General features: G+C 34.0%; 3 protein-coding genes across 5 annotated transcripts; 2 read left to right on the top strand and 1 right to left on the bottom strand.

Moving 5' to 3' along the window:
• Positions 1-5,150: 5,150 nt before the first annotated feature.
• Positions 5,151-17,134, top strand: LOC108343671 (protein REVEILLE 6). Of its 2 annotated transcripts, none has more exons than XM_017581991.2 (8): positions 5,151-5,475; positions 7,352-7,409; positions 9,790-9,913; positions 9,993-10,157; positions 10,310-10,423; positions 10,954-11,063; positions 11,603-11,662; positions 16,666-17,134. In XM_017581991.2, exons 1-8 carry the CDS (start codon positions 5,243-5,245, stop codon positions 16,723-16,725), a joined length of 924 nt encoding a protein of 307 aa, XP_017437480.1. In that variant the 5' UTR covers positions 5,151-5,242; the 3' UTR covers positions 16,726-17,134. The 2 variants fall into 2 exon arrangements, with proteins under 2 accessions (XP_017437480.1, XP_052722717.1); XM_052866757.1 differs by lacking the exon at positions 5,151-5,475 and adding an exon at positions 6,285-6,690.
• An 8,292-nt stretch (positions 17,135-25,426) lies between these two features.
• Positions 25,427-28,775, bottom strand: LOC108346010 (heat shock protein 83). The gene is made up of 4 exons (XM_017584923.2): positions 28,464-28,775; positions 27,710-27,851; positions 27,323-27,603; positions 25,427-27,207 (listed from the first exon to the last, which is right to left on the bottom strand). Exons 1-4 carry the CDS (start codon positions 28,584-28,586, stop codon positions 25,654-25,656), a joined length of 2,100 nt encoding a protein of 699 aa, XP_017440412.1. The 5' UTR covers positions 28,587-28,775; the 3' UTR covers positions 25,427-25,653.
• Positions 28,776-47,106: 18,331 nt separating this feature from the next.
• LOC108343822 (glutaminyl-peptide cyclotransferase) lies at positions 47,107-54,617 on the top strand. Of its 2 annotated transcripts, XM_017582216.2 has the most exons (11): positions 47,107-47,507; positions 48,508-48,564; positions 49,519-49,554; positions 50,350-50,414; positions 51,287-51,350; positions 51,878-51,995; positions 52,145-52,242; positions 52,333-52,403; positions 52,704-52,731; positions 52,938-52,992; positions 54,071-54,617. In XM_017582216.2, exons 1-11 carry the CDS (start codon positions 47,256-47,258, stop codon positions 54,184-54,186), a joined length of 960 nt encoding a protein of 319 aa, XP_017437705.1. In that variant the 5' UTR covers positions 47,107-47,255; the 3' UTR covers positions 54,187-54,617. The 2 variants fall into 2 exon arrangements, with proteins under 2 accessions (XP_017437705.1, XP_052722718.1); XM_052866758.1 differs by lacking the exon at positions 52,938-52,992 and having other exon boundaries at positions 54,071-54,206.
• Positions 54,618-72,089: the final 17,472 nt, after the last annotated feature.

Consider the following 72,089-nt stretch of genomic DNA (forward strand, 5'->3'; position numbering starts at 1 on the left):
AAATGTAAAGGATCACCTAAACAACCAATCAAAAATCTCTATTAGAGTTCTAAGCATAACATCATGTTCATAAAACAACATAGATATATGTTGTGAATATTAGTAAGTGTATCAAATCGTACAAGTAATAAAGCGATTAAGTTCAGATATTGTTTTCCCCCATAGAGACTCGCGTTGTTCAGAAAAATGTTTATTCACTGATTAAGGCTAAAAAAATGAAAATTGTTAATGTGTATGAAATAAATCTAAAACTAAGAAAACAATAAAATTTATGAAATTACTATATGGTAAAAGTTTCACTAAAGTTGAATTTTATACATAAAATCAATATGAAAAACACTAGACAAAATACATCTAATTTCTACTTTAGCATTCACACAACTATTTAACAAGTCTTAATGTCTTAGAGATAAGTCTAAACTTATTAATAAGAACCCTAATGTCTTAGACCTTTTCTTATTAAAAGTTTACATTAAGCATTAAATTTGGATTTTATGAATGACCAATGATGAAATTCTATGTCTAAATCCTTAATCAATTAGTTGTTTTATCCTAGTCTAGGTTTTAATATTGTGTTCAATGATCATATATACCCATAAATATACAATCAATTAATTCATGACATTAAGATCGAAAATATAACACAAGAATAATGGGAAATAAATATATTGATTGGTAAAAAATCATAATGAGTTAAAATACATTACGTCAACCTCATGAATGAGAGTTAGTTACTCATATACATCTTAAACATTGTTTTGGATGTGGGGTCAAGAATCGTAATTAACACTTCACACTTTCCTTCCAATCTTCTGACACTGTCTTAAGTCTCTGTTACAAAGTTATCCTTAGTTCTTCGTCTTCAAACTCCAAGTCGAGCGAGTAGATACCTGTCAAAGACACTCTAACGCTCAAGTCAGTTATATGTGTTTGATCGATTGTCACAACAAAGTCTTAACTTCATAATAAATGAAATCACTTACTTTTTTAAATTACTTCCATATTTATGTGTTTCGAAGTGGACTTTTCATTAGAGTTGGTTTAATCACAGTCCAAAAGTCAATAAATATGTTTTGTTTATAATTATGTTGAATTTGTAATGTTGGTGCATAACAGTAAAATTATCGATTCGCTTATTGTAAAATCGTCCAGTAAAATTATTGATTCGCTTATTGTAAAATGGTCTAGTTTATACAAACTTACGATCAGTTAATGAAAGACCATGTGATATAAACACTATAAATTAATAATAATAAATGTATCTGGTTTTCTGTAGATTTTTTATTTCTTAATTCCTATTTTAGATATTTTAAAAGGGTAAAATTGAGTAAGAGGATTATTTTCTCGGTAATATATTCCGTAAGAATATTTTTTTTATTTGCTACATTTACCAGGATTAGTTAATTTAAATTGTATTTTTAAATTGGTATTATTTTCTGCAAATAACTTTTGAAGAGTTTCTTTTTACTATACTAATAGGTGTCTCTTACGCAATTTATATTTGCGTCGGAATTGATTATGTAACATCCCATAATCTCACATTAGATAATGCATAATTTATATATTGTAATATTACATTTATGGTAACATCCCGTAAATCTCACATTTGAAAATTTGTAGTTGATATATATAAAACTCAAATTCTTCTAATTTATTCTTCTATTTCTTTCTTCACCGGCACTGGATCAGACGACATTCCTTCATCTACTCCCGTATAACGAATTATATGATCATCGCACATACACAAACACAAACAAGTAGGTTGAGCTAACATGCAACAAATCATTTATAAAAAATTCATAATTACTTCGATACAAACATCATACAATAATTATGTCAGACACCCTCATACCATCATACCACAATTCCTATTAGACACTCGTTCCATAATACCCAATAAACACCACAATACCCAATAAACACTTATCCCAACGATATGTTGATGAGTGATACAACGAGAGGTTTTGCACTTGTGATGTCATTCGTAGTCCCTTCACTATGTCCAAAACCAGCACATAGACCAAGACATCCTGCTTTCCATACCATCCACAAGATTAGTCCCCTCACTATGTCCAAAACCGGCACATAGACCAGGACCTCCTGCCCCTCTCACCACATAATTCATCCTTCTCTACTTGAGACTGGATGATTATTAAAGTATCAGGATAACCTCCAACTTCATGACCCTCAACATCAACATATACATACATACCATGGCATTACAGAATCTCTCCACGAGACTCATACCATGCTCACATTCCTTATACACACATACCATGGCATTACAAAATCTCTCCACGAGACTCATACAATGCTCACATTCCTCAACTCATATTATATCATTACGAAATCTCCCTATAATTCTTATATCATGTTCAGATGCATAAATTTAAATCCAATCATCACAATTATAATTCATAATTTCATATCTACCACAATAACATGAATTCATCAAACATTTCCATTCCAACAAGATATATTATACAATAATTTAACAGTACATAATCTGTTCAATAGGATTTAAGTTGAAAACTTGTCGAGTAGACTTCCAAGAAAGAGAGGTGCGTCACAATGGACAACTTAAGTACTAAGTCTTTCCTTAGCCAAAGTGTTCCTCAACTAGTTTTTAACAAATTTCTTATTTACAGATTTAAAACAACAGCATATAATATTAACATCGAAATTCAATATAATTTAATTTTCTAATATATAATATATTGTATTACTCATCTTCCAATCTTCAAAATACAACTACACATAAAATTTAAGAATATAATTATTCAAGATTTTACTCAATTCAAATAAATTTACTATTTCGTAAAACAATTTCTTCACTCATATCATTAATTAAATATCTGAACCAATCAAACTAATTAGCAACATGTTTAGATCATGTGGTAAAAGTTTCAGTCCAATCCAACGGTTAATAAGGCAGAACTCATAATTTTTTTATAAATGATCCAAAAACAGAAATTAAGTAATATTGAGATCCCTGAGAAGATACAGAATTAATATCTCTAAATCTATAACTCCAATTTCAAATCTGAACGGTTAAAGTAATTAACTATGTGTTATAAACTACATATTAAAATTTCAAGTTGATCTAACGGTTAACTAGATAGATATTGAGGTTTTACCGAGGTACTCAGGGAGAAAATTTTAAGTGGTTTTCGGTTATACTCAAAATGCGGAACCAATTCCTTTAAGCACAGACATCTAATTACAAATCTGAACGGTCAAGATGACTTAATATGTCTTATGAACTACATACTAAACTTTGGGCTCAATCTAACGGTAAATGAAATATATCTGAAGTTTTTACCATGATAACTTAAGAATAGAAATATAGTGTTCATCAGATTTTTCAAACTTTCAAAATTTCTTTCTCAAAACATAGACTTCCAATTACAAATCCGATCGGTCAAAGTGTAGTAATATATCCTAAGAATCATATATCAAATTTTTAGGTTGATCTAACGGTCAAATAGGTTAGAATCTATATTTTACCGAGAGAACTCAATAACAAAACTACAGGGGTAATTAATTTACTTAAACATGCAGAATTTATTTCTCCAAGTAGAGACATCTAATTGATGATCCGAACGGTCAAAGTGAAGAAATAGGTCTTAGGATTCATATATTAAACTTTTAGCTAAATCCAATGGTAAAAATAATTAAAAGGAAGGTTTTACCATAGTAATTCGAAAATAAGAAAATTATAACCTTGAAAACTAAATTTATACAAGTGAATAGATAACTACCATTAACAAAATTTTAACATATTCATAACTCATATTCATGATCATAACATGTATAAAAATCATGTATAAGAAGGGTTAGCTCCCCTACCTCGATTCCGGACTTAATCTCATGCTTAGAAATTGTTCCCGAAAACTTCCAGAATTTTCTCTTTGCAACTAGAATTTCCTCCAACTCTCTTCTCTCAAAATTTTTCTAAATTTTTTGTGCAAGTTTTAGCCTTCCCCATGCTGCAATTTATAGTCCAAAAAAATCTTGTTGCAAGGTTTTATTCCTATTAATTAGAGCCGTGTCTGGTTGAAATTAAGTCTTCTTGGTTATCCTAATTTTGTTTATAATTATATGAATCTTGAATTATTTATGACTTCATATTCTTTTAATCTTTTCAATTTTAGTTTAATTTCTTTTTCTTTAAATCTTTTATGGCCATTCTTTCCCAGATCTCGTAAATTGTAATAATATTTTTGAGATGAAGAAAAACTCTATATTTATTGAACTCAAAGCATTCTTAATACCGAACTTTTTCTTAATGTAACGAAAGAAACTTCAATAATATTTAATTATAGTATCTCATTACATCTTTTATTCTAATAAACATTTTAATCCACTTATTATTTCGATGTACTATTACATTTTTAAGACCAAACATTTTACCTTTTCAAGATTTGTTATTAAAATAGTAGTTTCATTGTCAAGAAACATTATAATTTTGGAGCTAAAGTTTTCACTACATTATAATATATTATGTAAATTACAATCATAGGTATGGATCTAGAATTTAATTCTTCACTAATCATTTTAATATCTAATATACTTTTTATATATATTGGATATTATAATGTTCGTAAAAATATAAAGGTCTATTATTTTTTTAATATATGGGAAAAACATGTCTATTTAATGTTTGCCTTTTATTGCTATTTGGATTGGCCTATGGTTCTTATATTCTTCAATATTATGATCGAACTCATATTTTAAATATTTTATGTGAAGTTAGGTAATCTATAGATGAAATTTGCCCAACTATCTATTATCATGTTAAGTTCCCATCTAGAACAAAGTAGAAGCAATAATAGCACACACAAAAAAAAACATTTTGAGAGCATTTATAACAAGTATTATGAATTAATAAAATAAATTTGTTCTCTCTTATAGGAGAAATAGAAAATATAACTATTAATTAATTGAGTAGAAAGTGATTAAGTGAAGAGATAACACATTTTGATTTTCTGTTAAATTCCTTTTAACAAAATTTAGGCATCTAAAAGTTTGAAAATATAGCTTTAGAAAAATAATACAAATTATTAACTATTTTAACAATTATACCTAAATAAATAGTTTTTTTTTTTAATATTTCTCTGTGTAGAAATAGCGCCAGTCGTACACCATACCTAACAATTGTTCTTACATAAATTTGCCATACGTTTCGCCACAAATTCAACGTTAAATCTCTCTCTCCTCTTTCTCTCTCTAGAATCTTTGAATGGTATCCAAAAACCCGAACCCGCCGGAGGGATTCTACTTGGATCCGACTGCCATGGCTCTCCCAGGGATGCCTCCCTTCGCCTCCGTCTCTGCTGCTGCTGCTGCCGCCGTCTCCGCCTCCAACTCCTCGGAAGATGCAGCCAAGAAGATCCGTAAGCCCTACACTATCACCAAGTCGCGGGAGAACTGGACCGAACCAGAACACGACAAGTTCCTCGAAGCCCTTCAACTGTAATAAAGTTCGCTCCTTTTATTATTGTTCAATTTTGGTTTTGCTTCTGAGAATTATTCAGTGATTGAGGTTTAGAGCTCGGTTGAGGTATTGAATAGTTGAATTTTAGTGCTCGGGGATGATTTTCTGAGTTGCATGTGCTGAGTTGTGTGAGGGTGTGGGAATTAGGGTTTTGGGGTGGGTTTGGCGGAGGAAGAATTGGGGTTTGTGTTTTATGACGGTGAGTGTGTTAAAATGGATAGGGTAAAGCTTGGTTTTTTATGCTGCTTTAACATTGTCAAAGCAGTGCTGAATTAAGGGCGTTTTTGGTCTGATAAAATGTTTTATGTTTTTAATTTATCTTTTCCCTAAGGAAATGGGTATTGTTTTTTCTTTCATTTTTAATTTTTTTAATGTAGAAATATCTAAAAATAAGAAAAAATGGTTCGAAAACAAAGTAGGATTTATTTAATTGTGAATGAAAATAGGAGAAAAATTAAAAACACCGGGAAAACAGGTAGAACACGTTTCTCAAACCAAACTGGTCCACGGGTGTGGTATTGCTAATATTAGCATGGATTCTCGTTAGAACTTAGAAATGGCAAATAATGTGATGGGATGCTTTAAAAGAGAGTATTGGAAACCGAAGCTAGTTTCTTTCAAAATGTTTTGTTACATGCTGGCATTGACATAGTTATTTATTCTTTATGGTGTCTAATTATCATTGCTGGTTGAAACCCTGTCTAGCACGCAAACCAAGGTGAAGGAGTTTAATTTGAGATATCAATTGGATAAGTGTTAGATTCGGGATCTTAAGCAAAGTTTGAATGTCCATTACCAAGGACAGAGAATGGGGATTGGGGACATTTGGACAATGCTCAATATTTTAGTTGATACTAGAGCAAAACAATAAAAGTTCTATTCAACGTACCTTGTAATCCTCTGATTGCTTCTATTACTATTGTTGGCTGGGGTTTAACCAGTTGAAGATGGCTGACCCTTCTGACCAGTGCTTGCTTGGCTCCAAATATGGACTAGCCAGAATAATTGGAATTAGTTGTTTGAACCTTTTACTATATCCGTTCTGATCATTCCACTTGTAATTATAACGAAAGCTGATTTTTCCTTACAATGATAAATAAGCTAGGAAGAATAGGTGCATTTGAGCCCAAAGACATTGGCAATCACAACGTTAACAAAATAGATCAGACAAAAGAAAAGGATTACTGCACTAGGTAATATTAAGAACATTTTAATATATTTAAGATTTCTTTTTCCTGCACATAATGCCTATATTTTGACATGATGTTTCTTCTTGGGATTGTATTAATGTAGTAGTGTGTTATTAGTTCATGATAGGACACAGAATTACCTGAAGCTGCGTTAATGTAGATTCCTTAGTTTAATTTATATGATCATATTAGGAAGATTATTACCTCTTTTGGTTGAGGAAAATATTATTAAGTACAAATAAGAGATATATATAAGTGAAAGATAAGAACTCTACCTAAAAAGGAGAAAAAAAGAAGGATCTAATGGGCCAAAGTGACTAAAAAGGCGTAGTTGTGTAAGTTTTTTGTCTTTCAGTAATAGAACTTCCCTTGAAACATATATGAGGGCACCAGAGAGAAACCATATACACTGCTGTCCAATAAAATATTATTGAAAATAAAAATACTGTTCAAATTATCTTTCTCTTTATTTTAAATTTTGGCAACAACATGATAATGTTGTAAATCATTGGATTATTGTGGTCGACAGCTTCATTGAAAGGTCATGCTTTAATACCATCCCTAGTGTTGCAATTTAAAGCTAGTATTTGTTTCTGCCCTCTTTTGGTAGTTACTACCATTTTCCACTGCCCTCACATTGTTTTGCTCCTTCATTTGTTTATAGGTTTGACCGTGACTGGAAAAAGATTGAAGCATTTGTTGGATCAAAGACTGTTATACAGGTAATTCTAATGAGCAAAAATCGTTTTTTTGCTAGAAGTGCATAATTTTCTTTAATATTTCTGGAGTTAAGTAGAGATATTTCATTTTAGCTTGTACAGTTAAAGTATGCCATCTCTCATTTTCTTGTTAAATTTTCAGTTCTCAATTTTTTGGGATGGGAGTCAGTAGATCCTAGGCTAGAAAAGCCTTATGCACAATTAAAAATTTGGGCCCAAGTATCATGTTAAGTGTGAACATTACGTAAAAATAATTTGAAATCCTTGGTGTTGGAATGTCGTTAATTGATTATGTAGTTTTCAAATTTTACCGAAGGAACTATATCTTGTTGGAAGTGAAATGTCAAAAGATAGGTCTTATTCCCACCCACCCCAAAGAAATGCTCTTTATTCAACCATATTCTCCTTGATTCACCATGTATTTCTCACTGTCATATTGTGCTCTACTGCTATAGTAAGGTTGGTTGGTTGACTTGCAGTCCATTTAAGGAAGGTTATATGAGTCAAAATAATGTTAAACCTAATACCCATTTTAGTCCTGTTTTTTCGAGGTATAACGTGAGTTTCCTGTTCTTTCTTTCTATTCAATGCAAGTTATTGCATTATAGTGTTATTGGGCTTTCTATTACTTCATTGTCAAACAAATTGTTTATTCCATAAACTAGATTAGTAGTATAGGTATTCTAATTGTGGTCGGTCACTTTGTGATCTATGTTAATATATGCATCGTTTTAACCATTTGGATTTTAATCCTTTATCATTAAATTATTGTTACAGTTTATACCCATCATTCATATCATACCTTGTTATTCTCTTAAAAAATGTGATGTACGTACCTAAAAGCTTAGGTGTTAGATGCAGATCCAGCATGGTTTTGTAATCTTTAACCTAGCTACACATGTGGGTAGGGAATGGTTTTTCCTCTGAAAGAAAATAATGAAAAATTGCTTTTGATGACATGCTGATTTTTTTGACTGAAAGAAAAGCAAGTGTGACAAGGAGCAGTATTTTATGTTAGATATTATTTATGACAGAACATTTAAAGTGTAATTTGATCCATGCCACTGACCACACTTAATGAGAAAATGCTTTTTTGTTGTTTTGGTTGAGACAGAAGTATGGAGCTGAGCTGGCTTGAAAATCTGAATATACATGAATGTTTGAGTTGTTAGGGCTTGTGTTATTTTATTTTATTTTATTTTTTGTGTTTTTCAACTTTAGATTTCAATTTCCATTCCTTAAGGTAGTTTCTGGATAGAGAATCTTAAAGTTCTAAGGAATTTGAATTGCATGGGAATTTACTTGCTTTAATTACATTCCTTTCATTTTCGAAATTCTTTATTTTGGATAGACAATTCAAATTCATATTATATTTTCAATTCTTTGTGCAGATAAAATTATTTAATATCCATTATATGTGAAATTAACAAATTGATATTTCAATATACATTTTTAGCAACAGTAAACATTTGCAAATTAGTCTAAACTTAAAAAAACATGCAAAATGTTAAATGAGTAATTATATAATTTTTTCATAGGTAATCTTTAACTACAAAATCAAATATTAAGCAGTTTGCGATCTGATTTTAATATAATTTTGTAACTAAAAATGTATTGTTTAGCAAGTAGGGAAAAGTAAATATTGTTAACATTTTAATAAATAAAAGTGTAATTTTGTTTCATATAAACTAAAAAGTATATATATTTGCTAATGGATAGAAAGAGGTGCGGAAGAGAGGGCAGAGTGAGGGCGAGAAGAGAAGTGATAAAATGATTGGGGGAGGTGTGAAAGAGAGATGCTTAGAAAACGGATAGAAAGGGAGGAGCAGCACGGACAGCACATACGAAAAAAAGGTCAGAGATGAGAGTTTGCAGTGACACTGATAGAGAAGAGGAACTACAAAATGCTTTTATTTTAGATGTTATTCGTGTGAAACTCTAGGGAAAGAGAAACATTAAGCTGAAACCTTGTGTTTCTAAGACATCGCAGGTGCTTTATTTATATTGAGAAAAAAGTAATTCAATACAATAAATAGAGGGGCTTTGATATCCTCTAATAACAAAGATATGATGTGTAAATAAATAAAAAATATTCCTAATAATACATATATAATCTATATTCCTGATTATATAAGACCAGCTCCTTATTTCTATAATTTCTATAATTATAACAATTTGAAATCCCTTCATATTACTTGAAAATAAAACCTCTTTCAAATTCCCATCATTATGAATTTTATTTGCATTTGATATCCAAGTAGCTCATTTTGATATGCTATATGGTTTTAAATTCATTTAAAACTTGAATGCCTCTTTCAATTCCTCATCCAAATTCACTATAATTTAGCTTAAGGACTAATTATAATTTCTACTGGGTTTGTAGATACGTAGTCATGCACAGAAATACTTTCTCAAAGTTCAGAAGAGTGGAGCAAGTGAACATCTTCCGCCTCCCAGACCTAAAAGAAAAGCAGCACATCCATATCCCCAAAAAGCTTCCAGAAATGGTAATAATCTTTTGCCATGTTTTTTTGTAGACAATTTAAATCGATTTACATCTAATAATTCAATATTGATATCTGGCAGCTCCTATACTCCCACAAGTATCAGGATCTTTTCAATCTTCATCTTCTTTGCTTGAACCTGGATATATCCTGAAAAATGATTCCCCAGCAATGCTTAAAATTCCTATGAATACTGTGGTGTCATCCTGGTCAAACAACACCTTGCAAACTGTCAATTTATCCCCTGGTACTAAATGCTACAGCTTTCTCTACCTTCTTTACTTTATTGATCCTGGGATTTTGTTCATGAAAAGTAGACTGTTTATTGAAGATACTTGTTGAGAGTTTTTTTTAGATATACTAACTACTTATGTTTGCTACATTATATGTGTATTGCAGTGACAAAAGTGAATAATCCTTGCAGTAGTGGTGAAAGCACTCCTAAAGTGCGCCCAGCTGTTGAATCTCATGGTCAAGGACCTCATCAAGGGAATAAAATCCATCCATTGAGAGGCAAGGGTTTAGTAGTTTTCCGTTATAGTTTGAAGTTGATTTTTTTATGGTTACATGCATGCATCATGAGTTCACGAAATATTGTTATAGGAAATGTTTGTACTGATAGTGGCATATAATGTACATTCAGTGTGTGCTTTACGTGAGTTTTATACTAAAAACTAATTAAATGGGATTGAAGTAACTTAATTTTCAATCTTGGATACGGATTGTCTTATGCACAAAAATTTCACTTGAACTGTGATATAACTGAAATGCTGAAAATTATAAGCTTTCAGCTTTTATTTGAATTCAACAAGTATGATGTTTTTGGGACTCATTTCATCTCATATTCATCATGTCATGTCTCAAAAGCTGTTTGAGTAGCTTTATTTATACAAACTCCCACTTTAACCCTCATACGGACAGACTTACAATTTCCTTATACAAATATAACTTTTTCTTGTCATGCAAGTTTTACTTTTACAGTAATATTAATATATTCATTATTGTCTTGATTTTAAATTGACAGTTTAATTTTTGTTATGCAGTTCTTCCAGATTTTACTCAGGTATATGGTTTCATAGGCAGTGTATTTGATCCAAATGCAACTGAACATCTGCAGAAGCTAAAAAAGATGGACCGTATAGACGTTGAGACAGTATGTTTATGTTCCTCCATCTATTATTTCTTATTCTTTTCAGCTAGATTGGACTGTGTTATAGATACTTATCAAATTGGTTTTTAATATGATTCAGGCAATTAACTACTACTCCTTAAGTGTATTTTGGTCTCAGACTGGTTTTCTAGAATCACTTTGAAATACTACCAGTTAATGTGATTTTAAATTAATTTCCATATGTTTGGTTTCACACTAAATAATTCATGCTGGATATAGAATTGATTCAGAATTGAAACTACTTGATTAGCTTTTGCATTGGATAAAAAATTGTATGCTGACTTTAGTTGCTAACATGCCTTTACAATAAAAACATCCAAACATAAATCACATGATCACATCACTTAAAGGCAATTTTAACCATAATCAGTTTTGTCATCATTCATCCAGACATACAACTAAGTTGACATAAAGATTTATTTGAATCTGACTTTTTATTAGCTTATGTCTACTACAGTTATTTAAATGAATTTCTGTTTGTTCAAAAGTACTTACAAATGATTGTTCTTGGATATTTTTAGGTGCTACTGCTAATGAGAAACCTGTCTATCAATTTAACTAGCCCAGATTTTGAGGATCATGTAAGTATTTATGACCCTGATATTTAGATTGCTATAAATATGTATTATGTCATGATGAGTAATTATATAAGTACCGTTTGTCTTTATAATATAACTATCATGTGAGTTCAATTTTGTAAAGTGTTAAATATAGTGAAGAAGATTAGGAGAAATCTCCCTTATGTGTTTAGCATACACATAAGGTAATTTATTTATAATGTAAGATAAGGGTTAAACCCTAAATACAGAATGGGCTAAGCCCAATTAAGAGAAACACACAACTTAACATCTAACACTCCCCCTCAAGCTGGAGCATATAAATCATATGTTCCAAGCTTGTTACAAAGATAGTCAATTCTAGGTCTTCGTAAGGACTTGGTGAATATGTCTGCCAACTGGTTGCTTGAGTTAACGAACTCAGTCTTGATATCTCCGGATATGATTTTTTCTCTAATAAAATGACAATCAACTTCAATGTGCTTGGTTCTCTCATGGAAGACAGGGTTAGAGCTAATATGAAGAGCAGCTTGATTATCACATATAAGTGTCATATGAGTGGCATCTCCAAATTTCAATTCATTAAGTAATTGTTTAAGCCACACAAGCTCGCAAGTAGCAGATGCCATAGCTCTATATTCTGCTTCTGCGCTTGACCTTGCCACAACACTTTGCTTCTTACTTTTCCAAGATATCAGGTTGCCACCAATAGAGACACAATATCCAGAAGTAGACCTCCTATCAGAAAGGGAACCAACCCAATCAGCATCTGAATAGCAAACGATTTTTGTATCGTTGTTAGGGCCATATAGCAAACCTTTTCCAGGTGATCTTTTAATATACTTTAGTATGCGAACAACTGCATCCCAATGGTCTTCACATGGGGAGTTTAGAAATTGACTCACCACACTAACTGCGAAGGAAATGTCAGGACGCGTAACAGTAAGATAATTTAATTTACCAACTAATCTTCTGTACCGTTCAGGATCTGAGAAAGGCTCCCCCTGATTTGGTAAGAGTTTGATGTTAGGGTCCATAGGTGTCTCAACAGATTTACAGTTCATTAACCCTGTTTCCTCCAAGATGTCTAACGCATACTTCCTCTGAGATATGACAATACCATCATTGGATTGTGCTACTCCAATACCCAAAAAGTACCAGAGTTTGCCAAGATCTTTGGTTTGAAAATGATGACAAAGGTGTTGTTTCATCTGAGAGATGCCGAGATAGTCACTTCCTGTGAGAACAATATCATCAACATACACTATTAAGTAAATACATCCAGCACTTGAGTGGCGATAGAACACTGAATGATCCGCTTCACTGCGAGACATACCAAATTGTTGAACAACACAGCTGAATTTACCAAACCAGGCCTGAGGAGATTGTTTTAGGCCATATAAGGATTTGTGAAGGCGACATACCAATCCAGATGACTCCCCCTGAGCAACAAAGCCAGGCGGTTGCTCCATATAAATTTCTTCATGCAAATCACCATTTAGGAAAGCATTTTTGACATCAAATTGGTAAAGAGGCCATTGTCGAAGAGTGGCCATGGCAATGAATAGGCGAACAGAGGTCATTTTGGCCACTGGAGAAAAAGTATCACCATAATCCAAACCAAAAATCTGTGTGTAGCCTTTGGCAACCAGTCGAGCTCAGGGCCAACCTTGATAGCATACACCCACCTGCAACCAACAACAAACTTTCCAGATGGTAATTGGACAAGCTTCCAAGTTCCACTTTTCTGTAAAGCACTTAATTCATCCCGCATAGCTTGACGCCAGCCAGGATGACTTAAGGCATCACCCACAGATTTAGGAATTGACACAGAAGAAATGGATGAGAGAAGTGTAAAAAGATGGAGATAATCTGTTGTAACTAAGAACAGTATAATGGGGGGAAGGGTTACGGGTAGAGCGTATACCTTTACGGAGGACAATAGGCAAGTCAGACTCAGTTGCTGGAGCCGGAGGAGACACAAGAGGCGGCACTGGAAGTGAGTCATGAGGGAGACAATTGCGGCGACTATAAACCTGAAGGGGTGGTGGTGAAGGACGATCCTGTGGTGAATGAGAGTCTAAAGAAGGAGACAAAATGGGTGGAGCATCACCAGGAGGATCACAGATAAGAGGAATATCAACAGTAACAGGGAGAGGTACAGAACTAGAAGATAAATGTGTAAAGTAGAAAGAAGATTCATCAAAAGTGACATCAGCAGAGATAAAATGACGATTGAGGGAAGGGAAAAAACACTTATAGCCCTTTTGTGACCGTGGAAATCCTAAGAAGACACATTTTTGAGACCTAGGAGATAACTTATCAAGACCAGGACTAAAATCATGAACAAAACATGTAGACCCAAAAACTCTAAGAGGTAATGGATGTAGAGGGTCTTGAGGAAATAATATAGAATGAGGGATTTTGTTGGCTAGGACGGAAGATGGCATGCGGTTGATAAGATAACATGCCGTGAGAACAGCATCACCCCAAAAACGTGAGGGTACTTGACCATGAATGAGAAGGGTACGAGTTGTTTCAATAAGGTGTCTATTTTTGCGTTCAGCCACCCCATTTTGTTGAGGGGTATAAGCACATGAGGTTTGGTGAAGAATGCCATGAGAAGCCATAAAATGTTTAAACTGTTGAGAAAGGTATTCACGGCCATTATCACTACGTAAAGTGCAAATAGAAACCCCAAACTGAGTTTTTATTTCATTGAAAAAAGTTTGAAATATAGAAAACAACTCAGAACGATTCTTCATGAGAAACAACCAAGTACATCTGGAATAGTCATCAATAAAGGTAACAAAATACTGAAATCCTAAAGTTGACTTAACACAACTAGGTCCCCAAATATCAGAATGAACCAATGAAAAGGGGGATGACGCTCGTTGTGAAACACTACGAGGAAAGGAACTACGAGTATGTTTACCTAACTGACAAGACTCACACGACAAACTTGATAATTTGGACAGACTCGGAACAAGTTGCTGTAGTTTGGCAAGACTGGGATGACCTAACTGAGCATGAAGAAGGGATGGTGACTTCATGATTACGCCAGCATGTGGAGAAGGGCTGAGATGATATAGGCCATGAGACTCACATCCTGTGCCAATCATGTGTTTCGAACTCCGGTCCTGCAACCAAACAGAATCTTTGGTAAATGAAATAACACAATTAAGGGAACGAGTTAGACGACTTACGGACAATAAGTTAAAAGGAGACCCAGGGACATAAAGTACATTATCAATGGATATGGACGAAAAAATATGAACAGTACCAATACCATGAGATGAGACTCGAGACCCATCAGTCATCGTTACCGAGGGTAAATTAACCGGACATGACAAGGAAGAAAACAAGGACTTGTTACCAGAGATATGATTAGTGGCACCTGAGTCAAGGACCCAATATCCGAGAGAGTGAGTCAGACCGACAAAAGGAGTACCTGTGCGTGTAACATAAGCAGATGTAGTGGAACTAGAGTGCTGACGGTGCTCATACCATCTGAGAAATTCCTTAAAGAGTAAAGGGTTATTTATGGTATTTGAAGTAGGATGGTTTGCAGACGGTGATCGGGGAGGTGGATCAGAATTAGCCATTGCTATAGGTCGAAGAGGACGTTCATGAAGTGCATAACATCTATCAATTTTGTGGCTTAGCTTGCCACAGTGGTCACATTTTGGACGTCTGTTACCTGGTTGGCGAGACCGACTCCGATCATCAAGTTGGGCAGCCATGGAGAGGGAGAAACCCTAAAAATTCAAAATGCTCCGATTGACGCAACGACCACAGATCCAGAAAGAGGGCGAGCAGGCGATCACGACGGTGCTGATCGATGGCGGAAAGCTTCGGCGACGTGCCGGCACGCGCGGCAGCAGCGGCGACTCTTGCGGCGGCGCGTGGAGGCGCGTGAGAGGTCCGTTCGCCGTGATCTTCGTACGACGGTGGTCGCCCGGCCGAGACGCTTCCGATGGTGTGGTCACCAGTCGATTCTGGAACTCCGGCGGTGGTGGCGGCGGCGGCGGCGACGACTGCGACAACAGCGGCAGTGATGGGTGCCGGAGACCGTGGAGTTGACTGGAACTATTCCTGTGCTCTAGATACCATGTTAAATATAGTGAAGAAGATTAGGAGAAATCTCCCTTGTGTTTAGCATACACATAAGGTAGTTTATTTATAATGTAAGATAAGGGTTAAACCCTAAATACAAAATGGGCTAAGCCCAATTAACAGAAACACACAACTTAACATCTAACATAAAGTGTTGTCTTCTTTTTTTCCTTCATTTTTTACTGTCGTGTAAGTTTGAATAAGATTTTCACTGTTGGTGTTGCAAGTGATCTTCTTATCATTTTATCGTATGTATTTCTCTCTCTCTTCTCTCGTAATAAGGTATTTCTTGTCATCTTATCAAAGGAAGCAAAAGAGTATTTATAAGAACATGTTAATTTAGAAACAATTATCAATACCAGTTACTTGTTAACTCCATTATGTCAACTAATCAAGTGGTTGATATTCTGTAAACTGTATATTTTTTGGCAAGAAAAATGAAACTTTGTTATAGCCTTCTTCTGGATACCAATGTTTCATATGTTGTCATGGAACTTATAAAATACCAGGCATGCGTCTATAGTCTCATTGTACTATCTGTTCTATTCTTATTCATTTTGTACTTGAGCTAGTTCAAGAAACATAAAACTGGGAGCCTATTAGTAACGAGTTTAATTATCCATTTAATCCTTATAATTGTACAAACTTTACCTGCCCTTATAACACTTTCAAAGCGTCCAATTTAGTTCCTGTATATACCAGTTTTAGCTCTTTTAGTCCCTATGATTTGGTCTTTACAGTTGAAAATATTTTCCTGTTCTTTATATAATTTATTTTAGTCTTTAAAGTATAAATTCATATGGACTAAGGAAATTAAAAATAGTATGTATTAGGACTAAAATGAATGATTGAGTTACTAATATGCATTTGAATTTATAGTAATGTGCATCCATAATTTTTCATTCATACAGAGGAAGTTGCTTTCATCATATGAGGTTGAACCAGAGAGAAATAACTATCAATGTGGATAGAGTATGCACAATAACAAGTTGAAGAGTGCTAATGAGATGGAGGCAGAAAGTGGCTTCTTCTCCCATCAATCTTCCATGATTTGGTAAGAGCTCATGGAAAGGCACAAAGTGGAGATGTTGGAGTAACAGCTAAATTTTTACCCTGCTCTTGGTTCTTATTGCTGTTGCTCATCATTGTAGCTAAGGAAATCGTTAATTCTCATAATTCAATCATGACTTTGCGTATATATGAATCAACCTTTCAAAAAGAAAACAATAATGTGAGAATGTATATAGCTATTTCTTAGTTTTATAGCACCAATAGTGTATTAAATTCAACCAAATATCAAATATTTGGAAACAAGAATGTTATATTCTAGTTTTGTGAATGTCTGTACAGCTCCTAATATTTCTGTTAGGTTCAACCAAACATTGAATACTTGGAACCAAGAATATTAAATTTACCTATCTAAATGTTATATATGGAAATGATTATAATAAGCAAGAGTATTACATTCCAATTCCATTGCATTAATTAAAACTGCTGAAATCTAATAGTTAAAATAAAAAGACTTGAACATACTTTTTATTCTTTAAATGTGATATTCTTCTTCTTAGTGTTTTAAATTAAAAAGGATTAACTCTAATTTTTAAACTTCGAAGTTGTTCTTTTCGTCTCTTTTCATTATCAGTGTTGGACTGGTTATTTATGTAAGAAAAATGTGTCATAAAAATAGTACGTGTAAATGAATTTTACTTTTTATAATGTTTTGGATAAAATGTTTATAATTATTAAAATTTGGATAAGTTTTATTTTAGTTTTTCATTAGTAAAAGTTAGTTTTTAGTCTCTTAAATATAAAAATGATAACTTAAGTCTCTCAAATTTAAAATGAAGTTTTTTAAGCCCAAAATACATTTATTTGTCTCTAGATTTAAGGGTGGTTAAAAATAATTTTTTATTTTATTTTAAAAGATAACGTTAAAAATTTGTTAAAAGGACCAATACATTTCTAATTTGATAAATATGACTTTAAACACTCCTTTATAGAAACGGTATGCATATTGTTCTACTGTCGCGAAATGTAGTCTGCTTTAATTTTTTTACTTTCTTTATTAAATAATATTTTTATTGAATTTTTAATACTATAATATAGTAATAATGATTAATGTTTTATTTTAATTTATAATATTTTAAAGATTTAAAAGCATGAATAAATTTATCTTAAAAATATAATTCAATTATTTAAATTTGATTTAACAATTTCGATCTTTTTTATTTTCAATTAAGTTTTCATTTTATTTGTATTTAAAAAAAAGTAAATTTAGTTCCTTCTTTTATACTGGCTTAACCTTTCAGGTTCTGTTTGTTTTAATAAATATTCCATATTTTCATAAATGTATAGCCGGAAAAATATAAAGTGAAATATTGATAATCTGATCCACACAACTTTTATATTGGAAAGTTAGAAATCGTGTTGGGAGAAGACAACATCTCCATAATAAAATTGTTGCACTTTGACAAAATTTACTCATTAATATTTTTTTTAATAGTTGTCAATTTTAATAGTTCTTGAGGAAAATTACACCATATTCATAAATTTAAAGAAATTCTATTTCTTCTTCAAACAAACAGCATTGCACTTATAAAGTTAAAATCAAATAAAACATAAATAAAATCATATTCAACATACGATAGTGAAAAAATAAAGATCACACAACCCTCCACTTTAAACTCCTTCTATTTCAAGATTATTTAAAGTGCTTCTAGACTAATTTTCAAAACTTTTTTTTTTGTAATTTAAGTTTTAAACTTCATTTAATCTTATAAAACCAACTTATAAATTATAAATTGTATATTATAAATTATAAATTGATCACAAAGTTATACTTTCAATTAAAATTATGAATAATTGATCTACATTTTCAGAAAAGTAACTATTTTATTTATTGAAAGAAAACATCAATGCTAAAACAATTATAATAATAAGATACTTTATAAATCCTTACTAACAGATACCTCATTAAAATTAACTATATTGAAATATTTGAAGAAGGAAGAACAAAGAGAAGAAGATTTGAGGAAAAAAGTTTAAAAGAAGAAACAAGAAACATAAGAAATTCCTAATATTCAAAATTATTTTAAAAAATGATATGAAATATTTTAGAAGCTTTTAGAAAATTCTAGGAACTTACAAATTATTAAAATAAAGAATGAAGTAAAAATGTACCTGAATTCAATTATCAGCTGCTGAAGTTTCACATTATACTCAGAATTTTGGTTATGTAAAGCTGAATATACCGCCGCATTGATTATTTTTTTTAACACTTTTTTTAATGATTTTTTAACCCTTCTACGTCTATAAGTAAAAAGTTCCACTTTTGTATTTTTGAACTCTATGCACTCAAATTGTAAAAACCTAAAAAATAGAATACTAGGTAAGTGTATTAAAATAATGTGATCGAGTATTTTATTATTAATAGAATTTTTTAAGTTCGTCTCATTATTTTAAGAACACTTTATCTCTTTAAAACGTTTTCACTTAGCTCTCTCTAACTTTTTTCTAAGAGTTCTTGATCTCAAGTCATATGTTCGATGATCAGGAGGTGTCTATGTGATCCTGGCATCGAAGACTATCTCTTCAATCGATCAATTTGTTAACTAGAGCAAGTAAGTAAAAAACCCATTTTCCTTAGTTTCTAGGGTTTTTGATCATGCACGACGATTCCGTTTTGCATGTATCAAGTAATCTTCTTCCTTAATTCTTGGTTAGTTGGTGATTTTAAGGTTGGTTTCATATCATCAATCGGTAAAATTGTAGGTTTTCTAGAAATTCCTTCTGCCGCAAGTAATCGACGGAGCGTTTAGAGGATCTTGAGCTGTTCAGGTAAGGAAAGCTAGATAATTGTTTTAATTGAAGTATGTGGTGTGAGTTGATGGTATATGAGGATTAAACTGTTTAGCTGGAAAAACGTTGTTTAGTGTTAGTAATAATTTAAGTAATTGGGTGAAATTCATGCTTTGAATGTTGATGGATGTTGCAAATAGGTGTAATATGTTGTGTGTATGTTTATGACGTTGATGAAGTGAATTGTGCTAATTGAACTGTTACAAGAAAAAAGAGTAATTTTGGTTGTTGGTTATTTAGTCTAAAATATAGTTTAAGGTAGTGAAATGGTGAGAAATGGTTGGTAAACTGATGGGATGAAGTTGGAGTTGTTTATGATCTGGTTTGGGGTCATGTTCAACACTTTATATGGTAGAGAATTTTGTTTGGAGTGAGTGGTGGTGTTTGTGTAGAGTTCAACGTGGTTTAGAACTCAAATGGAGGAAGTGAACTAGTGAAAATGTGAGTTAGGGGTTCTGTGTGCAAATGGTCAGTTTGAGAAGTCTTAGTAAGTCATTTGGGACTTGTTTGAGTTCCTAAGTTGCTTGAAATTGTGTGCCACAAGTGGTAGAATTCAATTTGAGTCTCTAAGTTGAGTTTTTGGTTGAGATCTTGTAGTCATTTGTTAAATATAAGTTTAGAAAGGTTTAGACACACTTAGTTAAGTATAATTGAGTATATAACATGATCTAGGAGGATTAGAAGTTGGGAAAAATATATTCATTTGGTCAAGAGTGGTTTAGGGTGATAATTCTACAATTTTCGTGTTGCAGAATTATGCAGACTCGTTGAGTGAGTATAGTTGCTCAGCGAGAGGACATGAGGTCTGGGTCACTGTTTCAGGGTTTTTGCTCAACGGACTGGGTCGCTAAGCGAGTGAGTTGGGAGTCTAGACCACTGTCTCTGATCTCGCACAGCGAGAGGGTCGCTAAGCGAGTGGGTTGAGGTCTGGGATCACTATCTTTGTATTCGCTCAGCGAGTGTGGTCGTTGAGCGAGAGGACTCTGTGGTCGCTCAGCGAGCTTGGTCGTTGAGCGACTAGTTCAGAGGGTGTCTTATTCTTTCTTTTCTTATTTTCTTATGAAGTAGAGTTACATTTCTATTCATTGTGAATGATGTATAAATATGTATGAGATTTTATGATCAAAGAGGTGGTGTGGTGATGATGTTCAAGTTATGTGTGAGGTGTGAATTTCAAGTACCATGTGAGAAAGGAATTCCAAGTAGGAATATCCTAAGTTGGTTATGTGGTGTTATGTATTGATGTAGGGGCTTCTAGATTGGGGAATGATCCTGACACTCTCAATAACCTCATTTCATGTAGAGATGGGTGATTATGTCGTGGAGAGTAGCAGGAGGTCCTAGTCTATGATCATTGGTTAAGGCCATAAATGTTTGACAGATTAACCTTGGTGTAGGGTATTATTGGTGGTGGGTGAGGATGTGGTTATTATTATTTCTGAGCTAGGTTGCTCCACCATACACGGGTGTAGGTTCCCCATGAGTCCGATATCAATGCATCTATCCGGATAGTAAAAAGTGTTTCAAGTGGATTGGACAAGTTAATGTGTTGTTTGATTCATAATATGCATGTATATTGTTATTGTTTTAAATAGTATGTAAAATCTTTTGATACTCTAGCTTACCCTTGTTTTTTTGTGGTATGTCTTTGTATGTTGTTTCTCTTTTGCGATGATCACCTTAATGGTATGAGCTTAAGGATGCAGTCTTTTCAATTGGAGCAGCTGAAGGTCGGAAGTGAAACTTATAGTATAGGTAGTTATTTTGTTTTTCAGGTGAAATTTTTTGTATTCATCAAATTTATAGTTGTTGTTGTTCTATCATTATACATGTAATGTTCAGTTTAGTAGTTTTATATTACTAAATTTAGGATGTTATACAAATAAAATTAGTAAATTTCGTAAGAATTTTAGAATCTAGAAAATATGATTAATTTTAGTATTTTGAAAATATAATGTTTTTTACCTTATATTCTGATATTGAGAATCATTATTATATTTGTTTTTGAAAAAAAAAATGATAGGCAACATATTCACCCTAAATTAAGTTTTAAAATTTTTCCTTATTTAATGTTTATTTATGCTTTTTGCTGGATGGTAAAACATAATGTTCTTTGAATTGAATACATCTTCATTAAATTCAAAAGGACGTTGTGAAGAAAAGTATAAAAAAATGTTAATTGTTACTCTTTCACCATAATTTAATCATTTACAAAAGATATAAAAAATGTCGACTACTAATCTTTCACAATAATAAAACTATCCATATGTTTTATAAAATTAGGATACAATGTTAGTTTGTTTAAATACTTATCAAATTTCTTTTAATTTTAAAGAGTTTGAAACTTGTATTTTCTTTAATTCCTAATACAATGAAAAGCTAGAAATGAAGCTAGTTATTTTATATTTGATTGAATTTAACTAAAATTTAAATTCTCATAAGTTTAGATCCTTTTTACTAAAATCTCTCATTAATTTTTTATATTTTTTAATAAATTTTTTACGGTTATTTTTACTTATTAATATAAAAAAATATATTATATAACTATGAATAACCAACATTTATTATTTTAGTTAAAATATTTTGAATAACTGTAACATCTCAAAATATATAGCATAAACCATATAAAGAAGTTATCATATAATAATATTGTAAGACACTTAAAGATGTTATAATAAGATTAAAATAACCATAAAATTTAAAACTTTAAAGAAGTTCTACACAATCCCAAAGTTATAAACTTAACCGATCGGTAATTCAGTATTACAAAATTCAACCGTTCAACTCAAAAACTAAAAACAGTAATATGACTGAACGGTCATATTTTAAACTGCAGGATTCTCGCTCTCTAACTCATACTCCAGTGTACACTCCACATCCTCTGATCACACCCAAGAGGTGATCATCGCAAGGGAAAAACCGAACAGGAACATGGACAAAACAGGAAATAAGGGTAAGCTAATGTAATTTACTTATGCAAACATACATACAATTCGTACAAGTACAACCAATGCATAACTGAATACTGCAACCTCCCAAAACAATACGTATATACATATACAAATGAACACTATACTTCATGCTTAAACCGTACACCTGACTTGACCATCCGGATTGTATAAATATGTAACCTGAGGCCGTTCATGCACTTGGGTGGTGTAGTAACTGGAAAACCACCAGCTTCCACCCGAGGTTAGTCCGTTACAACTCACCCAAGAACCTATGGGCTAGGACCTCCTGTCATTCTCACACAATGCCTTACCCATCTCTACTTGAGAATTGGTAATCATCAGAATATCGGGATGAACTCCGTGAATTTCATATCCATATTCATACTATAATACCACTTTGATACACTTTTCACTTGAGACATTTACCACTTCAATACATTTTTCACTGAGACATTATTCCTTGGAATTCTCTTCCACATTACTTGAAACATATGCCTTGTTTGAAATATCAATACAATTTCCCATACTCAGTAGATCAATACAACTATCTCAACCCATCAAAGTCAAACAGTGATAATATCATTTAAAGACCAAATATTCATTCATAACAGAAAACTAAACGTCAACAACACAAATTTCGAGTACGATCGAACGGAAGATCAACAAATCTTATGGACCAGACCAGACGGTAAAACAATCCCCAAATGAGAACATGACCGGATGGTCATTTAAATAGTAAGACCCAAACAGGAGTCGAACAATATTGGCTTAGGCCGAACACTATTAACTTAGAACAAATACGATATTGAGCATTAGTATAAGAACGAGCGCTCATAAGAGACCACACAACCCAATAATATCGATCCCTAACACTACCATAAATGCTAGTACAAAACCGAGCACTTACCAAGAACGAGCGCTAGTACAATACCGAGCACTACCAAGACAGTACATGATCGAGCGGTCAATAACAATTAAAACCTATGATAGACCGAACGCTGCTTATACTCAAATGTTATGTCTAGACCGACTGCTATATTTACCTGAATATCAATACAAGACTGATCGGTCATTAACTAAGGATCCACAAAAGTAGAACTCAGTTAAGACCGAGCACCAATATAAACCGAGTACTATTAATAACGAACGCTAAACCTATTACGACTAGTAGCAAATGATAATACCCACCATGAGACTGTCGAGATAAAAAATGAATACTTTTAAAACTAAACGTCAACATTAAACCGAACAACACTTAGCCAGATTAACACTACGGAACCTAATACCATTAAGCCTGATTACATGAACAGACCAAGCGTTCTATACCGATCGTTCGATTTTCTACAAAACTTGCAGAACTTCACAACTACTACACATATTTCTTCCAAACACATAATATTGTATACAATTCAATCAAACATACAATTGTTCATACATTTAAACGTTCAAACAGAGATTCCAACCACAACCACATAAAACATAATTAAATTACTAACTTCTCTTACCTCTTTAATTGGACAGAGATCTTTCAGTACAGAAATTTGCTCACCACCAAAAGTCTTAGAAACCTAAAGTTCATTGATTTGTGAAAATATACCAACCACAAGACCAGAAATGTGATCAGAATTTAATAGAAAGAGATAATAAACTCATGCAACCAGAAACTTGGTTTGCATGTGCCGAAAAACAAACATTCTAAGAAGAGGATAAACTTACCAGGTCAAAACAATAACTTGATCGGTGCAAAGTGGAGTCCTTAACACCAGAAAGACTCAGGCGTTGCAAAGTGGAGCCCTTAACATCAGAAGAAAGTGAGAATTTGTAAAAAGAAGGAAGAGGATTGTAAAGAGAAAAGGAGAAAAAGAAGAATTCAGAAGGTTTGAAGAGAATGAGTGCATGCAAAAGAGTGTACGAAATTTTTGAAAAACTCAATTATATACTACCGTCAAAAACCGATCAGCCCAATCACATGCACCTACCTATCTTCCACATCTGATTTTTTCTCGGTCTTAACAATAATAGTCACCTATATTAATAATAATAATAATAACTATCAAAATAAATAATTTTTTTATCATTAATATAATTTTATTCTAATCATAGAATTTTAAAAGTAAAATTAAAAAAATGAAATAAAAACTAAACTTAACTGAAAAGTATAAATATTTTAAATATTAAAAGAACAAAGTATCCTGAGTTATGATAAGCTTAAAACTCCATTAAAAAAAGAAAATAATTAATATAAATTAAAGTTGCAATACCATAAAATGACAAAAAAGGTTAATTTTCTAAAATCTCCTTGCAAAAATTTACTTGTCTTCTTATATAACTTGACTCTAGAGTGAGATAGAAGTATTTAACCAAAGTTGAGAAGTTTTGTACTTAACTTTCAATTTACTTCAACACAATAACCCTAAAATACTTATTAACAAATTACTTGAAATGGCAGATAGTCCTGCTTAACTATTCTCTTTCTTAATGCATCAGGATTCAAAATAAAATATCCTAAGAACTACGAATACTCGACAAATTTAAATGTCAACTGTACTAGTCAATTAAACTAAGACCCAATAAAAAGAAACACCGTTTAATATTTACTTTTCCACAATTATTGATTTATGTATTTGAGTGTCCAATGTTGTTTAAAGTTAAAACATTTCCATTCAAAGGATAGAAATCAAAGGATTGAAAGCAAGCAGTTGCAGATAACAACACAAAAATAACAGAAAAGTTTGTCAAATCTGCATGCTATACCCTCCCCACTCACCCACAAACCTAAACATAGAAAGGTAGAATAGTATTACTTAATGAAGGAAGCAAACCAAGTAGGAGACAGTGATGCAGAAAAGTGGCGTAAGATAGGTTAGCAAAAACACGGTTCCTTTCTTTAATTGATGTATCTTAGATTTGACAAAGTAAGATAGATGCAACAGACAGACACATTTTCGCATCACAGAACAGACACATTCTCTCATTACAAAACTAAAAACCTATGAAGCTAGACACAGAAAAATTTCGTCATCCACCATTGACAGACAGACAAACAGACGCGAGACCATAACTGAACATAAAATTATAAAAAACAAGCATTTAGTCCACTTCTTCCATCTTGCTCTCCTCAGCACCTTCCTCTTCCAATGGGGGCATGTCAACATCATCGCCACCAGTCTCATCTTCATCAATGCTCAGACCCAGCTTCAACATCCTGTGAATCCTCGAAGCAAATGTGTTTGGATCATCAAGGCTGAAACCTGAAGTCAAAAGGGCTGTCTCAAACAGAAGCAACACAAGGTCCTTCACAGACTTGTCATTCTTATCAGCTTCAGCTCTCTTCCTCAACTCCTCCATTATACCATTGTCAGGGTTGATTTCCATGGTCTTCTTGCTAGACATGTAGCCACTCATGCTGCTGTCTCTCAGAGCCTGAGCCTTCATAATTCTTTCCATGTTTGCGGTCCATCCATACTCACCAGTAACCAAACAGCAAGGGGAATCAACAATCCTGTCCGAGACAACAACCTTCTCCACTTTGTCTCCCAGAATGTCCTTGATGACCTTGCAGAGCTCCTCAAAGGATTTCTTCTTCTCTTCTTTCTTCTTCTTCTCTTCCTCAGTTTCATCATCCAGTTTCAACCCCTCCTTTGTAGCTGAAACCAATTTCTTCCCATCATACTCCTTTAGTTGTCCGACTGCATACTCATCAATAGCATCCACCATGTACAGAACTTCATAGCCCTTCTTCTTCAGTCTCTCCAAGAAGGGTGAATTCTCCACAGCCTTTTTGCTCTCTCCAGTGATATAGTAAATGTCCTTCTGTCCCTCCTTCATTCTCGTAACGTAATCCTTCAAGCTTGTCATTTCATCGCCACTTTTTGTTGAGTGGTACCTCAGCAAGTCAGCCAATTTGGACCTGTTCTGGCTATCCTCGTGGATACCCAGTTTCAAGTTCTTTGAAAAAGCATCATAGAACTTATTGTAGTCTTCCTTGTTCTCTGCAATTTCGTTGAACATCTCAATACACTTCTTCACAAGATTCTTTCTGATCACCTTCAAGATCTTGTTCTGTTGCAACATCTCACGAGAGATGTTGAGGGGCAAGTCATCGGAGTCAACAACACCTTTCACAAATCCAAGGTACTCAGGAATGAGCTCTTCACAGTTGTCCATGATGAACACCCTCCTGACGTAAAGCTTGATATTGTTCATCTTTTTCCTCGTGTCAAACAGATCAAAGGGTGCTCTCTTTGGAACGAAGAGAATGGCCTTGAACTCAAGCTGGCCCTCCACAGAGAAATGCTTCACAGCCAAGTGCTCCTCCCAGTCGTTGGTCAGGCTCTTGTAGAAAGAAGCGTACTCATCTTTCGTGATCTCTTCTGGCTTCCGCAGCCAAATTGGCTTCTGCTTGTTGATCAGTTGCCACTCGTGAGAAACCTCCTTGATCTTCTTCTTTTTCTTAGAATCTTTCTCCTTTTCCTCGTCTACATCCTCGATATCCCCTTCTTCCTCCTTCTTGGGCTCATCATCTTCGTCATCGCTAATTTCTTTCTCGGTTGTCTTCTCCGTCCAGAGGTAGATAGGATAGCTAATGAATTCAGAGTGCTTCTTTACAAGATCCTTGATCCTCCTTTCCTCCAAGTACTCCAACTGTTGACAATCAAAGAGGTTAATCAGTCAGAACACGAGTAATATAAACCAAAGCAACATAAAAAATCCAGTTTCTGAACACCAAAATGGGTTCAGATTGATAAATTAACAGTACCTGATCTTCCTTGAGGAAGAGAGTAATCTTAGTTCCTCTTCCGAGTTGCTCGCCCTCAGTGTCCCTAGTAACAGTGAAAGAGCCACCAGCCTGAGATTCCCAAATGTGCTGTTCATCGTCATTATGCTTTGTGGTAACAATGACTTTCTCCGCGACAAGGTATGCAGAGTAGAACCCCACACCGAACTGTCCAATCATGCTTACATCAGCACCAGCCTGCAGCGCCTCCATGAATTCCTTGGTCCCAGACCTCGCAATGGTACCCAGGTTGTTCACCAAGTCTACAAACAATACAACATAAAAGCATGGTCAACAAAAATTCCTTCCAAATCAACATTCGAAACTCCGAACACATTCATTCCATCTCATGCATTACTGATGTATTACCTGCTTTAGTCATTCCAATGCCACTGTCAATAATGGAAAGGGTGTTGTTGGCCTTGTCGGGCACGAGTCGAATGAAGAGTTCTGGCTGAGCATCGAGCTTGCTCTTATCGGTTAAACTCTCGAATCGAATCTTATCCAAAGCCTACATTTGAACAAAAATGAAATAAATCAAACACCGTTATATTCAAAAATTTAGGGTTAAAAAACTAACATTAACATTCCTGCATTTTCATTTCGTTTGTTCAATGATGCAATGTATAACTGTTAACGTATCACTATAACTATAATGATTGAAACCATGTAATTTACACGGACAAGTAAATTGTTCAAAACCAAGAGTCTCTAAATAAAATATTTCAAACAGTTAAAGAAGTAACCAAAAGAATTAAGAATCTCTATGTCACAATGTTGAAATTATTGCAAAATATCTGGATGATTCATAATAGCCAGATGACGAATATCTCTAATGACACAGTACCCATGACATTTACAATTCATTATCTTAAATCTACAACTAATCTAAAAAAAATTGTTCCAACAAAATTCCAAGGTATACTTTTTCATTACACTAGTAACATACATTATCATACAAACAATTTAATCTAAAAAACGAGCAATGTAAGAACAACAAAATACAACCTATATAACGTCCATTCAGAACACGTAATTCACAGATTTATTATACATAGTTGATGAGATTTCATTCATTCAATGAAAATTCTGAAACCAAGAGTGAAGGATTTAAGAGGCTTACATCAGAAGAGTTGCTGATGAGTTCTCGCAAGAAAATCTCTTTGTTGCTGTAGAATGTGTTGATGATGAGGCTCAGAAGTTGGTTGATCTCAGCCTGGAAAGCGAAGGTTTCCGCGTCCGCCATTGAATATCAGATGATAACCGCAAAGAATCACCGATTAATCAGAGAAGGAAACGCAAGAAGGAAAATGAGCGAATTGCACAGAGCAGAATGCACAAGTTATAAGAACGACTCGCAGAGAAATAAATCGTTGAAGGCAGAAGAAATGGAAGAGGTTTATATAGAAATGAGAACATGCGTGAAACAAACAGGTTCTGGAGTGTTCTACCTCCCTCTCGACATTTTTATTAGTAGACTGAACCAGAAGAAACGTTGTCGTTTTGTTTTTTGAGTTTAGCAGCAAAGTATCCGGAACTTTCCAGGGTAATATGGTTGTGTTTGAGGGACTAGAATGTTCTCTCACTCTCATGCACAATGACGAAAATAGGGTCCCACAACATATTAATGACAAAAAGTTGTTTACTCTATTATATTATATTTTCAAATTTGTAAAAGCTATTTTTAGTTTCTTGAATTTGAAAATACTGTTTTTTACAGTCTTTTGAACTAAAGATAATTTTACAAATTATTTTAATGTTTCTAATTTAATAATAAGAAGCATAAATATATATTTTCCAATTTAAAATACTAAAATAATCTATCTTTTAGTGTAGAATATCAAAATCAGATTCACCCAAATCTTAAATTTAAAAATATAAATACTTAAGAAAAGAAAGATATATTGCAATCAAAATTGTATGGTGCTAAGTGACCTATATATTTTATTTGAATCCAAAATTTACTAATTATTTTATAGATTTGACTGAAAGTAATAGATAAGTGTTCCTGATTTTTTTACAGGTTCAACCATAATAATACTAAGGTTCTTTAATATATATTTTATAGATTTTATAATATTTTATTTTTGTGTACAATATAATATTTTATTTTTGTGTGTGAATATATAATAATTAATTTTTGTTAAGACTTTTTGTGAATTTTTGTTGTTGTATAATTCCTTCAATTTTTGTAAATTATAAGTTTTTATATAATTGCATTATTATTTGTTGTTATAAATGTGTTTTATTTGTAATTGAAAAAAAATTCTTTGACTATTACCATTTAATAATTTTTATAGAAATAAAATGATTTTAACAAAAAGTTATGTTTTTACTTTTTAAAAAAAGGTGAAAAAGTAGTGAGAGAAAATGTTAAATGAGTGTGAAAAAAAAATTGAAATTAAAGTATCATTGTTCTTTGAATTTTTTTTCATAGAGTTGTGCTATATCCACAGTAGAATGAGAAAAGAAAAACGGACCGATATCTTTTGGTGAAAAATATCTTAATAGAATGATTGCGTGTATCTACATCTCTCTATTAAGATTTTTTCTCAAAAAATAATTCAAATTTATAAATTAAATTATAGTATATAGCAAATATTTACATAATTTTAAATTATATATATATTTATTTTGTAATAACTTAAAAAATTTAGTCTTTAAGAGTTGATATGGTATTTAAATAATGAGACTATGTTATTTTAATATTAAAATAATTAAAAGTGTAAATAAAAATTTCGTTACGGGTCTCATTATTTAAAACACAAATCATTTTTCTAGAACTTATTTTTTTGAATTTCCATTCACTTTTCTGTTCGAGGTCTAACCGCTGAGTCATTTCTTTGAAGATCAAGAAGTGTTTAGGTGATCATGGTAGCAAGATCTTCATCTTCCGATTAGTTTCCTCAAAAGAGTAAGTTAATTTATACTCTTTTCGTGAGTTGTATTGTTATTCCATACATGTGAGCAATCTTTGGTTGCTTGTGTCTTCTTAGCTTTATAGTGTGTTCCCTATTGATTAGTGGTTTTAACCATGTATCCCGATCATGATTTCATGATCTGTATATGTGGATAAAGTTCTCTGAACTAAGAGAGTGGTTGTTGGTCTCTTAGAGTTGTTGGAGCTTTCAATCAGGTAAGGGAAACTAATTCTGTGTTTATAAAGTCTTAGTAGGTTTTGTGAGGTAAAGAAAGCTATTTAATTGAGTTTGTGATGTAAGTTTGGTGTTTGTATGTGTATTAAATTAATGGTTTAAACCCTCGGTTGGTCCTCGTATTTATATGGGAATCTCAAATGGGTCATCGTTTTTTTTTCGGTGTCAAGTGGGTCATATTTTTTGTAAAAATGAGCCAATTTTACCCTAACCGTTAAGTTGTTCCAAACGGCGTTAAATTAGGTTGAGTTGTATTTTTTGCTTTGATGACATGGCATTATGCATTTAATTGAATTTAATTGAACGGGTGATGTGTTTTAAAATCATCAGATCTCCGTGGCTACAGTGCTTCTTCTTCCTCCAATCACTGATCACCTTTCATCTTTTTCGCTCCTCCGCCCAAGTTGTTTTCTTCCCACTCCCACCCTCTAACCCTCACTCCCCAGACACACCCTTTCTCCCTCTCAAAAACGCTGTCGTCATGTGAGAACAGAAACCCCAATCTGGAACAGAAACGCCGTTGTTCGGACAAGGATTCCTCCAAGAGACTCCTCCCGTGGACGCACAAGGATTCTGCCGCCATCGCCGATGTCTGGCCTTCTACTTCCGCCTTCGATGTTGGTCGGGGATGCTCTAGGCTGTCAACTGATGCAGTTTCTATGATGTATCTGTCTTTCTTCCGAATGTAATCCTCTTATCCGTGGCAGCTGGAGCAACCCTTAAAATGAAGAAGATGCCTCCCAGACGCCGTGCACTCTTCTACTCAATCCATGCTTTTCTCCAAAAAAAATGAAAACACCCGTGAAGCCCCCCAGTGGCGGCTGGACCCTTCTCTTTCAATTACCCCTTTCTTTCCCAATCCTTGTTGGACTGCTCACTCATCACCTCGTCCGTGTGCTCTTCATAAATGGAGAAATGAATTGTTTTTTTTTCCTGGCGTCTGCTGCGTGCTCTTTTTTTCCAGCCAAAAGCCCTTTTTTTTTTCTTTTTGACGCTACCCTCCGTTGTTGCTGCCTTGGACCAAGACCGTGACACTTGCTGTCCACGTGGGTTGACGCTGCTGTTGGGTGCGTGAAGATAGCTGGATGTCACCTCAAGTTTAGTCCAAGCACCTCAGTGAGGGTTTGAAGGTAGGAGTGGGAACGAAGGAGCTTGGGCAGAGGAGCGGAAGAGGTGAAAGGTGATCAGTGGTTGGAGGAAGAAAAAACATTGTAGCCACGGAGATTTGATGATTTTAAAACACATCACCCATTCAATTAAATTCAATTAAATGCATAATGTCACGCCATCAATGCAAAAAATACATCTCAACCTAATTTAACATCGTTTGGAACAACTTAACGGTTAGGGTAAAATTTGCTCATTTTTACAAAAAATATGACCCAATTGAGACCGAAAAAAAAACGATGACCCATTTGAGATTTCCATATAAATACGAGGACCAACTGAGGGTTTAAACCTAAATTGATTTAGTGTGTGTATTTTATGATCACTCGGTCAGCTAAGGACCGAGCGGTCGACCATTCAGCAAGGAACCTGTTGGAACAATCGGTACCGTTATAGAGTCGCACAGCGGAATTAAAAACTTGAAAGAGAGTGGAAAGCGTGTTCGATCACAATTAAAATTAATTTGGTCCTTTTAGTAAAAATAATTTTCTTTGAGAAAATTTATCAAACAGTTGATATACGTAAAATAAAATGAGTGCAGGGAATAAGAAGAACAACACAGAATTTTTATCCTGGTTCGAATCAAAAGATTCTACGTCCAGTCGTTAATCACTATTTATAGTGATTAACCTTTTTCACTAAAAATGGTTTAACAGATTACAACAAATAGTTAATAAAGCAGATAAATAAACCTTCCTTCGACGAACGAACCGGAAGAAGAACACTCTGCCAACTCGAAGAGAACCGCTCCGACTATCGACAAACGAAACGCGAGCTTCTCCTATTCACGAGACCAGGCAGAGCACCTTGCTAACTCGAAGAGAGCTTGCTCCGACAATCGACACACGAAACGCGAGCCTCTCCTGTTCACGAGACCAAGCAAGGGAACTTGAACTATAGCTTCTGAGAACTTCCTCTGACAAACAGTATTCTGCTAGAGCTTCTGTTCAACAACATTTTTTTTTTTTTATTTCTCCAAATCAAAATATATAGCCAAGTACACTGAATGCCAAAGGTTAGCTCCCAACTGCCATGAATAATCGATTATTGTAAGTGATAATCGATTATTCAAGTCCGTTACAGGGTTTTCAAAATGTGATAATCGATTATATGAAGAGATAATCGATTATTCCTGTATGACTTTGTGATAATCGATTATTGCCATTCCATAATCGATTATTGCAGTTAAAAATGCAAGTTTACAAGGTTTACAAGAATTTCCTACTACATTTAATTTCTACAAATTGCTTTTAACTAATTCTAATATCTTCTTCAACTAAAACTTCTTGTAGCATCATCAAAACAAATTTCTTCAAGATTTACCAATACTCCTTATTGGTAACAATCTCCCCCTTTTTGATGATGATCAAAAATTCAATTTTAAAAGCAAGTTTGGCTTACCTGCAAAACATACAAGCTAACAAACAACAACAAGGTTAGCAATACCTGTAATAATTTATACTTCTCCCCTTGTATTATTCTTCTCCCCCTTTTTGATCAGAAGCAAAAAGATCGGATGTTGAAGGCTCCCCCTAAATATGATCTCCCCCTCAATTAATCAAAGGATGCATATAATCAAGAGATCATTTTATTTATGAAAATAAATATTACATTATAAGAAGAATGGACAAACTAGCCGTTTATGGTCGTTTATAGCCGTTATGGGATGCTCCAACGACTCTATTTTTGAACATGTCAGCGTGATAATCGATTATGGCTTGTGATAATCGATTATCAGTTCAATAATTACTGCCCAGAATTGCATGATAATCGATTATGCATAATGATAATCGATTATCTGCTCAAGATTTTCCAGAATTGATTTTAATGCATGAATAATCGATTATGACTTGATGATAATCGATTATGAAGCGTTAAGTTTACGAAAAATGCAAAAATTTGCATAGATTTTGATTCTAAGATATGTCTAACACTCCAACCTCTCTTCTAAGTTCATAAAGTAAAGATACCCCCTTAAATATGTAATTCAAATTTAACTTTTAGCATACTCAATTAACCCACGAAATCAACAACCATTTTTCAAACAATTAAGATATCAATGATTAAGCAATCAATTTATAAACTAAAATGAATGCAACAGTAGCTTAAATGGAAATTATCACAGCTGCTACAGGTTTGATATGAAAGCATTTCAGCTAGCACAATCAGTTCAAAAAACTAACTTTGACAACACAATTTACAACTTTCAAAACAACAGCTATGATTCATGCACTCTCATATCCCAATCTGTTCAACCCAATGAATTCAACTCTGCATATAAAACAACATATATAAAAATTAAAACATCAATATGCAGTAATCAGATTTAATTCAATAACATTGTTTATCTTGGTTCAATGGATTTTATCCATGAAATATTGGCAAACCAGAATTTAAAACTGGAAAATTGACTCAAACAAGGAAATGTAGTTTTGACAACTGCTTTTAAAGACTATTCTACAGTGATTTTCACAGTTTGTAATCAAGCTTTATGTGGAGCAAATCATAGCTCATATGGCATGCATATAAATAGATCTCCACAGAAAACATCTTTGAAACGGAAATGCCAATTCAATCATCAAATAACTTAATTATCTAAAAATGCCAATGAAAATCTATCAACCAACTCATTTAAATGAATATAACAATAATCAAATAATGGAAAATTAGAAAGATAACCAGAACAAAGTGCAATAACACAGTTCAAACAACACTTAGCTCAATCACATGGAGTTCGAACCAAGGCTTTGAATGCCATTTGATGGATTCACTTCCTGCTCTTAGATCATTATTTCCGAAAGCATAATACCATGGATCTCTCCTCTCTTTTTGAGAACTTAACCTGCAAAACCATCCAAGAGAGGTTTGGTGCCCATAATCTCATTTGGGTCCTCAGGGTTAGAGACAAATTACTTTATAATGGGAATCCAAGCACATTTTCCATCAGGAACATCAAAATGTTTGATACTACATTTATTTGAAGTATGTCCTTTTTTCATACAATAGAAGCAACAAACACCATGCAGTTTGGTTTTTACAGTTGTTCCTTTTTCAACCCAAACTCTACGAGTTCTCTTAACTTTAGACTTTTTATGATGCACTTCTTTATTTCTAACATTGCTCCTTCTAAAAACATGTGAGACAGACTTGGTTGCTTTAGAAAGTAAATTTTCAAGTATGTCAATGTTAAACATATGACTTTTACAAGATAAACACTCAACAGGTTTTTCATTTGAATTAGATTCAGACAATTTTGTTTCAAGATTACTAACTTTGTTTCTTAATATGACTTCCTCATCTAATGCATTTTCATATTTCCATTTCAATTCTTTAAATTCCTTTTTCATATTTTTATAAGCAGCATTCAATGTTTCAAATTCATCAAGTAATTCAAGAAACGCCTTTTGTAAATCAAATTCATTAGATTCATAGCTAGAATTACTTACTTGGCTTCCAGCATCATCAAAATTAGCTGTCAAACACAAGTTTATTTCTTCAACAGAATCACTTGAACTAGAGGTGGTTGATGCATTATCCTTCGAGGCAATGTGAACCTTCTTCTTCTTGTGAATTTTCTTTTCTTTTCTTTCTTTACTTCTTTTGTTGCTTGAACAGTCAGCTTTCAGATGGCCTCTTTCACCACATCCATAACATTTGAAGCTTGAAGAGGAACCTTGATAGTCCTTCTTTTCCTTCAAGATTTTGCTTTCAGATGATTTATCGTTGGCCATCAAGCATAGATTTTCTTGCTCATTAGAATCGCTTGAGCTTGAGGAGTTTAATGTAGACCATGAGTTCGAACAAGTCAACTTAGCCACATTCAATACTTCATCATGAGTGACTCTTAAAAATTTCCACATTTCCTGAGCACTTTTATAAACAGATACTTTGAAAAAATCATCAATGGTTAGTGCAGATAAAATTATATTCCGAGCCTTAATATCAAACTGAGCTCGTCTATTTTCTTCAGCAGTCCAATTAAAATAAGGTTTTTCAGTCTCTACACCATCAACAGTATTCATAGGAATATAAGGGCCATTTTGTACAGCTTCCCAGATACCTCTATCAACAGACCCCATAAAAATCTCCATTCTCACTTTCCAAAAAGCATAGTTATCACCAGTAAACAATGGAGGTCTGTTAATGGAAGCACCCTCAGCATATACATGGTTTTGATTGTGACCGGCCATTTTCGCAAATTTTGAAAAACTATCAAAGCAAGCTCTGATACCAATTGTTGGAACAATCGGTACCGTTATAGAGTCGCACAGCGGAATTAAAAACTTGAAAGAGAGTGGAAAGCGTGTTCGATCACAATTAAAATTAATTTGGTCCTTTTAGTAAAAATAATTTTCTTTGAGAAAATTTATCAAACAGTTGATATACGTAAAATAAAATGAGTGCAGGGAATAAGAAGAACAACACAGAATTTTTATCCTGGTTCGAATCAAAAGATTCTACGTCCAGTCGTTAATCACTATAAATAGTGATTAACCTTTTTCACTAAAAATGGTTTAACAGATTACAACAAATAGTTAATAAAGCAGATAAATAAACCTTCCTTCGACGAACGAACCGGAAGAAGAACACTCTGCCAACTCGAAGAGAACCGCTCCGACTATCGACAAACGAAACGCGAGCTTCTCCTATTCACGAGACCAGGCAGAGCACCTTGCTAACTCGAAGAGAGCTTGCTCCGACAATCGACACACGAAACGCGAGCCTCTCCTGTTCACGAGACCAAGCAAGGGAACTTGAACTATAGCTTCTGAGAACTTCCTCTGACAAACAGTATTCTGCTAGAGCTTCTGTTCAACAACATTTTTTTTTTTTATTTCTCCAAATCAAAATATATAGCCAAGTACACTGAATGCCAAAGGTTAGCTCCCAACTGCCATGAATAATCGATTATTGTAAGTGATAATCGATTATTCAAGTCCGTTACAGGGTTTTCAAAATGTGATAATCGATTATATGAAGAGATAATCGATTATTCCTGTATGACTTTGTGATAATCGATTATTGCCATTCCATAATTGATTATTGCAGTTAAAAATGCAAGTTTACAAGGTTTACAAGAATTTCCTACTACATTTAATTTCTACAAATTGCTTTTAACTAATTCTAATATCTTCTTCAACTAAAACTTCTTGTAGCATCATCAAAACAAATTTCTTCAAGATTTACCAATACTCCTTATTGGTAACAGAACCTACCAGTCCAGAACAGTCATTAATTGGTAATTAATCTGGATAATAATAACAATTAATGGGCAGTTAAGGAGAATAATAGTCATTTATTGGTGATTAATGAGTCTGACATAATGGTAATCTCATTATAATATTTATAAATATATCTGACGGAAAAGGCAGGTAGAGGACTCTAATTACTAATATTTATTACAAGATTATTACACAAAGTCACTAACTTGAATATCGAAGTGTCTTCTGCAGGCACCCTTCCCCGCAGCTAGGAGAAAGAGAAGAGAGACAATAGCGCAACCTAGATGATGGAGTGAACAACTTTGAATGTTTTGAGTCAGGGATCTCAACCCTAGCGAAATAATGTGATTTTTATGTTTATGCTAGTGTTAACTCATTTAAATGGGTGTATTTGTGTATTTGATGATGAAATTCTAATGTGAGATATTTTGGATGTTATTTTGGTCATGAACTGTATGTGAATATGCTGTATTACTGATTGGAATGTATATTGTAAAGTTTATGAAGTAAGGAGTTGAAAATCGAGGAGTTTTGGTAGTTAAAATGGAGGTTTTGATATGCATTTTGGTGAGACAGCGTTTGGATGGAGAAATATGGTATTATAGGACTAGTTATATGTTATTTGAGGTTTGTTAGCACCTTGAGTTGTTATAAATTTGATAGGAAAATTGGTACGGGTCAATGTGATGGTTTTATAAGGTTTTAAGTTTAAATAAGGGGGTTTTTAAATGTGAATTTTGATATAAGAGTTAGGAAGGAAAATAAGAAGTTTGAGGGTTAATAATTTGGTAATTTTTTGATGTCGAAATGGGGGGAAATCTGATGCATGAGTGTTTGATGGTTGATCTGTGGAGTTTAGCTTGGTTTGGAACTAGTTTTTGGAGGTTTGAACTAGTGAGAATTTGAATTCTAAGTTATGTGTCTAAATGGTAATTTTTTAGGGTCTTGGTAAGTCATTTCTAACTTGTTCAGACCCCTAAGTTGCTCAAATATGAGCTAGAACTGGTGGAGTTTAATTTGGGTCTCTAAAGTGAGGTTTTGGTTATTTTTGGATTAGAATCTTGTGCAAAACAGTTTACAACGAGTTTAGGTTGGTTTAGATACATTTGGTTAGGTCAATTTTATTTTATAATTCAATCTAGGAATGTTAGAAGTTGGGAAAGATGCATAACATAGGTCATGAGTGGTTGAAGGGTGCAAATTATGCAGTTTCGGTGTTACATAATTATGCAGTCTTGCTGAGTGAGTGTAGCCGCTGAGCAAGTAGACTATGTTTAGCTTAGCGAGTGTAGCCACTAAGCGAGTAAAACCCATTGTTTTTGTATTCGCATAGCGAGCTTAGGGAGCTGAGGGACCAGTCCAGAACATATTTTGATTCTTTCTTTCTTTCTTTTTGGTAACTTTGAACTATGATAGGACTTTGATGATGGAGTAGACGTATCAATTATATTATATGATGGTTTATTCTTGAGGTTATATATGTATTTGAAGTATGTTGATGGACGTAATTCCATGACTCGTTGAGAGGTTACATGGTGATGTCTTGTATTATTGTTGTATGAATATGAAGCTTTGAACTGGTGGTTTATTTCGACACTCTTATAGTCATTCATTCTCAAGTAGAGAGGGGTCAATCATATGGTGAAAGTAGCGGGAGTTTCTTGTCTATAGGCTTTGATCATGGCCATAGTTAACTAAAATGGATTAACCTCATATGGTAGCTTGGATTGAGCCAACTGTATTACCACTACAAGTGCACAAATTACCAATAGTTCGACATTCATATTGAATTTGGATGTCTCATCTTGGTCTTGGCATGTTTAGGATGATTGGATTTTTATGTTTGATTTATGTTTAATGTTTCAATTGTTAAGGTAATATATGAATTGTTTTTGTATCTCTAGCTAATCCTTTTTGTTTGTATCTTTGTATGTTTCTTTATTGGCTATGATTATCCGATAAGTGTGAGTAGAAGACGATGAGATTTCTGTAAAGCAAACTCTAGAGGGAGGATATAGTCTTCTTAGACTTTCATAGATGTATATAGTTTTGTTTAAGCCGGTTGTATATAAAGTTTGTATTTATGTTTATGAGAGATGATTGTAACTAAACTTTATATTTCTGCATGTCAACTTATCAATAATATTGATTATGTAATACTTCCTTATAGTTTAAAACTATAATTTTTGGAATATTACATTTAACATAAAAAAAACATTATCTTTTTAAAATTATTTATTTATTTTAAAAATCAACTAATTTTTGAAATAATTTTTAAGGTTCATATCATGAAAATATATTTTCAATTTAATATTTAAAATAAAGTAGTTTAAGATATTTGTAACATCCCAAAATATATGACATGCATATATAATAAAGACGTCATCAAGTTATAATATTGGAAAGTAGTTAGAGACATATAACAGAATATTGGGATTACAGTCATCCTTAAAATGCTAGGAAGTTAAAGCTTGAAGTACTAGAGTCTTCCAACATACCAAGGGTTCTACATATTAAAGTTTTTTTTTTCAAAAATACATAAGTTAAAATAAGGAAATCCTAATGAAACTAGGATTCAACGTCATCTTCCTCCAATGCCTGCTCTAGGGGCACCTCCTCGACATCTGCTCTCATCCAAGTGGATGATCATCGCAAGAGGAAACACACACAAACATAGCACGAACATAAACAAGCAAGGGTGAGCTAATTATATAAAAAAAACATACAATTAACAGTATATAACATATTAGGGTAAACTCCAATCAAAGCAGTTTAAAACATACATCCTAACATGTTGAATACTAGAATTGACTCGTCCGGACTTTAGAATGATAGTCGAGCTATGACGGGTCTTGTACTTATGGTGGCTTATGAAACTTGGGTTCTCCACCTTACTACACTCATGAGGTTAGCCTGTTCCGGGCCTTGAGGCATACTAGAAGCCCCCAAGACTAAGACCTCCCCCTACTCCTCACCACATGATGCAATCTTCTCTACGTGAGAAGAAAAACCATTGGATTTTCAAGATGACCCCCAAGACTGAGCTCCTACTCTCATTCTAAACACTAAGAATCTCACCAAGAGATTCTACACAGATGGAACTTGGTTTACAACTTGGATCATATTTCCACCACTTTATAATCATACACTGTTTGCTACAATCCACATACTTGTTTGAACATCACAATACAATACTATAGATGCTAAAGAATGCTTCACAAACAAAGCAAAGAGCACACTAATCAAACGCAACATAAGAGAAAATTCAGAGAACTAGGCCCAACACTTGTCGCACAACGCACCACCCTCGCATGGCGAGACTAGCGCTTTTCGCATAGCGCACCCACCCAACTCGCCTTGCGAATTAAGTTTGAATACGTATCAGACTTTGGGTCTCTCGCATAGCGCACCCAGGTCGCATAGCGAGAGACGAAACAGAGGCCAATCCCCTACAAGGAATCGCTATGCGAAACAACTCGCATAACAAGTCTGCATAATCTGCAGAACGCCCAATTATGCAGATTATGCCCACTTGCACCCTCTATACCAATTCTAGTCCTCTTTCCCATTTTCTAAGACCGCTAGATCGTGATTATTTCCCAGTTAAGCCTGTCTATGTGATATCTAACATTCCTCTAATGATTTTCAAGTGATCAAAACTCACTTCACTCTCTAGAACATCTAAATCAACAACCTAATGACCTAAGATCCATTCTACTGTTTTAACATGTTTTAGATCTTCCTTATGTGCTTAACAAGTTACATTTAACCCATCTAAGTTGTCCAAACTGTCCTATTGAGACCCTACAACCCACTAAAGTGGAGACAAAAATATCTCTTAGAGCTAGAATAGGTAGAGAATCTAAAGGGGAAAACTACTGGCTACATTCAACTAGCAAAGTTGCATGCCCTAGGTTCAAGAGAAATGGAGAAACAGAAAAAAAATGACTTACCCACCCAAGACTGAAATTATTCGGATGGATGGGAAGCTCTCGACTCCGGGAACGCAGGAACACCACCTATTTGACAATGCAACGGTTGAAATTTGTGAAAGGATAGAAAGAAGGCAGAGCAAAAAGAAGAAGAACAGAGTTTAGAGAGAGGTTGGATTTTAAGCCAATGAACTAGACATCTTAAAAATATTCTACTTTTAATGGTCAGTGCACTTTAATATAAAGGGTCTGGTCTCATTAGCTTAGAGCACTCCTTAGCCATTCCCTTATTTTTCAGGACATTACAATATTCTATTTTTAAAACAAATAGGTAAACGAGTGAAAAGATAAATTAATAATATCAAATGAGTAAAAAATCATCATCTTTTGAAATATTTGTTGGCAAAAGAAACACAATTAATAATGGAATTTTTTTAATATCTTATTATACTATAAAATGAATTTCTTAGCATTTTTTTTTATTTTACTCGCAATATGTACAAAATAAAGATAAATTAACAATGTCAAATAATTAAAAAATCACCTTTGAAACACTTGCTAGTAAAAAAAATGGATGATAAAATTAATTTATTATTGTTTTCTTTTCTTATATTATAATAGATAAAGAATATAACAAAATAAATATAAATAAAAAATAAATTAATAATATCAAATAATCAAAAGAATATTTTTTAAAATACTTATCATTAAAATAAACATAAATCATAAAATAAATTTATTAATATTTTTTTCTTATATTTTAATATATAAGGAGAAATGAACTTTAGTGTCTGGTCGAAAATTTAGTCATTTGACTCAGGAATAGTCATTTAAAAGAAAAAGTAATTACAAATCGACTTATTTTGTCATTTTTCAATAAATCAGTGACTGTTTTTCATTCAAAATTGTTCTCAAATTACTATTTTACTATTTCTTATTTAGAACAATAAATTTCTTTAAAGAATACAATTATCGTTAAAATTGATTAAAAAGTAGTTTATTAATTGTAGGTTTAATACCTCTTTTGGTCCCTCGAAAGGGGCCAAAAGTTCAATGTGGTCCTACCTTTTTTTAGAAGTTCAATGTGGTCGCAACTTTTGTAAAAAGTGTGCAATTAAATCCTTTTTGGTAACGGCGTTAATTTTTTAACGGGCCAGCTGACAGGGTGGACTGAAGTTTGCTACGTGGCTGTGTGAGGGTAATACGTGGCTGTGTGAGGGTAATACGTGGCTGTGTGAGGGTAATACGTGACTCTGAGAGGATAAACGTGTGTATATTACTGTGGTTAAGAAATCAGAGGTTAGGGTTTGAGTTGCAGAGAAATTGGTCTTTGAGATACGAATGGCTTCTTCCGAAGGGTGTTCGTCGTGTTCGAAAAGTTGGGGCAAAGGATGTTCTCGGTGGTCCCATGATTGTGGTGTGAGAGGAGGTGGGATAATCCCTACTTGTTATTGTGGTGATGTTGTTGTAACCAAAGTAGCAGAACTACGAAGAATGCTGGGAGAAATTTTTGGAGTTGACCCATGTGTGACCTCGTGATCTAACTCTGTCTGTATCTTTTTTGTGCCATTTCTGACATATATTCCCTGTTTGGAAGAACCTATTCCATACTTTACCCAAGAAAAAACAAAACCTTTTTGTTCCCTCTTTGTATTTTAGGTAGAAAACCAAACAGAAACAACAGCAACTCAACGCACAGTGAACTCTAACCTTTCCATTTTGTACCTTCAAAAGATGCTTATTTTCTCATTAATTATCCCTTTTTTGGGTACCTGTCTCTCTCAAATTTTTTTGGACATTTCTTATTTTTCTTGGAATCCACTATTCAACCAGAGTTGTTTGACCTTTTCATTAATTTTCTAAATTTTACGTTTTCAGAATTTAATTGGAGTTCAGGATAAAGTTTACCTCAATTAATTCATGAATTATTATTATGGCATTAAATTCATTATTTTTTTTAATAATTACTTTAATCACGTGTAGGATTATCTCCAATTACTTAAAACAGTAAAAGTATTTATACTCAGAAACAGACATATTACCTTGCACCAACTAGAGAAATTCCACTTCTTTGCCGAAGCGAACACTATCCGGGAAATACTCCTCATAAAACTTTTCCTTGAAGACTTTCTAGGAAATAGGGCTGTGAGATTCCGTTAGTAACATCTTCGCAGTCGACCACCAATGACTGGCCTCTCCAGTCAACAGATACTCAGTGAATGCCAGTCTTCGATCGTTCGGACATTCCTTGGCATTGTAGATCTGTTCCATGTCCCTTATCCACTGATCAGCTCCGTCAGGAAGGCACTTTCCATCAAACTTTGCAGGGCGATGCTGCAAAAAGTTCTCCAAAGTCCACTCAGCCTGATGAGTAGCATTTGAAGCAGATGCTCCTGGCGTACCCCTAGTAGCTGCAAGAATCTCCATCAGCTGCCTCTGAGTCATTTCAGAATTGGCGCGAGCAGCTTCGAGATTTTGTGAATTAGTCGCGTTCTGCTGCATCAGAACAGCATTCTGCTCTTGTAGCTTCTCGATCACAGATTCCAACAGCCTCGTGTTATTGGGCACATCATGTTCATTGGTCTGTGGTGGAGGAGGAGGAGGAAGTCTAGGTGCCATTGGTTCTCTGGAAAGTAGAGGAAATGATCGTTAGATAAGTTCAAAGAGTCTATATTACTCAATAGACGAATGTCGAGCACACAGCAAAACATGCATGGTGCACTCACAACCTACAATGTCCTTAAAAGAACAAAACTGCTCTGATACCACTAATGTGACATCCCAAAAATACAATCATAACTATAAATTCAGAATATCACATTTAACAATAATTCAAAACAGTTTTTTCACTAGAAATTTGAAAATTTTAAAACTTTCAAACGAACGAATGATTAAGGACGAACGTCCTTGAGTACAGTTACAACATTAAGGGACGAGCGTGCACAACTGCACGTCCATACAAGAGTTTACAATTTAAGATCGAACGTACAAGAAAACTGACCGAACGGTTTACACAAGACAAATACCGAACGGTCGAAATCAACTTAAACGAAAACAAGAGGTGATCGAACGACCACTCAGTTCAAAAAAATACACTACTGGCCGAGCGGTCTCACTGCTCGGTCTTCACTTCCACATCTACCAGATTCTCTTCTTCCAGCAACTCTTCTAAACGCTCGTCTCCCTCTGCTCACATCCACACGGATGATCATCGCAATGACAAGACGGACGTACAAGGACAAAGGACAACACAAGGAAAACGAAAGGGTAAGCTTATGTAATTTAACTCATGCATCAACATATAAATTCCAGTAAACAGTTCATTTCACACATACATATCAACGTACGCATTCATCATACATCACATAATTTAACTCATGTACAAAATAAAACTCAACACAACTGTCTGTCCGGACTGTAAGATTTCTCCGTGTAGCTACGACGATCGTGCACCCGGGTGGTGTGGTAACTGGCATTCTCATCAGCTGCCACCCGAGGTTAGTCCGTTCCGTCCAAATTACAGTTATGTGACGGTTCCGTCCAAATTACATTTATGTGACGGGGACCTCCTGCCATTCCCACGCATGACATACCCCTTCTATGTGAAGACGAGTAGTCACGGAATATCAGGATCGAATCGCCTGCTAAGTCTGGCCACGGTCACATTTTACAAATTCTCATAATCATCCCCGGAACTCTCGTTCAACATTCATACTTTCATTTCATCTCATATACTGTTCATCATTCACTATTCATCAAACATTCATACTTTCATTTCCTCTCATTTACTGTTCATCATTCACTATTCATCATTCCATAATCATTTTCATCATTCATAAGAAAATCACCAAAAGCCGAACGTTCTGTCCCCAAAGACCGAGGACGAACGCTGTAAGTGAGACCAAAAGGACGCTCGTTCGAATCAAAGAACGAACGGTTTAAGTTCAGAAATGTCCAAGTCTAATACTGTTCATTGGACGAACGCTATTTAGTGGGAAAAGAGAACGAGCGCTCAAAATAATATCGAGCACCATTAGGACGAACGCTCATTTCAAAACCGAGCACTATTAGGACGAACGCTCATTTCAATACCGAGCACTATTTGGACGAACGCTCATTCAATACCGAGCACTATTAGGACGAACGCTCATTTCAATACCGAGCACTATTTGGACGAACGCTCATTCAATACCGAGCACTATTTGGACGAACGCTCAGCTCAAAACCGAGCACTATTAGGACGAACGCTCATTTCAATACCGAGCACTATTTGGACGAACGCTCAGCTCAAAACCGAGCACTATTAGGACGAACGCTCATTCAATACCGAGCACTATTTGGACGAACGCTCATTCAATACCGAGCACTATTTGGACGAACGCTCAGCTCAAAACCGAGCACTATTAGGACGAACGCTCATTCAATACCGAGCACTATTTGGACGAACGCTCATTCAATACCGAGCACTATTTGGACGAACGCTCAGTTGGAGACCGAGCACTATTTGTACGAACGCTCAGTTCAAAACCGAACACTATTAGGACGAACGCTCATTTCAATACCGAGCACTATTTGGACGAACGCTCGAGGCCGAGCACTATTTGAACGAACGCTCGAGGCCGAGCATTATTTGAACGAACGCTCGAGGCCGAGCACTATTTGAACGAACGCTCAGTGTATGACCGAACGCTATTCTGGGCGAATGTAAGGTGTAAGACCGAACGTTCAATAACTCAGATTGAAAATCTTGAAAATAAACGAAGAGAATTTTTTTTTTGGAGAAGTAATACGAACGGGAAGATGCACTGTTACATATATATATACAAGTACAAGAAGAAAGAAATTTATCAACCGTACAAGATTCAACAGTGCTAAACCGAACGCTCAAACAGTGAGGACGTTCGTTCTCAACCACAGAGTGTCAAATGGTGACCCCTGTTCACCTGACTGAGTACCTGTGTTGGACTTTCTGTACATATTGGCTAACTCTCTCGGGTAATCGTTTACAGGGGTGCTGTAAACGATTACCAGACCCTTTTCTCACCACTCTCAGTCATATATCATTCTCATTCCATAAAAACGAACGTTCAACATAAATCAAACATAACAGCTTCATATAATCAAAATAACGAACGTTCATGCAAATCACCCTAGAAACATCATACAGTAAAATAACGAACGTTCATACCATCATTTCATACATCATGCATTACTTTCATGCAGCCAAATAACGAACGTTTACACAGCATACATCAAACCAGTTAAATTAAATAAGCTTCCCTTACCTGGAAAATGAACGAACGTTCACAGACGCACACAGACGCTCTCCACAGAGACTCAACTCGCCAACGCTCGTTAATTCACGGTTCAGTTTTCACGAACCGAACGTCCTTCTGGAGTCCTACGTCGAGCGTCCTTCAGCTGCGCCGGAGATACTGATCGGAGGAGGTGCTGTGGTGGTTCCTTAGAGAGGGAAGGGTGCAGAGAGTGTAGAGAGAAGGAGGAGAGAACTTAGGTTTCTCAGAAATGCAGAAGAGAGGTGCGTGCAGGGGAAGTGGGGAATAAGTTCAGAATTCCCCCTTGCCAGCGCACGTTCGCACACCAACAGCGCACGTTCGCACTCTGCCTGCGCACTCCACTACGCCTCTGACAACCCACGCCGGACGGTCGACCACTGCACTGTTGCCACGCGTCTTCCACCACCGCGGACGCACGTTCAGGCTGACACACTGTTCTTCACTACGCCGGACGCACGTTCTCTCTGACTGTAGATGCCGGACGTCCACTCTCAGGGAGACACGTGTAATCCACTACACCGGACGCACGTTCCCACTGTGCTCTGACTCAGTTGGGCGTGCGACAGCTGGCGTTCGGCAGAGGGTGTCGGGCACTGTTTGTCGGCCATGTGTACTGCTGAGGTGGCGCGCTCTCCTGCTGCCATGTGGACTCCACTGTGCACGTATTTTCTGAGGCCTGACACATATCAAGCCTATTTTCCAGTTGATATTGAAAACAAATGTGTTACACGATATTATAATTAACATAAAATATTTTATGTTTCATACGTTAAAAGATATAATGTAATTAAATTAAAAAAATGTATTTATTTATTTTTAGAATTTAAAGATCAAAATCTATGTTGAAAAAAAACAAATTTTAATTTCGAATCAAATTGGAGACTAAAAAATACTTATTCTTCATTTTTAACAGAAAAATAAAATAAAATAATAATATAATAATATATAAAATTATAAACAATTAAATAAGGTCAATATGCGACAGATCTGATTTACGTTAACCCTGTCACTGTCCTTTGATCTTACAACCCCAACACAGACAGAGAAACCACTGGCGCATGTTAGAAACATCGCTGACCTGCCACGACCACCCCTGTTATCGTGCGCTGTCTCTCTCTCTTACATGAGGAGCCATTGCCTCCATGGGAACCAAATTACTGAAGCGGAGACTCCGTGAGTCGCAGAACCCTCCCATGGCCGCCGCGGTTCCTCCGCGGCGCAAGCCTCGGTCCTACGTCACGCTCTCCATGCTTCTCTCCGCTGTCCTCGTTGTTTCCGTCATCGCTCTCTTGGTCCTTTCATCGAACAATTGGCGCGCGTTCCAAAGCAGGCCTTCCTATGGAACGGTCACTGTCGTCAATGTGTTTCCTCATGATCCAGAGGCCTTCACTCAGGTCAACCTTTTTCTTTCGTTGTTTGAGTTAGTTTACAACTTCATGACTTGTGTGTTTATCTATACAAATTAGCCCTTTGAGAGATGAACTTGATACTCTAATCTGATGACTTCGATTTTGGTGCATTTTCTGTGTCAAAATTGTTGTAGTGTTTGATCAATCAGAACTTACGATCAAGGTTTTTGAAAACAGTCCGCTACTGCTAGGATTGAATTGCAAGCTATAGGACTGGAGTTCCACATTGGAAATTTAAGATTGTAGTGTGGGGTTTATTAGGCCTTCGGTTCTCCGACTACAACAACTAGTTGTACCGTACTTGAATGCATTTGTCTGTAATATTTGGTAATATCAAGAAATGTGGCTAAACCTTGCTTTATATATATAACTTTCGCTACACAGGTACATAAGTCAACAATTTTATCATGGATGGTAATCTATGATTGGATGACTGTGTAAAGATCATACTGTGTTTTCTTCGGTAGTTTTATTTTCAAGTAGTTATTTCTCAGGCAACTAGCTCATTTGGAGAGTGAATGCAATGAGAAATCTAGGTATTTTAGTTGGGAAAAGTAAGAGATTTGTTGGAAAGAATTAGCCCTTGGTTAAATATCTTATTATTAAAACCATGTATTTATTCTGTGAAGAATGTTTACATAAAAGAAGCTGTCACAAGGACTCTTGAAGGAATATTTTAACATAAGTTCCTTAAAGGGATACTTTTAAGTATAGTGGATTTCAGTTAATTTCGAAGAAACTGTTGGCTTCTGCACAAAACGAAGATAAGAAATGATATAAAAGAAAAACTGAATTCAGTGTTGGATGCAAGAACATATGGAGCACATTGTCTTCCTGGTAAAAATGAATGTTGAGCTTTATGCTGAGGAGACATTTTGTGAAATTATTAGTTGAAGTGCACACTGCTTTGTTAATGAAATGCATGTTGATTTGAGTATTATTTGTTTTGTTACTCAAAAATGGCTGTCTCATGTTTTGATTTCAGGGCCTTGTATACGATAGAAATGGCACCTTATTTGAGTCAACTGGTCTTTATGGGAGGGTAATAGTACTCATCTTTCCCTACATTTCCTTTTTCTTTCTCCCTGCTTTCTTTATGACCTTTTCTAATTAGATTTTTGCCTCACTCTTTTCCTTTTTAAATTTGCAGTGGGATAAGAAATTATGTATTTTTTTATTGTAAATCTCTCACCATCCATCTTTACCTCAATTTGCTCAAAAAATGGTTATATAATTTATTTGGGGGTTAATCTTGGGCACTGCTCTAGGTTGCTACCTTGTGACCTGGTGGTGGTCATGGGTTTCCACAAAATAAACTACTTGGTGCTGGGTGACTTTGCACATCCGGTCCTCCCCATACCCAACAATGATAGGAGACTTGTGCACTGGGACACCCCTTAATGATCATAAGATTTGGTTTGGAATGGATAATATTAATGTAAAATTGAGCGTTTGACCTTTCTGTGTATATTAGGTTAGTGAACTAGAGTAGCGTCTCTGTTGCCTTTTTTAATTTGCTCATCTGTCTTGAGATACTGATAAAATAATAAGGACTCTTTACTCTGGATATTTGCTCTTGCAAGTCTTATTTTTGGCTACTCATTCTCCTGGTAGAGTGTAAACACATATTTGATATTTCTCATTTATAAACCATCTGGAAATTCATATCTCCCCTGGGCTCAAATGACTCAAATCCTTTGTTTGGACCCTTACTCTTAACACGATTAACACTAATGATAATGACTCTTTACTGAAGCACAGACCTCTCAGTGGTTGTTGGTGGTCCCAGCATTAGAACTCCAGATAATAGTAATACAGTACAATTGCCATCTATTGGATAAGACCAACATTTTCTCAAGTTCTATTTATCCTAAAATTTATCACGATTAGGTTTATTTTCTAATTACATTCTAATCTTTGTTTTATATGCCTACAACTAATATTTCTTATTCTGTGAAATCTTGTATTTTAACATTTTAATTATTTCTTGTTTCAGTCCTCTGTCCGCAAAGTTTCCCTTCACACCGGGAAGGTACAAATTGATCCATTTCTTGAACTCTGATGTACCTTTTCCAATGCCTAGGTTATTTGGTTTTCTAATTACTCTACAATTGTATGAATAAAAATTGGTGGAAAACAAGCTATGCAGTTTGTGCAGTATGAGACAAGTTCTTATGTGTGTCTACTTGTATTTTGGGACGAGAGACAGTTTCTCCGACAAGAAATATTGCACTTGTTATATCATATGAAAAGAAGGATAAACATGTACTCTGTTAACTTACCTGTTGGTTTGGATGTACATGTTATGTGGATAAGGTACATTTGTAGAGGTCAGAGGGATTAACCACACTAATACAAATATATGCATGAGTTGGCTTCAAAGTAGATGACTATAATTGTGCATCAAGGATTTATAAACTATAGTGTGCTTGTGACATAAAACACAAATTATGGTGATAATTGATACGTGCCTTTCTGATGAAAAAAGGATATTTGACTTATTAATCATGGTAAAATATATGTTATTGGTATCAATGTAGCATGCTCATTATTAACTAAACTAATACAAATATATGCATGAGTTGGCTTCAGAGTAGATGACTATAATTGTGCATCAAGGATTTAGAAACTATAGTGTGCTTGTGACACAAAACACAAAAATCATGGTGATAATTGATACTCACCTTTCTGATGAAAAAAAGGATATTTGACTTATTAATCATGGTAAAATATGTTATTGATATCAATGTACCATGCTCATTATGTTTTATAAGTGTTGGAAACTATTGAGATTATTCTAAATTTTGTAGACTCATTATTTTTGCAGGTTGAGGACATACAGAAGATGGATAGTTCTATATTTGGTGAAGGTTTAACTCTCCTCAATAATAGGTGTGAAAGGCAAATTTTGTTGCATTTTACTTTGTTTTTTAGTTGTGCTGATAGATTAGCTAACTTTGGAGTTGATACTAGGCAGGATTTTGTCTAGTGGGACATGACACTGAGTATTATTGGTACTGATGTTTTTAGGAATCAAATTTGGGTTTCCTTTTCTCAGATTCTCCTAGTGGAGAATTCCATGAGTTTTGGTTGATGTCCTCTCATGATTTGTTTGTATGTATCTTTTCTTTTCTTTTTTATTTCAGGGCTAGCTGTATTATTATTGGACTTTGGTATTTCCACTTTTGTTGAGATGCCATTGTTCATGTCATATATTCCAGTCATATATGATTCTATATGTGTGTGTGTGTGTATATATATATATATATTTATGTATGTATATATATATATATATATATGTATGTATGTATGTATATATATATGTGTGTGTGTATGTATGTATATATGTATGTATTTATATACACACTTTCTTTTTATGTAGTCTACTAAGCTTATAGTGATTCTGTTGCCAATGAGTTTTAGGAGGTGGAAAAGAAAGAGCGGGAAAATGTCCGCATATCTTATGAAGTGTTTCTTGAATATAATAGTCTCAGCTGTTTCCTTTCAAAGGATAGGACTTTGTTATGCATCTTAAGCGCCAGTATTTTTGTGATAGACATGAAAACTACATAGTGACTGCCAAGTTTTCTCTTTTCTGCTATGTTGCAATTATTCTCATTGCTTCTAGATGTCGTAGAGGATGTTTACTTCAATTATATCTTAACAATTTTTTTTTGGGTGTGATTAAGACATTAAGTTATTCTCACCCTGATATTTGATGTTTGGATTGGTTCCAGTATATTTATTTGTTGCACTTTTTGTAGGCTGTTCCAAGTAACTTGGTTGCAGAAAGCTGGTTTCATTTACGACCCAAAAAATTTAAGCCAAGTTTGTTGCTTCACCTTCCGTCTCTTCTAATCCTTTCTGAATCATTCTCTATTTTGATTCTACTAGATTCTGGAGGAAAATGACTGCACTATCAAACTATAGGAGATTTGAAAGCATTTTTTTAATTCTGCATTATTCTATAAATATTTCGCCTAAAAGTTTTATACTGTATAACCTCACATACCATTTCCATTTTAAATTTATTACAATCTTAAACTGATTTTCTTCTTGGCAGCTACAACGTGAAATTTTATTAACATTTATGCTAGAAGTAATATAAGTGATTGCATGGTTATATAAGTGATTTTAGCTTAATATATGTACAAGCTGGTTGGGTTTAATCTGAACAGTATAATGCTGAGTTGGTCCCCATGGTGTTGTTTACATGAAATTTGTGAATATCAATCTTGTATTTGTTGTTTCAAAATTTTTCCTGAGATGCTATCATCAGCTATAGACGAATGCCCCAAATTGCCTGTTATCATAGCTAGCCAGATTCAAATAGTATATTTTTACAATTTCTGTAGACAGGGACATTTAATCATGATATGAAAGATGGTTGGGGTCTGGCAACTGATGGAAAAGTCTTGTTTGGAAGTGATGGCAGTTCAACATTGTATCAAATTGATCCTCAAACGTTTAAAGGTTTGTCCGTTCAATAAAGTTATATTCCTTTCCTTTCACCAATTAAGTGCATAACCCCTTTCTCAAACTGTTTTATGTTCATCTTTCAAACTTGACAGTACTTTTTTGTTTGCTTTGCATTTTCATGGAACTTACCCTCCTTGTTGTAGCTTTATCAAAACAAGTTGTCCACTATAAGAGTCATGAAGTATACAATCTCAATGAATTGGAATACATTAATGGTGAAATTTGGGCAAATGTTTTTATGGTATATCTTTGTCTAATCAATCATGATGTCTATGGCCCAAGATTCTATGTTTGGCCTAATGGTTTGAAGTTGACCCTTCTTTTTGTGTAGACTGACTGCATTGCGAGAATCTCTCCCAATGATGGCAGTGTTCTTGGATGGGTTCTTCTCCAAAATTTAAGGTGCCTTTTTCTTTCTCAGTTGAAAAATAATTTCTTACTGCTATTGTGTATGTTGATAATATAATTTGTGAATTAAATCCCAAGGTAGTTAAAGATTAGTTGACGTCAAATTGGACCTCAATGATTATTCATTTCATGACATCAAATTGGTGCTACTAAATGGTTAACTTTTGCATTATTTTGATGCCAAAGTTATTATCCGAGGGTCATTGATTAATAATCCTTTTGAGAAGCAAACTGATACTGTCTAGTATTTTTGTCCACTTACATGAAGTTACATTTAGTCTATATCATGTGCAGGAAAGGACTTATGGAAGCTGGAAATAATGTAAGGAGTCTGTACCTTTTGATATCAGGAGATAAGATTTTTGTCCTGTTATTCAGTGCAAATATTACATTTTTATGCCTCAGCTATGATTTAAGAACAGCAAAAAATAAAAACCCTCTTTAAACTGCTAATCTTCCTTAGTTTCTCTTTTGGGATTATAGCCATTAGAAGTAGCTGTTGCACTAATGTTATCTTTTATATTTTAGAATATTGATGTTTTGAATGGGATAGCATGGGATGATGAACAAAAACGTATTTTTGGTAAGTTCTTGTCTTATTAATTAAATTCTCAATTTGTCATTCCTGCATATTATTTCCATTTCAACCCATCTGAGACTTTTTCCTTTTTAAATATTAGTACTATCAGGCATGGCATATGCTGAAAAAGAAATGATTTTATCGTAAAATCCACCTGTTAGTCGTGTGTTAGGATTTCAACTAGAAAAGGTTCAAACCATGGTTTTGTAGTTATCTTTTATCAACTCAAAGAGATGCTAACTACACGTTTTTAAATTCACATTTTGTTATTAGCTGAAAGTGCATAATATATTTTTTGTTCCTCTATCTAAAATATCTAAAGTTCAGTTTTAATCCCTCTAATTTCTTCTCTGTTTTCACACAGATTTTTTTTTTTGTGATTAGTTGAATGGGTATAATATATTTTTTGTTTCTCTACAATATTTAAAGTTCAGTTTTAATCCCTCTAAATTCTCGTCTCTTTATTCCTTCTTATTTTGAAATGCACCACTTTTAGTTTTCCAAAATTTATCTAAATAATTTTTTTCTCCTATATGAAGTGTAATATAAACTACTTAAAGGACTAAAAATGATATTTCAAAATTAGAGAACTAAGAACGAACAAAATTTTTAGAAGAACTAAAACTGAACTTAACTATTTCTTGTCTATCCTAGTTTAAAGTGATATATTCTGTAAAGTGTTATCTAAACCACTTAGAAGATGACAAGTTTTTATGCTAAAATTAATATAAAATACTCATTCCAATGTGATCAGAATATCGATTTTCGTATTGGGATATAATTCTCAACACTCTTATGTTTTTATCTTAGCATTTTATATCTATTTATAGATAAATTATTTGTTCATTACATGGTGTATTTTTTTCCTTTAGATTTTTTAATGACAATATCTTCTCCATTAAATTTAAATAATAATTTACCATTTTATATTTGTGCTAATTTTAATAGGTCAAATGCCATGTTCTTTTTCCATGTAAGAGTTGTCTAGTATGCATCAATGAATGAACGTTGATGTTTTTGCCTCTTCCCTTTTTTCCATTTACAACTCAAATAAGATCATGTAACATGTCTTTGCTTGCAGTGACTGGGAAACTATGGCCAAAGCTGTATGAAATAAAGGTCTCTCCTGTAAAGAAACCAATTGAAGATGGGATCATTGAGCAGCTTTGCTTGCGTAGGCCTTTCAAATATCCATGATTGGTTTTAGCTATTTCTGCTCTGCTTTCTGCAATATACTTGGGAGAATGCAGCAGCTGAACTTAGTTTTGGAATGGTATATATTATGACACTATCATTTTCAATTCAGTTGGTAGAATGCTGCCTCCTTCATTACCTTTTATATTATCATTCTTCTATAGCAGGTAAAGAATTTTAGTTTAGTAGTTCACTAAGAGAGAGGTCAATCAATCTGTGTATGATACGGTTGGTTTTGTAAGTAGCTGGAAAGTGCTATAGAAAAGGAAATTTGAGATGTTATTTTGTATTGCAAAAGGATAGAATGAAACAATCAAAACAAAAGAATGAATGATGTCTTCAGAGGTTGAGGTGTCCTCATTCAAAGACTATTGGTTCAAGTAAAGATTGAGTTTTAGCATATTGATAAAAGTTTTTCTCTTGATTGTGTTTTACCTTATTTTGGCTGTTCTAATATACATAGAATTCAAATATTTTTCCCCACTTGACATCTGTTTCATGCTTAAAGGTTTTACTGTCATTCAAAGTCCGGTTTATTGTTAGATATATCTATCTTAACTTATTTTAAATATTTTCATTTTGATAATTTTTCAAAAATTTACTCCAAAAAGGAAACAAAAAATTCCCACTTTTGTTTATGCTTGTGAGAAGGATTTTGACATCAAATGACGGAGTTTGAAAGTAACTAATTTATTTTAAATAACTTATTCGTGTTAATTTGCTTTTTTTTTTGTAGGTTATATTTTAGGAGTTTTGAGATGTTTGATTTGTGTATTATTTCTCACATTATAATTTATTTATTTAGTTAATGAACTATTAAAATTATTTAAAACAAATAAAAATTGAGCGTCAAAGTCAACTAAATTCAATGCATTCATGTGAGTATTTTATTTGGACATTTATTCCACTTATAAAAATGTTAAACTATTTAACAAAAATAAACACTGAACAAAAGTAAAGATTAAATTGACTTTTTTTGCCTTTATCTTTCACCATAAATCTACAACAGAAATTATTTTCCGTCTTAATATGAAAAATAGTTTCCATAAAGTTTTACAATTTTGAATTCAATTATACAATTTGTATGGACACATATTTTGAATTTGATTATACAATTTAAAACACATTTCAGATTTAAAAATATATCAAAATTTTAAGATTGCATAAGTATCTTAGAATTACAAAATTCAAAAGAAATATGTGAAATTCAAAATTATATTTTTAAATTTAAAAGATATATTTTAAATTGTATGATCTAAAATATATTTTTAAATTATATAATCTAAAATAAATAGATTATACGATATAAAATATTTTAAATCATAATTTACAACAAATTGATAATGTTCATGTTGAGTTTGGAGAATAACCTATAGTTGAAGAAAGGATAAAAAGACAATGGAGAGTTGATTATCCTAAGGTAGACACTCTAGAATGGCAGAAGAAAAATATTTTTTTTTTGAGCTTTCTTATTGGGTAGATAACTTATTGCACCACAATCTAGATGTTATGCACGTTAAAAAAATGTTTGTGACAATATAGTGTTTATATTATTGAATGATAGTACAAATTATTATAAATGCAAAGACAATTTAAAGACAAGAAAGGACTTACAGCTTTTGGGTATTAGACCAGATTTATGGCCTAATGAGAATGGGTAGATATCTTCTTCCTATATATACATTGTCAAATGTAACTAAGAATATGTTTCTCAAAACTTTGAAGAAAATAATTGTACCTAATGGTTACTCAAAAGCCATGACTCACATGTGTTGATTGAGCAACTTCTTCCTTTGGCAATGAGAAAGACACTCCCTAAAGAAGTGTCCTCTATTTTGATTGATCTATGCTATTTTTTAGAAAATTATGTAATAAAGTTTTGAAGATAGATGAACTTGTCTAATTACAAGATAGAGTTGTCCTCACATTGTCTCACAAAGAGATGTTATTCCCTCCTTTTTTCATTGTGATGGTTCATTTGATTGTTCATTTAGTGGAATGGATGTATCCTATTGAAAGGTACTTGGGAAAATTGAAGTCTTATGTGCGTAATAAAGCACAAGTTGAAGGCTCAATAGCTGAAGGGTACATGGCTAAAGAGTGCTTAACCTTTTATTCTAGATACTTAGATGAAACTGAGACTATGTTCAATAGATTGTGTCGTGTTAATGATGATCCAAACATTAGCCCTTCTACTATAAGCACTTTGTTCCCACCGGTCGGAAAAGCAGTTGAAGGTTTCACTTATTTCACTCTATCTGCAAAGGAAAAGTTACAAACACATCGTCATATCCTAATGAACAATGCCATAGTTGAGCATTTCTTTAGTAAGTATGATCACTTTATATGTTAATTAGTCTTTTTTGGAAAGTAACTATGTATACTTTCGACACATCTTAGAGACATTGTACAGAGACAATTGAGAAATTGGACACGATCCTCATCTTTGATAAACAAGAGAGTTCATAAGGAATTTGCATATTGGTTTTCATGTCATGTAGGTATATTTATACCATTGAACATTGATTTCTTTCTATGTTATAATTGATAATTGACATGAACATTTTTTTTTTCCTTTTAGATAAGGAATGACTCAACTAGCCTCAAATCAACTAATTTAAAATTCTTAGCCATGAGTCCGATTGATTGTGCAAAGCGATATAATGCTTACAATGTTAACATATTCAAGTTTAGGATATTGGAACGTGACTTATGGCTTAAAACAAAAAAATAGTGGAGTGTTTGGTACATTTAGGACAAGGAGTTATACAAGTAGTAGTGATAATCAAATGCAATTTGAACATAACATTGAAATAATTGAAATAAACTATCATGGTCGTCTCACAGTTATCTTGTTCAAATGTATGTAGGCTAATACAACTACTTCTAGAGGGATTGTGATTGATGAGTTGGGATTTACAAATGTATGTTTTGGACGCTTGATTCATACCTGTGATAATGATGATAAACCATACATTCAGACATTAGAAGCACAAACGGTATACTACGTAAAAGATGAGTTTGATAAAAATTGGTGCATCCCTATAATAAAGCCTAGAATTGTACAACATAGGTGAAGATAATGTTGACAATTTTTTTTGAATGCGAACCATTTCAACAACAAAACTTAGAAATAATATTTGCAGATGAAAGAAATATACCATTAACAAGGTTTTAATTTTAAAAAACAAGGTTTTAATTTTAATTGTTAGTTATTATATATTTTCTTATTATATTTATTTACTTATTCATTACGTTATATAGGTGGTTTATGTTTTGTTTATGTAATTGTTTGTAGAGCACCGAAAGATGGAGAGAATGACAATTAACAACAAGGACACACAACTGAATACATTCCAAAGTGTCTCTTGTACATGGGTCATGTAGTTAATCATCTACCACCACCTTAAAGTGAAGTTTTTCAAGTCCAATCCTCTTCCTCTCTGTCTGTCTCTCAGAGAAGTAAGTTTCCTTTATTGCATGTTTGATTATAGTTTTTTCATGTTGTTGTAATTTTATGTCATTAATTTATTTGTAGGAACATTGAAACTCAAGCTACCTTCGACGAGCCAAACCCTATCCACTCTTGCATTTCTCCAGCTCCCAAATCCAACTGCAAATGATTGGTTTCTTCAGCCCCCAAATGAAGCTGTCGTTCATTCACCTGTTCAAGTTGGAGTAAGTGTTATGTTTCTCTGTATAGTACAGATTGAAAGAGAACTTTGAGTTGGAAGTTTTTGTGGTGGATGTAACATTGTTTAAGATACAAGTAAGAAATATAAGATTAGTCATTAAAATTTAAACACAAGTACAGAGCCATGAATGCAAAATTTCCATGTATTTCTCCAAGTTCTATACTACATTATAAGCAGCACCAAAATTCTAGCCATTAAAGAAAGACAACACAGCTAAGAAGAAGCTAAAAAATAATCTCCAAGAAACTATATATATGCACAGATGAAGCAATGAAGCATATGAACTTGCAAGGTAGCTCTGATGTTGTACTGAAAATGGTTTACATGATTAAACATGCATTGGGTTTGTCATCACTGAAGAAAGAGGTGAGTTTGTCATCATTTGGGTTGGGGAGTGCTTGTTCAATGTTTTTCACATACCCAGATGGTGCCTTCTTGTCATCTGCTTGTGCCATGTTGGGATATGCCACCAAGTTGTACTAAATATAAGGCCAAAACTAAGCTCTTTTTATGACTGTTACGACCTAAGGTAGGGGTAATAATAAGGGTTAGAAAGTATATGAGCAGAGAGAATATTTAGTATAAGTTAATTAGAGTAAATAAATATAATATAAGTTAATTAGAGTAAATAAATATAGTATAAGTTAATTAGAGTAAATAAATATATATTTAGGGAAATATTCAATATAAGATATTTATAATTAAGGATATATGCTAAGATAATATACGGAGAGATATTTATATTAAATATAGAGATATTTATATTAAATATAGAGATATTTATATAAATTATTGAATATTAAATATAGGGGATATTTATATCAAATGCAGATATATTCTAGAGGAATATTTAATAAGAGATGGGCGGGAAATAATTAATATAAATAAGGTTAGAGTCCAGGGTTAAAAAGAGGCTTTTGATTATTGAGTTTTGTGACAGACATTATTGTCTTGTGAGGGAGGTTATGCTCTCAAAGTAATTGAAGGAGGTTATGCTCCCAATTATTGTTTATCCTTGTTTATTCAGATATTACCATCAATAAAAGAGATTCATTCATCCAATATTATTCGTTTATTGTTCTATTCCGTGTGAGAGAGAGTGAAAGGTTGTATTTGGCTAGTTTACGTACTCAGGTACGTAACAATTGGTCCGACCTGCCGGATCGTCGAGGGAGGAAACTGCCGGATCGTCGAGGGAGGAAACTGCCGGATCCTAATAGAGACGAGTGAAAGACATCATGGAGGGAAGAATAAATGCAGTTGAAGGGAAACTGGAGAGCATGGAGCAGAGACTAAAGAACATGGAGTTCTCCCTAAGGAGGTTGAAGGCAGAGTTGAGTGGAATACGCCATGAAGTCCAAGCTCCAAATGGGAAGGGACTGCTGGAACCGAACGATAGTGGACTAACGGATCCGAACGTGAGCGAACGGCCAGAACCGAACGATAGCAGACTGCTGGATCCGAACGTGAAAGAACGGACGGAACCTATAGAGAGAGGACTTACCGAGCCGAACAGGAGGAGACGGCCAGAACCGAGCGTGAGAAAACTACCTGAACCAAACGGTCTAGTATTGGAAGGAAGGATGAAGGCTTTGGAAGGAAGGGCAAATGGAAGAATCAATACCCTGGAGAGAACAATGGAGTCTGTGAAGAGATGGGCCGATAAAAAAAACAGGGGGCTTGCAGTGTTTGGTACACTGGCAGAAGGAAGAGCGCGACGTGAAGTACTGAAAGACATTGAAAGCCATTCCCTCAAGGCTTATGATTTAGGAGAAGTGGTAACCAGAATGCTGGATGAAGAATGGAAGACATTAGAGAAGGTTTTACCACCACCCGAACCTCCAGACATGAATTGATGAGGAGCCATGAGATCCAGCTCCCTGTTTCCAACCTTGAGGACAAGGTTGTTTTGCAGCGGGGTGTAATGTTACGACCTAAGGTAGGGGTAATAATAAGGGTTAGAAAGTATATGAGCAGAGAGAATATTTAGTATAAGTTAATTAGAGTAAATAAATATAATATAAGTTAATTAGAGTAAATAAATATAGTATAAGTTAATTAGAGTAAATAAATATATATTTAGGGAAATATTCAATATAAGATATTTATAATTAAGGATATATGCTAAGATAATATACGGAGAGATATTTATATTAAATATAGAGATATTTATATTAAATATAGAGATATTTATATAAATTATTGAATATTAAATATAGGGGATATTTATATCAAATGCAGATATATTCTAGAGGAATATTTAATAAGAGATGGGCGGGAAATAATTAATATAAATAAGGTTAGAGTCCAGGGTTAAAAAGAGGCTTTTGATTATTGAGTTTTGTGACAGACATTATTGTCTTGTGAGGGAGGTTATGCTCTCAAAGTAATTGAAGGAGGTTATGCTCCCAATTATTGTTTATCCTTGTTTATTCAGATATTACCATCAATAAAAGAGATTCATTCATCCAATATTATTCGTTTATTGTTCTATTTCGTGTGAGAGAGAGTGAAATGTTGTATTTGGCTAGTTTACGTACTCAGGTACGTAACAATGACACAAGACAAAATTTAGATATGTAGTACTGTAATAAACTTAAAAAAGTAAATATTAGTATTGTTTATTCAGATAAAACTGTAATAAACTTAAAAAAGTACTTATGATATAGTGTATATGCTGATTTACCACGATAAAAGGTCTAAATAGTAAGAACAGTAAGGTATATTTTTCATAATTCCTTGAAAAATTTGAAACCGAGAGTGATTATAAAGAAGAAAGATATACACATACGATTTAGGAGCTCATGAAAATCTGTTTTGGTTTGCATTTCTTTTTTTGGGTGGAAACTGAGAACTAGTCAGAAAGGAAATAGAGAGCACCCATTTTGTTGGTTATTTTTTAGCACAAAAAATGAATGAAGAACTAAAACAGAAGTTTGAACAAGGCATTTGTCTCTAATTATGTTGTCTTCATAAATATGTGACTTGATTTGACTTCAGGCTGCATGACTCCCCTGAAAGTTCATTTAAATCTCCTTTCTTTGAGCTACTGATTCACACAAATATTACTAAAACCATTTCCTGTGGAGTGGTTCTTTGTTGTTGTATTGTTCTTCCCTTGTCCCCTAACAAACCAAAATTTAGATGGTGATCAATCACAAGGGTGACCTCTAATTCCCTATTGAAGTCAATCTCTGTTTGTTCATTGATGTGTTGGCTACTGCTATGAATTTGTTGGGTTTGGGCTTGTATTTCTTTTTCTCTATTTACGGGTATTAATTGGATTACTCTCTCGTTTCCTAACTTCATTCAATGGCCTGTACCTGCACCAGAACATCTCAAACCGTTGTTCCTTTTATTTTTCTCCACTCATTAACATTTGTTCTTCTAATACAAAAAGAAAGTGTTTATCTTGAGTGTAGAGAGATATGATATCAGAATATTTGAATATAAAAGTACAAGCATTTCAAGTTTTGACAATAATGACAGATTTGATTAGGAAGTTGAAGCATGGTGGAATATTCTTGAGATTGAAATGGAACAGTGTGAATAATGTGTTACTTAAAATTCAGTGATTATTACTAGTAAATTTGAATTTGATTTGAGTATAATGTGATGGTTAAAAGGATATAGATTTGGTAATGGAGATATAGAGAAAAGAAAAGATGTATGTAAGAATGTGTTAAAGAGATTTTAGCAAGTGTCTGCATTAGTTGGAGGTAGAAATCTGTGTGCTATCATGGTCTAGGCTTCCATAAAAGCCAGTTTAATTTAATTCCTTTTTTATTTTTTTTTGTTCAGAAGAATTGCCCTGAGTTTGGGGATCATCATTTCAAATATGGAAAATGAGGTGTCTGCTTGTAATATTACTTTTATTGTTTTATATAGAAAATGTACCGATGTCACTTTCTATCACTGCTTTAAATGAGAGGTGTTATGGAACCTGTAATTCAATGTTATGGAATTATTCATCTGGCATTTATAAGCATCATTCACAATATCACAAGTATGTACTAATTATACGTGTAAAATAAACATAAAAATAATGCTTGCTTTCAAGGCTCTCTAGATGCATTGCAAACTCAGACTTGTCTAAATTGTAAATGCATCTTCCATTAGAAACTCTATATAATATTTTGTTGATATTTGTTTAATATTCTTTTAACTTTCCATACATATACACAAATACCAAATGAAGCTATTCTTCATTTACCACCTCAAGTTTGAGGAACTTCACATGTTAAGTCTGAACATGAATATCAAAATAAGGATATTTTGTTGGAAGTGCAACAAGAAAGGCTAGCAACATACAAGAGATCATGGTTGATTGACTTTATTGGTAAGACACTCTACATGTATAAATGCTTGCATTATATCCTATATTAATATTTATTGCTGAATGAGTTTGAAACAAGGATATTTGACACAATTTTTGATTTCTTTACAGATAACCAATGAAGATGACAAAAAAACACTTAAAAACAAATGATGTTTGGAATTTGCCTCATAATGAAAGGATTGTTGTATGTTAGAATGATGAGTGTCAACCAATTGGAGATGGTGGCGCATTGTTGAATTAGTTCTTGGGGAGTATTGTTAGAAACTTTAAGGCATTCCCTATTTGCTACTTTACTTGGAAGAAGATTCCTAAATAATACAAAGAAGACATAACATAGAATATCATTCAAGTAAGTAATGTAATTTTTCAATTTACAATTTAGTTTTTGGGAAATTGTTGTTAATTTTGATTAAAAATTGCTTTGAAGGCAAAGTTTGTAGTCAATTCCGATCTTCAAATAAATTACATCTTGAAATATTAACCTTAAACAGATGTGAGTATCTGTCAACGAATGTCAACATCTTTTAAAGGTAAAACAGATGACGGATACTCACATCCGTTGACGGATAGGTTAATAATTTTTTTTTCTTTTTGTTTTTATTAGTTTATTGTTATTGTTATTTTTGAAGATATTTTAATAATGTAATTTATATGTTTTGATGAATTATTTTTGAATATATTTTTGATGTATTTTAATAATGTATTTTTAAAGATCATTATTGTTATTAGTTTATCTTTATATTTTTGTATTTAGCACGTGTAATTAGTTTTTAAACTTAATATTTTTTGTATAATATATTAGTTTTTTGTTATTCATTATGATAGTTTAATAATGTAGATATATACTTTTATATGTGATTTTTGTATTTTTTTAATTGTTTAACAATTTTATAATTATATAAAAAATTACTTATTAGTTTAATTATATGAAATATATAATTTAATTATATTAATATTTTTATAATTATTTGATTAATTATTAATTATGTTAATGAGAGTCATTATAATGTTATAGGTGATTATTGTTTAAAATGGATGAATATCTTCGTATGGATTCTCAAATTGATTCTAGTTTCATATCCGATTTCTCTTCATTCTTCAACGAAGTTGTAGAGGGAGATTTGAAAAATAAATTTATCACAAATGAAATATTTCGGTCACGGGAACACTTAATTGAATGAGTAAGAAGGATGCCTTATGATTTAAGATTTGTTGTGGTAATAGTAAGATCTGACATAGCTACTAGTGTATGGGGAAAAAAAACGTTTGTCATACTTGGATGTGAAAGAGGGGGTAAATATCGGAAATACAAAGCCGATGCGGTGACTAGTGTATACGACACTCGTAAATGTGAGTGTCTGTTTAGATTAAAGGGTAAATCATGTTCAGATGGGGACGAATGTGTGTTAAAGGTGATGTGTGGACATCACAACCATGAGTTGGCTGAAACTTTAGTTGGTCACCATTATGCTGACAAGTTAAATATGAGTGAGCAGTCATTGTTGGTTGATATGACAAAAAGTAAAGTTACACCTGCAAATATTTTATTAACCCTCAAAGAAAATAATGATTGAAATGTCACAATGATTAAACAAATCTACAACGCAAGGCAAGCATATAAACGATCATTGAGAGGGTCTAGAACTGAACTACAACAACTTATGATGTTGTTGGATCGGGTTAAGTACATTCATTGGAGCAGGTGTGCCGACGATTCAGAGGTTGTTACTGACCTGTTTTGGACACATCCTGATGCGGTGAAATTGTTAAACTCATTTAATGTTGTATTTTTGATGGATTCCACTTATAAAACAAACAAATATAGACTTCTGTTGTTTGAGATTGTGGACATGACGTCTACATAATTAACCTTCTCAGCCGCATTTACTTTCTTGTCTACTGAAAGGCAAAGCAATTTCACATGGGCTTTGGAAAAGCTGAAAGGTTTATTTTTAACATTTGAGGGTGGTCCTAAAGTCATTGTCACTGCAAATGTATTTCCTGAGTCATATCAGATGTTATGTCGGTTCCACATCCTTAAAAATGTTAAAGCTAAATGCAAAATGTTAGTTGTTTCTACTGAGGCTTGGGATGTGTTGATGGATGCATGGGAAAATGTGATGGATTGTGCTGATCAGAGCTTGTTTGCTGAGTATGTGAATGGTCTTCAATATGCAGCAATTCATTGCCTCTGTTCTTTGAATATGTGAATTAGACATGGATTATTCCGTACAATACATACTTTGTAAAGTTCTGGATGAACATAGTAATGCATTTAGGGAACACAACCACAAATAGGTATGTTGTAATGTTATTTTACTTATTTGTTTTCTAGATAAATATTTTTTTGCACTTGTTGATGTTTTTTATTTATTTCAAGGTTGAGTCTGCTCATTGGAACTTGAAGAAAGTTCTGGGGAATAATATGGGTGATTTGTGTTCTTGTTGGGATAATATTCATAACGTCATTATCCTAGTACACAACAAGATTAAGGCGTCATTTGAAAGAAGTCTGTTGCTCACGAGCAACTCTTTTAAAGGATACAAATATAGAAAACTTATTGGGCGTGTCTCTCGACATGCATTGGATCTCATTGCTGAGGAATTGGAAATAGTGTAACATATAGGATTGAACTCATCAAAATGTGGATGCATATTGAGACGTATATTTGGTGTCCCCTGTGCATGTGAATTAGCACGCTATGATCCTTGGATGATCCCTCTCGGTGAATTTCATATCATGTGGCGAAGATTGCATTTCTCAAATGTTGAATTAAATGAAACCGAGCCCCAGTTATCCATTAAAGATGAGTTGAAACAAGTAGAAGAACGATTCAATGAGGTTGACATTAGAGGTAAAGTCACCATCAAGCAGAAGTTACTTGACATTACTTGTCCTACAATGACATCAATGGTCCCTCCATTACATAAAGTCAAGACAGAGGATGCACAAAAAAGTAAAGTCCAACGAAGAGAAAGGTCTACTACGTGGGATCCATCATATTTTGAGCATGTGGACGCCTTTCATTCAACCTATGAATCTTCATCCGTGAAAAGTAAATTACAATCAAATCCAAATGCAGTGAAGAAAAGGAGAGTTCCAATGATAGACCAGTTTCAATCTATTACTTACCCCTTCATTGTGGACGTTGTTGATGTTGTGGCTGATGGTCATTGTGGATATAGATGCATTGTTACGTCGTTGGGACTCGGAGAAGATTCATGGCCCGTTATCAGAAATGATCTGTACAAAGAACTTAGTCAATGTCATGATGAATACGCAAGCCTAGTAGGAGGCTATGATAGATCAGAAGAACTGAGGGAGTCTTTATTGGTGCAGTCATAGTCGGCGGTAAGTGTTTCCCGTTTTATGTATTTTATTTATTATATGTATTTTTTCTAACAACTTGTTTTATTCATTACAGGCTAACAGGAAAAAGTGGATGACATTACCAGACATTGGTTATGCAATTGCTAACCGATATAATGTCATCTTAGTGTGTATGTCACTATCACAAAATTATACTATCTTCCTACTATGTTCTACACCACCTTCTGATATAACTCAGCATCACTTAATTTGTATAGGACACGTTCATGGATGTCATTTCGTGCAGGTAATTGTATTATTTTTGTGCTTTCATTTTAAATTTACTTATGACTCAATTAACTATTGTAATTTGTATAATGCAAGTTAAGGTACAAAAGGGTTGTCCTTTGCCCATGGTGAATATCATCTCTTCAACCCATTATTATCCTGAGGCACGAGCGTGGTCATCTATTTATACTAGTAGGATGTAAAAATTTGCACAGTTGATGGGCGTAACGAAATCTTATATTGTGCCTCGTGATATTTATATTATGTCTTAAAATATGTAAAAATACACTATTACTTGTTGTTAATTAAGTACTTATTCATTTACTTTTAAATCGTATAAATCTCGTATAATCTCTATAAACAATAAAAGAACATGTAAATGAAAATGAAATCGTTAATAAAAAGTGAAAGCGATATCACTATTCGTTGGATTCTTAAACGGATGAAATGAAATGAAAAAAACGAAATAGAAATTGATAGTCTTAATACAAAGTGAAACAATGAAACACAAAGTCCTATCAATTAGACTTTGACTGTCTACCATGTACATGCCTCTAACCTGTCCTACTCGGGGAATATTCCTCAATGCCCTCATTAGCAATTTGAAGCCGGTCTACCATCGTCTGATGTGCAACAGTTTCCTCGGTCACATGACGACACGATAGTATGGACTGTAACATTCTTGTCATTCGCCTAAATTTAGCATGCATTATAATTATGTCTAACAATTAAATAAACAAGGTGAATAAAATTTAATGATATAAGCAATGAAAAATAACATACTAGGGCGCCAGATGGTGAAGGTGGAGACGGTCTACGATGGAGTCGCGCCTCTTGTGGAACATCGGGGCATTGTGTAAGCATAAGAGTCGATCGCGCATCATCTGCAGCAACAATAATATAAGGATGCATAACCCTCCTTAACCATTTAAAGTACCCATCAATATAGTCAGAAAAGGATGTTGCATGTCTGAAATTACTCTGAAGTGCGACCAGGCATGATCAATGGCAACTATATCTGCATTTGGAACGTCAATGGGTGATCGTGAAATGTTATGCTAAAACCCAAATTACCTCAGCATACGCTCAGGCAAATGACGGCTAAGGGTGTCACCAATCCGAATCCATCCAAAATACATACAAATGCCGAAGAATGGTCAAATGCCTCGATGTCCCTCATACGGATGCCATACAACTCCACTATATGTCAAGGCATCCAACTGTGACCGAATCTCCGCGAGAGTGATCATGCAGTTAATCAAATTAGATTCTCAATCAAATGCAAGACCTTTCTAGATTATTCACATTAAATTCAACCAAAGTACATTCTCAATCAAATTCCATTGTGTTTAATCATGTCTATTCTTAATTCTCCTAACCAAATTAAAAGCTAATTAATCAAAGTAAATTCTCAATTAATTATAGTTGAAATTATTATGGTTATAATTAATGGACCTTGTTTCTCAACACCAAGAGGGGGTGAATTGGTGTTTTATAAAAACGTGCACTTTTTAAATCTTTTTCGCAAATATGAATGATCTTGAAATCTTTCTTGTGCAGTAAGAAAATATATATGCAATGAAACTGGAAATGTAAAGAGATAAGGAGAGAAAATCAAACACAGTTTTTATCCTGGTTCGCCTTAATGCCTACATCCAGTCACCCTCCCAATCAACCTTAGATTGGAGAGTATTTCACTATAATGATCATAGCATTACAACCAAGGCTTTATAGAGCATACTCAAATGTAAACACCTTACAAACTCTCAATCAAATATAGAACAAAATACACCTGCAAACACAAAACCCCTTGTTCCTGTTGTAGAAAACCTTTGAGAATCCCCTCTCAAAGTCAAGAGCTCCTCACTCTTCTTCCTGACGCGTACATCTAGGGAAACAACAACATAAAGATTGCAAAATCTTCTCCTGATCAAAACAAATGAACCTTCAGTCGTGCTAATGTGATAAGCCAATACAGTCTAGTCAATTGCCTCTCAAGAATTCCTCAAGATTCTTCAAATTCCTCAAGAGTGCCTCATCCACACACTTATTCACCACTTACTTCTAACACAATCCATTACTCCTTCTTCTTTCCTAAGGTAAGGAACGTATGATTTTTCTTCTTTTCTCATTTGATAATGACTAAAAACAAGGAAAATAGTCTTAAGTCTTAAAGGGTTTTCCAATGGATTAATATTAGGACAAGCTTATTTGGCCAAGTAGCTAAAACAAGAAATGCCTCAATCATATCAAATCATGCATATTTACCTTAGTTGCACAACATAGAATCAAGTTAAATATTAGAGTATCAACAAAACATGGGCAAATCACTCAAGAAAAATAGGCATGGCACATAGTGGTTCATCCTTAACATTAGGCCCAAAACTCACATGGTTCAAATTTCTTTCATAAAAGATTTAATCAAGAAATTCTCAAGTCAACTCAATTAGCAAATCAAAGAAGCAATCCACTCATATCAACATGACTCATTTTTTTTTCTCTTGAATTCATGATCATCCCAGTTACTGATTCAAACTTTCAAATTCATTGCAAATATTATTTAAAAAAAAACAGAATAGGGAACAAATTAAATTGTTTCCCCACACCCCGACACTTAAACCATGCATTGTCCTCAATATATGCCTTACGTAGAATGCAAAGAGGAAGTATGAGGGTACTTACCTCCTTCATGGTGAAATAAGTGTGGGAGTGGTCAAATTCACCCCATCCATCGTCTTGTTCAGCATGTCTTGATTTTTATTGAATGTTCGCAGACGATGGCCATTAACTTTGAAGATTTTGTTAGAAGATTCTTCCTTGATTTCCATTGCTCCATAGGGAAATACTTGTGTTACAATGAATGGGCCTTCCCATTTGTAGCATAATTTACCACTCATAGGCCTCATCCTAAACTTGTACAATAACACCTTTTGACCTATGTTGAAATCCTTTTTGGTCACAAGCTTTTACTCATGGAATTTCTTGATTTTCTCTTTGTAGAACTTGGAGTTTTCATAGGCTGTGAGCATAATCTCCTATAGTTCTTGCAATTGGAGCTTTCTCTCTTTCCCTACTCCATCCATGTCCTAGTTACAAGCTTTCACAGCCCAATAGGTCCAGTGTTGAATCTCCATGGGTAGATGGCAAGCCTTTCCAAAAACAACCCTGAAAGGTAACATGCCTATTAATGCTCTGTAGGTCGTTCGATGTGCCCAAAGTGCATCATCCAATCTTGTGGCCCAATCCTTCCTATTTGGCTTCACCAGCTTTCACAATATCTTCTTGATCTCTCTGTTAGAGACCTCAGATTTTCTATTAGTTTGGGGGTGATATGGTGTAGCAATGCGACACGTCACCCCATACTTTTTCTACATATTCTCTAACAACTTATTGTAAAAGTGGGTCCCCTGATCACTAACGATGGCTCATGGTATCCCAAACCTACAGAAATTGTTAGACCTAACAAAACTCATAACAACTCGAGCATCATTAGTCCTTGTAGCTATGGCTTCCACCCACTTGGAAAGATAGTCTATAACAAGTAAAATATATGTAAACCCAGAAGAGGAAGGAAATGGATCCATGAAGTCAATACCCCAAATATCAAATACCTCACAATATAACATGTGTTGTTGAGGCATATCTTTTGGTGATGGATCTGGATGCCCTCTGACATTGCTCACAATTTTCATATAACCTTCGTGCATCTTTAAAAATGCTAGGCTAATATAATTCACAATCCAACACTTTTCTACCTGTCCTTTGCGTGCCATAGTGTCCTCCAAAAGGTTATGAATGAAAAAATTCAAGCATATAAGGAATCTCTATGACAGGAACACACCTCCTTATAACTTGGTGATAACGGTTGAAAATATTGTTATCTGTGATGAAATTTTGATATTAAATCAACCATTTTTTACTTAGAAGCTTGCTTGAACTCATGTTTTTAGTTTAGTTTTGTGAATAAGTAATTAAAGGTTATACCTAATGATTTTATCACTAAATTCCCTTAATTTTGTAGGTTATTGGTATGTTTTGGAAGAGGAACAAAAGTATTAAAGAGACGAAACTCAAGAGGGACAACAAAAGCAAACAAAATAGCAAAAAAAGAGAATTCTGCAGCTGCTGAGTGCCAGTTTGAACCGCTGAGCGGTGGAAGTCCAGAAAAGTAGCGTTGAGCGCCATTCCAGGGGCGCTGAGCGCCACACGTCAAGTGCCGCACACCGCTTGGCTGCCCTCTAAGGGGCCCTGAGTGCCAGTACTCTCGCAAGCTTGCCCGGACGCCCTTAGTTGGGGCGCTGAGCGCCAACAATGTTGGCCCATGATCCAATTTTGATCTATTTAAGGACTTACATGTCATAGGGTTGGTATCTCTTGATGGCTTGAGCATAAAAACACACGTTTCGCCCCTTTGGAGGGAGATTTGGGGATGCGGGAACTCTCCTCTCCAGTTTCTAGGGTTTTTCTATCTTTTCCATTCCATTGTACACCTAGTTTCTTCATGACGATGGAGAACTAAACTCATTTGTTGTTGGGGAAGATGTAACCTCTAAACTTTCATGTATTTGAATATGATTTAAACATTTAATGCTTCTTTCATTGAATGTTAGTGATTTTCTCCTATTCTTAATGTTTGTTATGTTTTGGCCATTCATGACTTGATGTTTGATTTATTTAAGTATTGAGAAATATCTTATGAATCATGATCTGGAGGATTTCACCCAAAGGGAATTTTTCCTAGGGATAGGGATAGGACGTTTGGTTGTCTTAAGCTTCTTTTCTTAACGCGGAATTAATTATTAGGGTTTTCAAGGGATTGTTGTCTAATAATCAAGACTAGGCTTTTTACGCTGAGACATCAAGTTCTAAGTAATTTAGAAAGTGACATTAACATTCCAATAAAAAAGATGAATTCTAATATGCATGAAAGTGAAGTAGGTGAAATCTAATCCCAACAACATTATCATCTCATATTATCAACCTCATCCATTCATTCTTGTGTCAAGCCTCAATTGATCAATTTGCATTCATATTTACTTTTGTTGCATTTGCATTTAAAAACCAACAAAATATCTTTTCAGTCTTAATTAGCTAAGTAATTACACAATTGTTAAGTAAACACGAGTCTCTTGGGAACGTTACTTGGTCTTACCAATTTATATTACTTGATACGATTTGGTACACTTGCCAATATGTTAACACTTGGTCACTACCAATGCGCCATAAGAATGGTTCGTCCCATACATAGTACTTCGCATCACTTTTCAGTTTGGCCTTCTTAGATTTGGAGAAAGATGGAGGAATAGCTGAAACAGTGATAACAGTTGAAAAACTGTTATTTTTATGCTTAAAATTGGTACTAAAAGCAACCTTTAACACTTAGAGACTAGCTTAGAATCATGCTTTCGTTCATATTTTTAGAAATAAGAGAGTTGGACAGGTTTATGCTTGATTTCAGTGTTTTATGCAGGTTTTAAGATGAATTTGATGAAAGAAGTGAAGAAGGATAGAGATGGAATCAGAAAAGAACTCAAAAAGTGAAAAAGAAGAGAAGACGCAAGTACCGCTCAGCGCCAGTTTACCGCTGAGCGGCACTCAAGAACACCTGTTGGCTCCGTTGAGGGGTGAAAGTGCAGCTAAGGGGAGAATTGACTACGCGCTAGTACTGTTGAGTGGCAGTTTACCGCTGAGCGGTGGTATTTTGGGCTTAGGCCTACTTTTTTGTAATATTGCGAATAGTATATAAGCTTTAGGACTTTCTAGGGTTTGTATCTTTGGCTGGAGACGAAGCAAACACACACATTTCCACCCCTTGGAGGAAGATCTTGGATGCTAAGGCTACCTACTCATCTTTCTAGGGTTCTATCTTTCACTATTTCATTATTGTTCATATAGTTTCACCATGAATATGGTGAACTAAACTCTTCTTGTTGTTGGGGAATCAATGTAATCTTGTGAAACTCTCATATATGGAATTTTGTGTTTAAACATCATATCTTTGATACATGCTTTCTTTCATCATTAGTTAGGGTTTTTGTTCTTTGCTCAATGCATGCATGGTTTAACTCATTCGATGTCATGATTATTGATTTTAGTGATATGGACATACGGTAAAATCTAGATCCGGGGAAATTCTCCCAAAAGTAATATCGCCTAGACATAGGGATATGAGGGTTGGTTGCCTTTAAGCTTCTGTGCTTCAGAATTAATTATCAGGGATGCTAGGAATTGTATAAACTCGTAATTAAGGATAGACTTTCTTCGCCGAGACATC

This window comes from Vigna angularis, chromosome 8, assembly GCF_016808095.1.
Source record: "Vigna angularis cultivar LongXiaoDou No.4 chromosome 8, ASM1680809v1, whole genome shotgun sequence".
NCBI classification, from domain to species: domain Eukaryota; kingdom Viridiplantae; phylum Streptophyta; class Magnoliopsida; order Fabales; family Fabaceae; genus Vigna; species Vigna angularis.

Excerpts from the sequence above, each read along its gene's own strand:
- LOC108343671 (XM_017581991.2), top strand. The coding sequence starts at position 5,243 with ATGGTATCCAAAAACCCGAACCCGCCGGAGGGATTCTACTTGGATCCG. Across the intron at positions 5,476-7,351 it reads TTCCTCGAAGCCCTTCAACT|GTTTGACCGTGACTGGAAAA; the intron begins GTAATAAAGTTC and ends ATTTGTTTATAG. Across the intron at positions 10,158-10,309 it reads AACTGTCAATTTATCCCCTG|TGACAAAAGTGAATAATCCT; the intron begins GTACTAAATGCT and ends TGTGTATTGCAG.
- LOC108346010 (XM_017584923.2), bottom strand. The coding sequence starts at position 28,586 with ATGGCGGACGCGGAAACCTTCGCTTTCCAGGCTGAGATCAACCAACTT. Across the intron at positions 27,852-28,463 it reads TCATCAGCAACTCTTCTGAT|GCTTTGGATAAGATTCGATT; the intron begins GTAAGCCTCTTA and ends GTTCAAATGTAG. Across the intron at positions 27,604-27,709 it reads CATTGGAATGACTAAAGCAG|ACTTGGTGAACAACCTGGGT; the intron begins GTAATACATCAG and ends TATTGTTTGTAG.
- LOC108343822 (XM_017582216.2), top strand. The coding sequence starts at position 47,256 with ATGGGAACCAAATTACTGAAGCGGAGACTCCGTGAGTCGCAGAACCCT. Across the intron at positions 52,243-52,332 it reads TTTGGGCAAATGTTTTTATG|ACTGACTGCATTGCGAGAAT; the intron begins GTATATCTTTGT and ends CTTTTTGTGTAG. Across the intron at positions 52,732-52,937 it reads TTATGGAAGCTGGAAATAAT|AATATTGATGTTTTGAATGG; the intron begins GTAAGGAGTCTG and ends TTTATATTTTAG.